The sequence below is a fragment of the Bidens hawaiensis genome, unplaced genomic scaffold (genome assembly GCF_021521415.1).
Source record: "Bidens hawaiensis isolate Kalapana, Puna unplaced genomic scaffold, B.hawaiensis_p1.1 tig00011150_1, whole genome shotgun sequence".
Taxonomy (NCBI): domain Eukaryota; kingdom Viridiplantae; phylum Streptophyta; class Magnoliopsida; order Asterales; family Asteraceae; genus Bidens; species Bidens hawaiensis.
The window spans coordinates 364,899-436,987 of NW_027491862.1; the positions used below are offsets into that span (position 1 = coordinate 364,899).

Consider the following 72,089-nt stretch of genomic DNA (forward strand, 5'->3'; position numbering starts at 1 on the left):
GGGTTGTTTATGATGGTGGGAGGTGAGTAGGACACAAAAACTCGGTAAACTCGTCCCGCGAATAGTCAAACGGAACGATTTCTACACCCGCGTGATAATCCCGAACCACACAATCACGAGCAAAAGCTCTGATACCAATTGTAGGTTCCCAGCCGGATCTACACGGAATATCTCGTTCTACGTAGGTGCGGAATCCCTACGTAAGACGTTACGAGCGTAGAAGACGATATACGTTAACACGATTAAACACACGTTACAATAAACAAAGACTCATTATATTGCAACCGAAAACACGTGATATCAATCACAAACACTGGACAACTCGATACAATGAATAACTGATTGATATTTTCCACTAATCTTAGCCGTAACCTAATCTATATATAAGACGACAACTTCGCCTGGCATGTTCAGGCGAAGTTGTCCCTAACTTCGCTTGTTCCACAAGTTCGCCTATATCAAGCGAACTTGTGATAACTTCGCTTACATACATAACACAAATCCAACTAACACGATTACAGACACTTGACACTGAACTACTGACATCATGTACCAACAATTTTCAAATATTGATTATAATATTTTAATGATTTAAAATTGAGTCATCTCTATCTTGCGAGCGTCTATCTTTTTGAATGGCTCTAATTTCTTGCTACCTGTACTATCTTTATTTCCAGAAATGTTGGGGGGGGGGATACGTTAGCAATATGTTGGTGAATCGTTGACTCTAAAAACATTTTATAAATCTTTCTTCGACTGACAAGATAGTTTTTTGGAACACCCTCAGCTGAAACGTCTCTTATTTCTTGGAATTGTACCACTTGCCATACACACACAATTACGGTTCTCCGGGAGCTGACGCCCATTGGGAGCTGACGCCCATTGGGAACTGATGCCCATTGGAGAACTTTTATTATGATCTCTAGTCTGCGGCCACGTAGTCTTGACTGATAGACTAGATTAATTATGTTTGGATCCAGACACATGTGTACTCGGTCTGAGTTGCTTTTATTTTCTATCTTGTAAATTAGGGATCACGTAATCCATTAAATCTTTATGTTAGAGATCACGTAATCTCTTAAAAATATTTGACTGACTTTATTAAGATAAACAACCCGTTTATCTTGACTGATTGTAAAAGGTTTAACGTATTCACCTAAGACTATCTGTTCTGAATGATGTGGTGATCTCGTTTGAAAACCTTTGTGAATGAATGAATGATTGAATGATTGACCTATAATAAAATAGGTTTATATAAATACCTCGATCGTCTCTTAATCCGGCTACAGACATTTAGTCTGATTTTGATAGCTTTAAACATTGATTGATCTTTTGTTTGAATAAAACATTTTGGACATGAATTCTTTCTCTTTATTTGCTAATCATGTGCTATGTTTCTCAATAATAACGAAACACTATACTATACCTTTTATAGGTAATAGTTTATCTTTCTTAATCATGAAAAGATTATTTTTTATCTATAGCCTTTGTTTATATTATTTTGTATTTCTTAATCATAAAGAAATCTTTATTTAATTGTTACCTTTTCATTTTGATCAAGGTCTAGGTTATACCCCTGACTAAGATCTAAGCCTTTGAATTAATAATAATTTATTTGGACAGAACCCCTACCTTGCTTAGCTTATTATTTTCTATATTTTCGGGTAGCACTTCGACGCTTGCACGTATATTGAGAATCTTGATCAACAACTCCTCGGCACGCAAATCGAGGCAATGTTCGGGGGTCGCCGGGTCATGCACGTACTTCGAGGCAGAATGTCGGGTTATTTGGCACGGGTTACGAGGTTCTGCGTGCCAAACGATGATCAGCACGCAAAACGAGGTTCGCCGGTCGTCGGGATTTGTCGGTATGAATTTCGAGGTGTCGTCGGTTTATGGTGCGGATTACGACGTTATTATTTGTCGGGTCGGGGCATGAAAACCAAGGTAGAGAGATAAAGTATTTTCTAGAGAGAGAGTGGGGTGGTGTGAAAATGAAGGTGTCATAGCCCTCCTATTTATAGGCTGAACTGGGTTCCATCGCGATACGCGATGGACCCTTTTCCATGGTCATCGCATATCGCGATGACTCATGTAGTTCAGAGATCGCCACGTGTCGCCACGTGGCCTGACACATCTGCCACGTGTTGCCACGTGGCCTGACACCTCTGCCACATGTCACCCGGATGCGACACGTGTCGCTGAGTCATAACGGCTCATCGCGATACGCGATGGCCTTGCTCTTGGACTCATCGCGTATCGCGATGGGTCCCTGGATATTATCTTTTTCATTTTTGGTCCCTTGTCTTTTGGTAGCTTGTCACTTCTGGGTCTAACTCTCATTGTCCAAAAATACTAAGGCGGCCTGCGACGATGCGAGCGTGCTAAGTGTGCCATCAAAGCGCCACATTGCGCCCGTCGCTGTCGCCATTGCCCGAGCCCGTGCGTGTGACCTTGCGCGTCTGCGTCGGGTGCTCCGCACCCTCTGCAAGCACCACTTGATGCATGTTTGGCATAAAAAAATATTACTATGGAAAATCTCTTCCTTAAAAAGAACTTCCATTTCTTTACCACTTTCCATGTGGGATGGGATTTTTATTCCTTATTTATACTCATGTGGAATGCTCTCACTTTCTTACATCTTTCCATGTGGGATGTGTTTTCTTTATTCCATATCCTTTACATGGATTTTCGTTATGTAATGCTTTTATTTCCTTATTTAAAATTCTTATTTCCTTATTTAAATTTTTCTCATTACTTATTTGGAGAATGTTTTTGATCCTCCAACTTTCCTAAGTTGTCAAATTTGGATCAAAATTTTTGGGATGTTACAATTACCGTACCAGAACTGAAACAAAATCAACGAGAATTCGGTCAGTTTTCGTAACGTTTATTACGATACCGGAATTAAACAAAAACAAAATTGACAATCGTCATCTTTCGTTACGGTACCAAAAGTAAAATAAAATACCATGAAACAATATGGTGCCGCCAAATGACCCAATGGAAACTTAGCGTCACCAAAACTCTTAAATGTTATATCTATGTATAATAGATATAAACGAAAGCTTTAAAATCTCTCTAGTTGCTCCCTACAATTTCTCAAGTCAGCAGATTGCATTATTTGTAAATGGAGGTTTCTCATGCATTTAACCCGAATTCACGGGTATGGGTCTCACCAAACCCTGATATTCCTTAAACAGGTTATAACATCTCATTAAATTAAAAATTAATCTCACCAGATATTTGTTATGAAAACCTTATAAAATAGGGACATCTAAAAATTAATATTTGATTTCTTCAAAAAAAAGATATATGTTATTTATAATTAAAAAATATTTTATAGTAAGAAAATAAGCGGGTCATGGGTTTTATCAAACTCAAATAGCTTTTAAATTAAGTTATAACATCTCATTTATTTGTGAAACTCTTTTTATCATCAAATATTAAGTATATTATTAACTTATGTATAATAATAAAATTAAAATTCAAAAAATATATAAATATTATAAACGAATAATATAAAACGTTGGCAACGGATAGTTGGGGCCAGGGGTGGCCCCGGCCCCATCTTTTTTTTTTTGCGCGGTAGTGTAAATTTATCTGTTTTCATCCGATATTTTTTACATATATATGTAAATTTACCCGTTTTCAATCGAAAATTTGATCCCGCCCCCCTCCATTAATGGAATTTTTAATGTGTATTTTCGTCCGACCCCTCGATATCTTCGTCCAAGCTTCACCACTGATATAAAACCCTCATAATGCGAGGGATAAAAGCTAGTATAATAAGATACATAAGCATTGGAATATATTCAAAATTAGAGTCGGTTCAGAAAATATAATAAACTATGCCTTACGTGTAATACATAATATTATTGAAAAACAGTTACGTGTATACAAAGTTAAGTGATACAATATTCAACTTGTTTAGGATGACAACTACCAGGATATGAGCCATCGGTGCCTAACAAATTGTTCTCGTATCCGCATTTAGATTACATCTCTCTTTAACATCATCTATGTTACTAATGTTAGTGTATGTGTTAATGGAAGCATGTTATAATTAAAAGTTTGAACAAAGTGAAATAACATATTTTAAATTGGAAAAACATCAAGCACGTTTTCTCCATTGGCAAACCTACTTTCTATTGCTTTCAAATTCAAACAAATCTGCTTCTTTTATAATTAAAAAGGTAACTCTTTCCCAAGTGTATTAAATTGACGTTCTAACATGGAGTGTTTGAATTCTTAGGAACAAATAGGTCATTTTTATTTACAAAATAAAAAGTTAGTTACATGTATAAGTCATGTTCATATGATTGACGTTACACACATTTGAGCCGAAGTTTAAAAATTGGCATGTTCGGTGAAGTGATTGTCATTTTATGACAAGTTAGAGTTTTTACACTCATTTTCGTAAAAAGTTCGTATAATGACAACACTATGACCAAATATTGAAAAATAGAATTATTAGCATACTAATTAATATTATAAAAAATTCAATCTATGGTCAATATTAAAGCATTAAAATTAAGTATCATCCATCACCATTGAATAGAGATTTGCAAAAATACAATCGTTGAAACATGGGTTACAATACGATGTGTGGTTGTTCCAATGATGTGGTTGTTGTGGGATTGATCGATTTCAATTACACGATTTGAAATTCTCAGAGTGATGAAGAAGAAGACCGGTAAAAGGCATATAAATTTTACAACGCTAACTTGTATAGTTAAAGAATCTTATATTTAAACCCAAAAAGGCATTAAGTGTTAGACAATTAAACAAGTTGAACTTCCCACTTTCACATCTAATGCGTCATGCCATCATAAACCATGCATGTGACTTCGTTGCTTGCATCTGACGGGTCACAAGCCATGTAACTCCATCAATTACAACAAATGGTACACAAACTATGTGACTCCATTACACATCAGTCTTTGAATCATTTTTTATATGACTCAATACGTTACATGTGTCAATCATCATACCATAAAGAGCTCAAATGGAACTCAATCGATTACAACGCAACACAAATATATATACGTCACTACTTAAGTTACGAATCACTCATCTATGTATGTAGGTTCGTTCTTGAATTCCTTTGTTGACTTCCAAATCTTCTACTTTACTACGAACTAGTTGTTTGATCCATGATTTCTAGTCTTAATTTGCAAGAGAGTGAGGTTTTTGATCTCTTCCTTTGTCGTTTTCTTCTAGAAGTCTTCACACACACACACCAATTTTTGTTTACTGTGGGAGCCTAGTGTGTGTCTTTCCTTCAAATTTGGGTAACACGTTGGACAGTTCATGAGTCGAGCTGAATCGAGCGAGGGCTTGCTCATTGCTTGGATCGTTTCATATCTAACCGAGCCGAGTGGCTCAAAATCGAACCGAGCATTTTTCGAGCGAATTCGGAGCATTGTTTTTTTTCATCTTCCTTTTTTCCCTTTATGGAGTAATGGAATGGATGTTGGAATGGAATGAGCAAAGAAATGAAATGGACAATATAATGGAATGAGTCATTACCATTCCATTGAGATGTTTGGTTACCATGTGAGAATGAAATGAATTATTACCTTGTGTTGTTTGTTATGCTAGAAAAAACCGGAATATAATAAAAAATGGTGGTGGTGGACTGCAAGCAGTAAATGGTGGTGGTGGTGGCCTGGTGGGTGGTGGCACTAGTGACTGGTGGTGGCGATGGGCGGGAGCAAGGAGTGCTGGTTGGTGACGATGGGTGTATAGGTGGTAGTGACAAATGGTGGTGGTGGGCGGACGGTGGTGGCGAATGGTTGTGGTGGTGGGCGGAAGGTGGTGGCGGGTGATGGTGGGCGGAAGGTGGTGGCGGGTGATGGTGGGCGGGTGGTGGTGGTGGTCGTAGTGGTGGGCGGCAGGCAATGGTGGTGATGACTGGGAGCGATGGTTGGTGGTGGTGGCGGTGGTGGGCAGCTGGTAGGTGGTGGCGGCGGGTGTTAGTGGCAGCGACGGTGGATGGTGGTGGTGGGAGACAGCGGGGGTGGGCGGTGGTGGTGGTAGTGAGAGTGCAATGGTGGTGGTGGCGGGAGGGTGTTGGAAGTGATATAATGTGAAAGAGGGGTGGAATTAAAAAAAACAAGGGTGATGGATGGAATGGATTTGAGGTGTTTTAGGGGTATGGAATGAACATTGTAATGAGTGATTCCATTTCATTGACCAACCAAACATCTTTTCTTCATTCCCTCACAATGGTCAATTCCATTCCATCACTTATTCTGATGTACCAAACATTACCTTAAATTCTTTTATAAGAAACAAGTTTGAAGTTGAATATGATATGCATGAAAATAAATTAGTAGTTTTTGTAAAACTAGTAGTAGCATGTAATTTTTGATAAAATTAAAGTTTGAAGTTGAATATAATGTAATAAAACAATTAATAACTTTCCTCAGTATCTACATGTGTTAATTGTTAACTCAAATTTAATGTCTGTAAAGGTAGGGTATGAAACCCACCATTTAACAAAGTATAACACTAAGTCCATACGCTAGGCGGAACACTAGGCGCCGGGATGTCACTAACGCCAGGCGTAGTGCATGGTGCAAAGAGTGTAGTCCAATATAGAACTTTTCCTGACACATTGGGAAGGTTAATACAAAGGTCCCACCAGCATGGGACAAAAAGGTGGCAGTCCACATAGGGATAAACACCAAACCAAAGGGGATTGAACAAACACATAAAGGACGGTACAAACAGTACAACCACGTTCCTGTCAAAAGGCCATGGTGCCCACCAACTTCCACCAATCACCAAGACCGTACGGGTGGAGAATATTATTGGTGGAAAGCCTGACAAGGTAGTTGGTCACGCTCTCTCTCCTCCGGCTATAAATACCAGTAAACTCCCAAACGGTAAGGGATATCTACTTTCTCCTACTATCACTATCAAATTACATTATCTTGTACTATCAAGTACTGATTCTCACGCCGGATGGTGGTTACGAGAGAATCCCCCCCATTCCTCGTAACGAGCTCACGGTGTTTCTGTTTTGCAGGATACGCTCATCTGCGCCAAGAAGGTTTTATAACCCATCGTGTAGAATACTTAACCATAACCCTCGGACTAACGTGTTAGACCTTGAGGGGTGGATTCGTGTTTTTTCATTGGTGCAATCCGTGCATATAGCTAGAACAGTAACTCACTCCGTTCTTGACTCAGATGAGTGGCAAGACCACACCAAAAGAGGTTGGCCTTTAGGAAACACTGAAAACCTGGACGTGGAGGGTACAGGCGGAGGTCTCTTTAATGCCTCCACCGTTCACTCTACCGTCACAGATAAACAAAAAACTAAGCCACGTTCCAAAGCAACTATGCCGCCAGGCATCATGGCGTGACTCGAAGCAGAACAACAAAAACTGAAAGACAAAGTACAAGAAAAAATGGCGTCTGATGTAAAACCTAGATCACTGTTTGATACAGCCTCTAGTAGCAATGAAGAGGAAGAGTCTGAAGAAAACTCAACGCCGGTTCGTGCAAAAACACCATTCGCCATAACACCTCCTGCTAAGCAAACAGCAAAGCAGGAGAGAAGTCACAGCGATCGAACCTAAAGGCAGACTCATGCCTAGACGATCCAGACTATGAAGAAAGCTGGAAAGGGCTAGACACCAAAAAGTTAGTAAAATACCACCCAGAAACGGCGGTTGATTTTTCCAAACCATACCGGCCAACAACGTCGGCGGGAAAATCAAAATTTGTGGCAAGAATAGCCGAAGCGGAGCTGCCAGAAAATCCTAAAATCCCGCCAACAGTAGGCCAGTATGATGGTATCTCAGATCCAGACGATCACTTGCAAACCTTCACAGCTGTTGGACTTGTATAAGGATGGACCATGCCATTATGGTGTCACATTTTTACGCTAGCGCTAGTCGGAGCCGCCAGAGCGTGGTTTGAAAGATTGCCAGATGGGCATATCACAAGCTGGGAAGACTTAGCCAAAATATTCACCCAACAATTCAGCCAACAACGGCGACACATCAGTGACCCAGCATATATTCTGAATGTCGTCAGAAGAGACAGTGAAACACTAGAAGATTTCATGACCAGATTTAACCAAGAAGGCCTGAACATCGGCGGCGTAAGTGAAGAACTATTGCGGGCAGCCTTTCGCCAAAACGTAAAGTGTGACGACCTTATTCGTAACCTTACGGGCAGAGATGGCATGCCGCAGCGATGGGACGATGTTATGACCGCGGCCAAAAGGTACGCGCGAATGGAAAAGAGTTTTGGAAAAGAGTTGGCAAAGAACGATGCCAGAAATGACATCAATAGAGCCCGCCAGGGCAAAAGAATGTCCTCCGTATGGTCAAGGTTAAACAACGACAGAGAGTCCGCCACATTTGAACCATTCAAAGCCAGACAAAAGGGTCAGTCGAATACACCCCAAACGAATGCATCTAGGTGGACTCCGCTGACAAAAAGTTCAGCCCAAATCATGTACAATGAAGGGATCCAACTAAAGAAGCCGGCACCAGTTAAACAGGGGCCGAACACAGATATGAAAAGTTATTGCGACTTTCATGAACAACATGGCCATACGACAAACCAGTGTATTAATTTGAAAGACGCGATCGAAGAATGTGTCAAAAACGGCAAGTTGGATCACCTTGTCAGAAACATACGAGGAAAGTACAGACGCCCACCCCCAAGAGATGGTAGAAAACCGGAAAAGAAGATCAAAGATCTCCATGCCAATATGATCTCAGGCAATGTTCAGACCAAGAAAAGAAGACAAACAGAGTGGGCGGCATGAAAAGAAGAACAAGTCATGTTCCCAAAAGTAAGAGGAGGGGCAAACAAGAAAGAACCCTTAGTGATCACAGCCGTTTCGGTAATTACAGGACGCCGCGTTTCTTTGTTGACGCGGGGGCAACGTCCAACATCATGTACCGCCAGTGTTTCGACGTGGTAGAATAAAAAGACAGACGTTGGTTGACAACCGTTAACGCTCCAATCGCGGGTTTCAACCAAAGTTATGAATACCCGCTGGGACAGCTGACATTCCTAGTCGAGCTAAGTGATGGGCTCCATTAACGAACGGAAGACGTTGACTTCCTAGTAATGGAGACTCCTCACCCACAGTATGATATAGTCTTGGGAAGAGAGGCTATTGGTGACTTCAACACTACCCCGTCAACAGCACACGGAATAATAGGGGTACCAACCCCAACGAGTATAGCAATGATCCACGCCAACAAGGAGTGCAACATGGCGGAAAGAAGAACACCGCCACAGAAGATACCGAAAATCGGCAAAACCAGAGAAGTGGAAAAATGGGTGCTCAACAAAAAATTCCCAGAGCAAAGCATAACCATTGGACCAACAATCTCTGAGGAAGTACGGGCGGCACTCAAAAGCTTGTTAGTCAAAAACATTGATGTCTTCGCTTGGACTCCGGCGAACATGACAGGGGTCCCAAGGAGCAAGGCGGAGCACGAATTAAAAGTCAACTCAACTTTCGTGCCAGTAGTACAAAAAAGAAGAAGGATGGGGCCAGAACAGGCAAAAGCTTGCGATGAACAAGTCCAACAATTAATAGATGCAGGCATAATCAGAGAAATCCAGTACCAAACATGGGTAGCCAACCCAGTAATGGTACCAAAAGCAAACGGCCAATGGCGCATGTGTATTGACTTCAAAGACCTCAACAAAGCATGCCCAAAAGACTGTTACCCATTGCAAGAAATCGACCTCAAGGTAGACGCATTGGTACCATTTCAGTTTAAATGTTTCCTGGACGCATACAAAGGGTACCATCAAATCCACATGGCGTTAAGAGACCAAGACAAAACGGCATTCCGAACAAACAGCGGAACATATTGTTACAAAATGATGCCATTCGGTCTCAAAAACGCAGGATCCACGTACCAGCGATTGATGGACAAGGAGTTCAAGTACCAAATTGGAAGAAATTTAGAGGTCTACATGGATGATTTAGTCGTTAAAAGCAAAACGGAGGTGGCAATGGTGAAAGACATCGAAGAAACCTTCAAAACGCTAAGATCAATCAGCATGAAACTTAACCCAGGAAAATGTTTCTTCGGAATGGAAAAAGGAAAATTCCTGGGGGTAATCGTAACAAACGGCGGCTTCAGAGCCAACCCAGAGAAACTAGAAGCTGTGTTAAAAATGCTTTCACCAAAATCTGTCAAGCAAGTGCAAACACTTAATGGCGGATTAGTGGCATTGAACAGATTTTTGTCAAGCCACGCAGAAAGATCTTTTCCGATCGTCTCAACCTTGAGAAACTGCCTCAAAAAATCTCAGTTTCGGTGGACGAAAGAGGCAGAAAAGGCATTCCAAGAAATTAAGACGTGCCTAGCGGAGCTACCAATGCTAACGGCCCCAAAAGTAGGAGAACCACTGAAAGTATACTTGGCAGCGTCAAAGAAAACAGTCAGCGCTGTCTTGATGGTAGAAAGGAGCGGCATTCAAACGCCTATTTACTACATAAGTCGCACCCTTGCAGATGCAGAAACAAGGTACTCCACCTTAGAAAAGCTGGTTCTATCCTTGGTCCAGACAGCGCGGCGCCTAAGGAGATACTTCCAGGGTCACCCAATACATGTCCTCACTAACTTTCGCCTACAAAATGTACTAAGCAAACCAGAATTATCTGGGAGACTCGCAAAGTGGGCGATAGAATTAGGAGAACATGCCATCGAATACAAACCAAGGACAACAATTAAGGGACAAGTCTTGGCAGATTTCATCGCGGAAATTCCTCAAGAAAAAGAAGAGGAATGCAAAAGAGAGATCGAAACTCCCACTGATCAACAAAATGATGAGGTCTGGAAGTTGTTCACAGACGGAGCTTCTAATGATGAAGGCGCAGGCGCGGGCTTAAAGATAACCAACCCGGAAGGACAACACTTTACGTACGCGATACGCCTAGAATTCAAAAGCACAAACAACGAGGCGGAGTACGAAGCATTGTTGGCAGGGTTGAGGATCCCGCCATCTAGAGGCACACGTAGATTCAATGTTAGTGGCGAATCAGATTGAAGGATCATACGACACAAAAGATGACAAGATGGCGTCATACTTAGCGCAAGCTAAAGTACTGATAGCAACCTTCACCACATTCAGGGTAAAACACATCAACAGAAGCGAGAACAAACAGGCTGACGCCTTAAGCAAACTGGCTTCGGTTGGTTTTGAACACCTCGCAAAAGACGTCCGCATCGAAGTCCTGGCAACGCCTTCAATAATGAACAAAGAAGTTCTTGTTTGTTCAGAAGCAGAAAAAAGTTGGATGACACCAATCATCAATTACCTCGCGAGAGGTATTTTGCCAGAAAAGAAAGCGGAAGCGCGGAAGATCCGCCACAAAGCATTGAATTACACAATCCAAGGGGATATTCTCTATAGGCGATCATACTTGGGTCCACTTCTCAGATGCGTGGACCAACAAGACGCAAATTATCTGCTTAGAGAAATTCATGAAGGAATATGTGGCGTACACGCAGGTCCGAGAATGGTGGTCGCCAAAATCATGAACACAGGATACTATTGGCCATGCATGCATGTAGACGCCGAAAAAGAATTGAGAAAATGCAGCGCCCGTCAACGCCACGCGCCAAACACATGCGCCTGAAAAATGCCATGATACCGGTAACAGCTTCTTGGCCATTTCAGAAATGGGCAATTGATATAACGGGACCATTTACAGAGGCGCCAGGCCGTGTAAAATTTTTGATTGTGGTAATCGATTACTTCACAAAGTGGATCGAAGCAAAGCCGGTAGCAACAATCAACGCAGCCAGCATCAAGAAGTTTATTTGGGAGTTTATAATCTGTCGTTTTGGATTACCCATGAATTTGGTCAGCGACAACGGAACACAATTTGCTGACCAACACATCCAAAAATGGTTAAAAGAGCTCAATGTCAAGCAGACATTCACTTCTGTTGCTTATCCACAAGGGAATGGCGAAGTGGAACGCGCTAACAGAACAATTGTGGGCGGAATCAAGAAAAGGTTGGCAAGCCACAAATCAGGATGGGTCGATCAGCTATCTCACGTATTATGGGTAATAAGAACGCACAAGAATACAAGTAATGCAGAAACGTCGTTCAGCCTAACTTACGGTACCGAGGCAATGATTCCCGCCGAAGTCGGCGTGCCGCCGCCAAGAGTTACGCTATCAAACGAAAACGACGCAGAAAGGCGGCTGGACTTAATGCTTCTCGAAGAACGTTGAGAGCTAGCCTCAATAAGGGAACAAAATTACAAGCGCCAACTGCAGAAATATTACAACAAGAAAGTGAAAATATGTGAGTTCAACGCTGGAGATTACGTCCTTCGCAACAACGAGGCATCAAGAGCACAGGCGCAAGGCAAACTAGCACTATCTTGGGAAGGCCCATACCAAATCAAAGAAGTATTGGGAAAGGGCGCCTACACTTTAATGCATCTCGATGGCTCAGCGGTTCCTAGAACATGTAACGCAGCACAATTGCGAAGGTGTTATATGTAAATCGATTCCAATTGTAAAAACAGGCCAAGGGTCGAATTTGAATGGAAACGATACTCCACATTCCACTAGTTAAAAGAAACATCGATTTCATTTATATACATGTAATTACAAGTGAGCGCTTACGCTCATACAAAAAAAAGGAAAAAAAACAAAACAAAAAGTGCAACTATACAAGTCAAGAAGATAGCCTAATCTACGTCATTGACACCCTTCCCAGATTCAATAACCACGCTATCTTCTTGGCCTCCAGCAGGAGCGGCGGAAGGTCCAGCTTGCGAAGGTTCAAGCAAATTCCTCAACAGCTGCACGACATTCTCTTTCTTAGCATACTGAGCAACTTGCGAAAGAATAGGAAACGTAAGGGAATCGTATTCCGTCTCAGCAGCAACATACTCCTTTTCCACATCAATGGCGTGAAGGGGCATAGGCCTCAAGTGGGAGGTTGTCACGCAAATGCGTAATGGCATCCTGAAAACCAGCCTTGTGGCCAAGCTGTTGGGAAGCATTGACAAGGGCTCCAACGCAACGCGTCAAATCATCATCTCTAATGATGCGTTGGGCAACCTACATAAAGAAAAACATCAGTAGAATGAACAAGAAAAAAAGCAAAAAAGGGAGGGAATACCTTGTAGATAGCATGCTTCAACAACCAATCACGGTCAGCAGCGGCGGCAGCACGCTCAGAAGTCAAAACTTTAATGGCTTCCTCATTGGAAACCAGCGTGTCAGCCAGCTTGCCAGCATCCGCCTTCCTCAACGCTGCTTCCGCCTCCAACTCTTCAATACGCTTGCGGAGTGCAGCGTTTTCACTCTTGAGTCGAGCGGAAGCCTCCTTGGCAGCAACAGCGCGACTGCGTGCATCCACAAGATCGGCATTAGACTTCTTGCACGCAGTCTCGAACTCCTTATAACGGGCAGCGCGCTCGCGGGCAGACTCTGCCAGTTTTGCCACAGCTTTCGCCAGTTTCGCCTCGACATCGCTTAGAGCTTGGCGATGATCAGACGACTCTTTACCGGTTTTACAGGCGCCGGCCGCAGCATCTTTCACCAATTGTTCCATCTCCCTCATGCGAGCACCGGCATCAATTTTGTCCTCATGAAGGGCACGGTTCTCGCGCAGCAACTCTGCGAAACAAGAGAAAGCCTAGACTTGGTGAAAAGTGGCGTCGGAATACAAAGTATTCCAGGGCTGGATTTTACGAGCAATGCGCTCACCAGGAGGAACAACATGATCCAAGTATTCGGAGCAAGTGGCAGGATCTTCAAAATTGGCACCGCAGGTAACCTTCCAGCGAGGGCGAAACACTTGGTTCACCTCTACTGAGTCGCGGGGGTCCATATCCACATCTAGTACACCCCCACTCAAACATCCGCTAAACCCGCCACCTTGCTGCCTTGGAATTCAAAAAATTTACCTTGTACCGTCGCACCCATGCGAAAAGGCGGCGGCACAACCTCATCACCATCAAGAATAAAATTCTTGTCTGGTAAAGACTGTCTTGATTTCAAAAAATCAGCGACAGAAATGCTCGCTGATTCAAGACCAACCTTAGACGATTCGTCCACAATCGCCTTCATCGGTTGAGTAAACGAAGCTGGTAGAGAGACAACCGGAATTGACCCAGTCGACGCACGAACAGTCGTCATAATGGTTTCGGCCTCAGACGAGCCAACCACACCCGTCATCATCGGCAAACTCAGCATCTGTACAGTAGGCGCCGCCTCCGACAAGCTGCCAACACTTGTCATCACTGGCAAACTGGCAAAAAAAGCCGCCAAAGAAGATGCAACACCAGAAGGTGCGGGAGAAACAGTCGATGAAGAAATCGCCAGCACGCCTGAAACAAAAAATAAACGAACTTAGAGAATATCAGGTCGTGTCAAAAAGATTAATTAGCAAACATTATACCTGACGATTTCACAAGACTGCGCTTGACAAACCCGCAAAGACGAGGTTTCTTGAAGACGTGGGGTATCTCTTCATCATCTTCATTAATCACAGGGGCGGAACACGAATGGTGTAGAACAGTGAACGCCCCGCCCACTGTGGAAGAAGAAGAAGATGGACCGGTAGATATGAAACTCGTATCCACAACGGTCCCAGGAGCCGTAGCTGGACGAGACGCAACATCAGTAGCCACCAAAATTGGAGTGGCAACCATTGTGTCCAGCACAGACAGAGCAACCACAGGCTGTGAAACCGTTGGCGAGGAGAAGCCAACAGAAGCCTGTGCGGAGGTGGTTGGGGAAGACACCATGCTGGCACTCAAACCGAGTGCTTCAAGCAATGATGTGGAAGAAGACAACGGATCCGCAAAAGGAACATTAGAGATTATGACGACATCATCATCATCATCCACGGGGTCTCTTGCGGCGGCATCTATCGGAGACGCAACCGTCTCCCCAACACTGCGTTGCACGCCCCTACCACTGCACTTAGGAAGGCGCACAACGTTAGATCGTCTACCTGCAAAAGAAAATGAAACGTTAGCAAAATAAGCAAACAAAGAAAAATGACAAAAGCAGTTGAACTTACCACTCTGAAGGGTAATAGAGCTAGGAGGTGGCAGTGGTCGCGAAGCAGATGATCGCCCCATAGGAAGTGGAAACACAAAGTTTCGAGCAGTCCGAGTGAGGATCGGATCCTCGCGGGGATCTAACTCCCCCCGCCCCAGCATTTTAACACCCTCAGGCGCAGGCTGCAGGAGGAGCATGCGATCATCCACCTCCGAAGAAAAAATAAGTTAGGATATTACCAAACAAAATACACATCAGGGCAAAAATAAAAAAGACAATAACCTTGACCACCATTAAGAATAACCGGTACCAACTCCGCATCGTCCCAGATGCGACTCATACCGAACAACACCAACGCGCGCTCCGGATAGTGACGGAGTGGAGAAAGGCTAGCCTGCAAAGTGACGAACCAGTCCGAACCGGTATAAGGAGCCACTTTCGGCTCAGGAAGTTCTTTCACATCCGTGAAAAACATAGGATGAGGAACCACGCGTGCGGAGACGTAGAAGAACACACTCTTTCACTCGTGCAAAACTGGGTGGCGCATCTAAGGCAATAGCCTTTGCACCAGGGCGGGTATTCAAGTTGTAACATCCCTGGGAGAAACGCCATCGATAGAAAGCCAATAACCTGTCGGCCGTCGGAGTAATGCCGAGGCAATGACAGGTATATTCGAAATGGATAAGACGAGCCATCCCGAATAGATGAATCTGGCTGAGATGCAGCCCAAACACACCCAGAACATCCACCAAAAACCGGGTAAGGGGCAATCGGAAATTGCCCAAAAAGAAATACTCCCGGTACACGGAAATCTTGCCGGCAGGAGCCTCTCGAGCCGTCTTGCCGGGGGGCAGGCAACTCGGGCTCATACTCAGGGCCAAGGTTATAGACCTTGACCACATTGTTGAAGTTGTCAGCAGACATGCGGCAACCGACGAACTCCATGGTATTATTCTTCTTAGTCTTCGAGGTTTGAGATGACTCAGCCATAAAATGCAGAAGGCTTAGAGGAAAGAAAATGGGAGAAAAGGAAAATGGTGAGAAATGGTGCTTAAAATGCTGTAACCTCCCCCTATTTATACTAATCGCAGTTAATGAGGGTCGGGGGATGCAAAAAGGATAATTAACGCGTGGCCCAATCAGAAAACACCACGATAATAAGATGGCAGTGGATGTGTGTTACAGCTGGGCGCGTCACCGGGATTCTCGCCCACACTCGCCTGACACAGGCAGAAAGCCTGCAGAGCAGAGCAACCGTCACCAAACTGTCACGTCCAGCAGTCGTTTCACTGACTTGCATTTAATTCACCCATCCACGCCAAATTACACGTCATCAACATAAAAGGAAGCAAGATGACAAGTATTGGCCAAGTTAGGCTCCGCCATGGGATGATTTAACATAAATCACCCGCCAAAATAGGCTACGCGAAGGGATGATTTAACATAAATCACCCGTCAAAATAGGCTCCGCCAAGGGATGATTTATCATAAATCACTCGCCAAAATAGGCTACGCGAAGGGATGATTTAACATAAATCACCCGCCAAAATAGGCTCCGCCAAAGGATGATTTAACATAAATCACCTGCCAAAATAGGCTCCGCCAAGGGATGATTTAACATAAATCACCCGCCAAAATAGGCTCCGCCATGGTATGATTTAACATAAATCACCCGCCAAAATAGGCTACGCGAAGGGATAATTTAACATAAATCACCCGTCAAAATAGGCTCCGCCAAGGGATGATTTAACATAAATCACCCGCCAAAATAGGCTACGCGAAGGGATGATTTAACATAAATCACCCGCCAAAATAGGCTCCGCCAAGGGATGATTTAACATAAATCACCCGCCAAAATAGGCTCCACGAAGGGATGATTTAGTATAAATCACCCGCCAACATAGGCTCCGTGAATGGATGATTTAACATAAATCACCCGCCAAAATAGGTTCCGCGAAGAAATGATTTCACATAAATCACCCGTCAAAACACGGAATGATTTCCAAAAACAGACCAAACCGACGGATAAATCGGTAAAAAAACAACTACCATGCATAACCAAAAGCCCATGATAAGTCCACAGCCCCCACTTCTTTAAAGAATGGCGACTATGGACTAGGGGGACTTGTAGAGGTAGGGTATGAAACCCACCATTTAACAAAGTATAACACTAAGTCCATACGCTAGGCGGAACACTAGGCGCCGGGATGTCACTAACGCCAGGCGTAGTGCATGGCGCAAAGAGTGTAGTCCAATATAAAACTTTTCCTAACACCTTGGGAATGTTAATACAAAGGTCCCACCAGCATGGGACAAAAAGGTGGCAGTCCACATAGGGATAAACACCAAACCAATGAGGATTGAACAAACACATAAAGGACGGTACAAAAAGTACAACCACGTTCCTGTCAAAAGGCCATGATGCCCACCAACTTCCACCAACCACCACGACCGTACGGGTGGAGAATATTATTGGTGGAAAGCCTGACAAGGTAGTTTGTCACACTCTCTCTCCTCCGGCTATAAATACCAGTAAACTCCCAAACGGTAAGGGATATCTACTTTCTCCTACTATCACTATCAAATTACATTATCTTGTACTATCAAGTACTGATTCTCACGCCGGATGGTGGTTACGAGAGAATCCCCCCCCCCCCCATTCCTCGTAGTGAGCTCACGGTGTTTCTGTTTTGCAGGATACGCTCATCTGCGCCAAGAAAGTTTTATAACCCATCGTGTAAAATACTTAACCATAACCCTCGGACTAACGTGTTAGACCTTGAGGGGTGGATTCGTGTTTCTTCAATGTCCATCAATTAAACACAAAAAAGTAACGTATAACAACATACAGTAAAGTTAAATAAAACACTTAAGATCAGTATAAATTTATTACGCCTAGAATATGAACCCCTTGGTTCGTGTTTTTGCCTTTAGGAACACTTAAACATGTATATTTCATTTAGTTTACCATATTTCTTAGTTCTAATAAATGCATCAAATTAGACATGAATGATCTATTAAACCGTTTATTCACTAAACAAGATTGTCAAAACCACATAGGATTTTTTTATGGGGTTGAATTGGGGGAGGAGGGAGGACGAGACAAACATTTATTTTTCTAGTGTCAACTATGATCAAAACAACATTTTATAGAATATACCTCTTTGGATTAAGATTCACCCAAAAAATGGCATGAGCATTCTTATACCTAATTTCAATTTTTGGCACTATGGTCAGATTTTAAGTTAAGAACATTTATACCCAAATCCCAAATATATGGAGATTTCCATAATTTGAGCTTTCAAGCTTTACCAAAGAAAGGTTTGTGACACCAATCACCTAAAAGAGATGGTATAATGAAAAAGGGACTGCGTTTAGGGTTCAATTTTATGAATTTCAGATTTTTCATGAATTCGTTCTTGCTCTTTGATACCCTTCAAGAACACACACACAAAGCCTTGTATTTTTGTGATGACCAAACTCTTTGAATTGAGTTTTTAGCTTGACCAGGTTTGGTAATTCTAGTTTTAGCCCTATAAATTAATGACAACTTAGTCTCACTTACAATCTTATTTAGAAATATCTTCAACGACACGTTGTCACGTCGTATAGATGATTTATTAATGAGGTCAGGTATTCTGATTTATAAAATAAAAAAAATAGAATGTTACACTTATAGTTATGCATAGCCTTTAATTATTTTAAACTAATAGGGACCTTTTATATATATATAACATAAAGTTTACTGACTTTTTAATAGAAGGTATTTGTTATTAAATCAAACAAATTATTTGTGTAATTAAGTGAACAATAAATTATAGACTTTGTAGATGTTACTAACTTAACTATTTGTGTAATTAACTCTAAATATATTATTTTCGAGAAGTGCTATAGTAAAATACCTTTTTGAAAAGAGAAAATGTGTCATAATAGTTTCGAAGTTCTAAAAGTGTTTCAATTAAATCATTTATGCAACTTTTCCCCAAATTGGATTTATCACTAAATCTTCAAATCGAGTCTCATTTGATTTTCAATGCGGCAAGAAAGCAATAGAGAAAATGCGGGGGTCAGAATTTGCAATATATGTAGTTACATTTAAAAAAATAAAAAAAAAACATGAATTGTATTAAAAATAAAAAAGAAAATCCACGAAACCACTTCACGTTAACATAATAAAAAAAAAAGATAAAAAGATTTCTTCATTGAAACGAAAAAAAAAAGAAAAAAAAACTTGTTAAAACCTATAAATTTATATAACATATGAAGGTTTAAGTGATCTAATTATAATATTTTTAAATGTGAGTGACTTAATTAAAACACTTTTAAACCTTAGTTGTTATTCTAAATAGTTACTAAATAGACAACATAACATTAAATACATTTGTAAGACTTTTAACTAGTATCTTCCATGATATGTATATAGTGTTGCAAGAATCGAACGAAAAAAAAACCTAGCGTAAATCATTAGGTCACTCAAAAACAATTTCCCATCCAATATTTTAAAGGTCAGGCTAAATGTAACCCTCTGGTTGCTTGTCATAACCCCCCCCCCCCCTCTTTGGAAACTTTCATATTACATCTTGAAATCATATAATTTACAAATTAACACAAAATTAAGGATTTCAGATTAGTTTTTTTACAAGTTGCGTTTTCTTTTTATGATTTCGGGTTTCGGGTTTAGAGTTTCGGTTTTAAGGTTCGGGTTTAGGGTTTGGGTTTAGGGTTTAGGGTTCGGGTTTAGGGTTTAGGTTTTCGGTGTAGGGTTTAGGTTTTCGTGTTTAGGGTTTAGGGTTTCGGGTTTATTCCGTAAAAGATAAAGAGGTAAAATAAGGATACTATAAATATATATACTATTAAAATTCAAAAAAAGATATTATAAATATATACAATATTAATACTAAAAAATAAATTAATAGTAATACTTGATAGTCCTTAATTTGATATATGTAGTGGAGATTATCAATGGAAAAAAAATGTTGTAGGGACTAATATGTATATAAATAATGTTAAGAGCTAATAGTAATTGATGTAATAAGTTTGGTGGGGGAGGGAGAGTATATTTAGTAAAATGGTGTAAGGGGGTACGTAGCACCCATTTCTTAAACATATTTTCGTATCAAACACACAATTTTAAGCATGAAATCTCATTTATCTTATTATTATTTTGGATGCATCTGAGCTTGTTGTGAGTGAAAGATCACAGACCCATTATTTGATAATTATATATTAATACTAACCACCTCACGTCGCGACGGAAACATTGATACACGTAACCCACTTGGCGCAATGGAAACGCTAAAAACAAATAAAGTTAATTAACTTTGTCTGTATGAAAATTTAAGTTGTCATGAAGATAACAAAGAAGAAGAAGAAGAAGAAGTTATTTAACCTTATGTTATGGTCATATTGTGGGAGCTTGTTATATCGAAGTATATATAAAAATAATAACGTGACAACGGTGTATTCGAAATTTAAAACAACATTATGTTGTGAAAAAAGATGTTAAAAGTGTATCATATTTGACCTAGAATGGTTTTGAACAAAACTAATATTAAAACGTAGATAGAATAAGGATTTTATAACAATATATTCAACATTTAAGAAAGCATTATATATTAAAATTTCGTAAGTCAAATATAAAAATGTAAAAGGTTTTTATAGAAGAAAAATGTATTAAAATAAAATATAGAAAGTAAATTGAAGTAAGGTCTAGGGTTGTCATAACATGTCGAACACGATACGATAAGACACGATAACTTGTTGTACTAAACACAAATACGACACGATAAGTACTAATCGTGTCATTTTTTTCCAAACACGAACTTGTTTAGTAACAGGTTAACATGTTAAGACCTGTTAAGGGACCTGTTTAAACATACAATGAATAATACATGTGTAATTCAACAAAAAATTTCAAAACAACCATAAAAGTCTTAATTAACAAATAATTCATAACATATTTGAAACAAAAAACCACAATCCTTAATATATATGAAACAAAAAACCATAAATTGATAACATACTTGAAACAAAAAACCATAGAAGCATAAATCGTAACATCCATTAAAAATATAATAGCGGGTTCTGACGGGCATTAGTGAAATGTCGTATATAAGTATGACTTTAGGTTTAGCACTTTAGAGTGCATATTCATTTATTTTTTGAAATTAAAATTCTACACATGTTAGTAACAGGTTAATAGGTTTTTAACCTGTTAGGGCACGGAGTTTAACACGTCTAAACATGTAGACCTATTTAAGTCACGAAACATGTTAACCTCAAAGACAAACCTGTTAAACACATGTCCGTGTCATAAATTAACTGCCCTGGTAAAGTCTAACAAGAAATTAATATTAAAATATATAATACTAAAATCAATCATGTAAATTGAAGTATCCATTATATTAACTTTTTGAAGCTAACAGGTGCCAAGAAAGAGGCACCTGTTAACTTTTTGACTGATCCGCGAGAGAAGATCTACCCTGCGTCATGTGGATGTTTTTGTGTTTGGATGGGCAGGGGGTAAGCATGCGTGTGTTGACCTCACTGGGGTGTCCCCGTTGGTGGGGTTGAGAGACAGAGGCTTCGTACCGGGACAGGCGGTTTTGAGAGCGGAGTCTAGGAAGGTTGCTAAGCATGAGACATCGTGTTTGGAGAATCAGCACGTGTTCATTCCATTTGCCTTCGACACTTTTGGATCCCTAGCTCCCGAGGCGGTTCGCTTCTTGGAGCGAGTGCAGAAGGTGGTCCACAGTGACTCGCAGAGCCCGAGGAACCAAGGATTTATATTTAGTAGAATCGGCTTTGCGATTCAAAAGGGGATAGCGGCGCAGCTTGTTGCTCGCTTACCCATTATCCAGATATAGTTCGGTTTGTGTTATATATAAAAGGATCAATATGTTAAGTGTCTACTAGACCGATATTTTGTAAAATTATATAACCGTTTTACACCACATGTGAGATAAGCGGTTCATCTCATGAATAATAAAATTTATAAAATTTGTGAGTACTTTTTAATATATATATAATTGCATAAGTTTGTAATCTATATCTAAAGTCAGCAAAAACGATGTTATTTACCAAATTTTCTTTTTTAGTATATGCAATGTGTTTATTTGCAAAGAATATAAAGAGCATCATGTGGAATGATTTGTCAACTTATATAATGAAAAAGATTATATAACTTTTCAACAAATTAAGGCGAAATAAATTAACATAAAATGGGGTAGGGTTGAAGGAACCGTATGAAAGAAAAAAAATAGAGGCTGGACCGGAGAGAAAGATTGTAGGGTTCTTGTTTGGTCAACTGCAGTCAAACCCCTAAAGTCTTTGGTTTTCAAAAGAATGTGACTTCTAAAATTCAAAGCCAGTGAGCTGAAATATTGGTTGGGTTAAAACCATGGAATAGTTATACAAGTTTTTCCATGGAATAGTTAATAGAAGTCTTTCATGGACCAATGACAAACCGCTATAATTAAGGTGTAAAACCAATTAATGTAAGACAATCCGTAAAAAAATCATAGTTTGATATATAGATATTTTCCAATAAAGAAAAGTACGCAAATACGCAACTATATTATTCAAATGAGATTTTGGTTTGAGATAGAGATGAGGAAAGTCGTATCGAGTAATGGTATCGTACCAAACCGCTATCAACCGAACATAATCAGAAATAATACCGGTATTCGTATTTCATGTTTTTTAGAATAATCCCATTTGTTTTCAGGATTATCAATAGTACTGGTACCGAACCAAGAAAATCAAATGGTATTCAGTTTATACTTTCACCTGTTTTCGATTTAATAAGAAAATCAAATGGTATTCAGTTTATACTTTCACCTGTTTTCGATTTAATATTTTTCGGTCTCTTCCCTGGTTTATGTTAAAACAAAACAAAACAAAACATTCAAGCATGATACTATCACTCTTAAAAATTTTATAAATATATTCATTCATTATTCTTTTCATCACCACCTTCACAATATTCATAACTTAGTTATTTATTGCAGTAAACTACTTAGTTTTCATATAAACTTTTTATTAGTTCTAAAATTCTCGAAACAATCTTAAATTTTGTTCAAACTTAACAAAAATCTTAAAATTTACAGAGTTTATATACTTAAGAATATAGGTGCACAAAAAAAACCGGTTCCAAACCTGACCCGGCGGTTGCTAACCAGAACCGGACCCGACCCTATCCGCGGGCACGGACCAGGTTTTGGGTTTTCCCCCCAAAACTGTACCCGGAACCGACCCCGGCCCTGTGGAACCGGTTCCATCAATACCCGGTCAAAACCTGACCCGACCCTACCCGAAAAAAAAACCCGATGGAACCGGTCAAATACCCGACTATACCTAGAACCAGTTTCTACCCTGTTCCGATTCCTAAGAATACCCGTTTGTGCAACTCTACCTAAGAATATCAGAGTTTTAATATAAATATATAATTAAACATAAATAAAATTAAAGAAAAAAAAAACAGAAAATGAAACAAAAGGAAAAATTAAACAGACCATGAAATCGTTTTGTTACCTTGTCCGTCCCACCAAACATCACCTCTAAAACACCTACAGACGGACGTATGCTTCTTCAGATAATATTCAACTTTTCAACTTCAAAGGAAAGGGTAACGAACACAATTATCGAACATAGAATATCCACTTATAAGTTATAACATAACATAAATAGTTTCGATAACATTAAACCTTCTACAACAACCTCTTGCAAAAACCTATGTTTCTTCCTGTGTACTCATTTTTATAAGACGGCTCGCTCGTATGTTAATTCCACTTCACTCACTACTCCATTACATATGATATAATAAAGATTTATAAAAATTAAATAAAAACACTAGACGAAATGTGACAACCAGTTATCACGCTTTTAGTTGATCGACAGATTCTCAACTGGAAGATCCTCGGGAGCTACATCCGGATGCGGAGCCGAAGCTGAAGAAACCTTATGCATTATCATTGCCTCAGCCACACGGATCGCTCTTTGTGAACCCGTGATTGTTACTTTCCTAAAAAATATAAAACCATATAAATTGCATAATTTATCTGATCAAATAATATGCAATTATTTATTTGAAAAGACTGCATACCTGTCACATGTCCCGGGTATGAAATCACCTCTTTCAGAAATCTTGATCCTGCCTCCACTAACCTGCAAGGAGAGAAATTAATAAGATGAAAAAAATGCATGTGATGAATTCAATTGGCCCTACTACAGTACTACTTACCTGACTGATTTCCATGATATTCCGACCACCACGGCCCACAACCAGCCCTATATGCTCATCTGCAACTCCTATAGTCACCGAGTTACTCACGTCTTCCTGCAAATGAACGAATTTCAAGATACATGATTAAATAATTAGTTAGGCTGATGAACATGATAAAGTGGTTGCTTCTAAATAACTGTTAGGTCATCTTTTAAAAAGTTTGACCATCTGATACACGTGCAGCGAACAAGGAACACTGTTCGATTAATTAGATGAACGAACATGAAGAGAGGTTCAATAGTTCAATTGTATTCGTGAACATTCAGTAATGTCAATGTGTTCATAAACGTTCACTCATTTACATTCGTTTGTTTATCTTCATTTGTTTACGTTCGTTCATGTTCATTAAAGATTTTTTTTTATTTTTAGTTTATAATAATCACCTTTAAGTCAGTAACATTTAAACTTCTTTATTTTTATTTTTAATACTTTACTTTTATTATCCTACTTTTAAACTAGTAATTATCTTGGTTTGTGTTCTGTATATTTGTCTGTGTCCGTTTATGTTCGTTTGTTTTTATTTGCGTTTGTTTGTTCATTTGCGTTCATTTATTAAATTAATGAACAAGCACAAACGAATTCATTTCCTTAATGAACAGACATGAAGAAGAAATTCGTTCGGTTGTGTGCTCATGAATCGTTCGTTTGTCCTGTAAATTCTTAACGAAAGAGCACAAACAAGGTCTCATTCAGTTCGGTTCATTTACAGCCCTGATTAGCATGAATGCATGATTGGAGGAATGTGAAACAACGCAAAGTTATTAGAGATGTAATAACCTTATTGTTATGAAAGCGGTTGTTTTGAAACTTTGGTGGTCCATAATTAGGGACATTGTAAGGTGCTGCACAACAGATAAATGGAAAAGAACTAGGCTTCTAAACAAACCGAACGAACACGATTGGAGCATATTCGTGTTTGATCGTTTAACTTTAACCTAGGGGTGGCAAACGTGACCCATTAGAGTTGATATGGGTTCAAGTAAAATGTATAATGGATCAAACTAAAAGAAGGAAAAAGTTGAATGGGAATAATTAAGATTGCGCTCAACAATTTATAACAACAAATCAGAAGTGCCTTTAAAAAGTATAAGAAAATAAAAATAGGATACAAGTAACATGAAGTTAGTTATACCAGCATATGGAAATGTGGGGCCAATGGACTGCACATAGTAGCCATCTTCAGACAATTTCAAGAGGATCAGATTAATGGCTTGTCCCAGCTGTTGTAGGGTACCAATTACGGTTACCAACCTATCATTTAATCCAACATAACTGTTATCCTGAGCCGAGATTTTAATGTTAGCTCCAGATTCTTCAATGAAGGACCTGTAATACAAAAAGATGGAAACTTGAAATTGTAAAACACTAAAACCTTATAAAATACATGACATTACACATATCAAATGTGGTGAGCAGCATCTTACCTTATCATGGATCCACCCTTTCCAATGATTCCACCACAAGAGCTGTTGGGGACTTGAAGAAACACTAATCGACCCCGGGCAAATTACGGATAATCTGGGGGTTAAATAGATGTTTCCCACGAGGGTTAGCTCCGGCAAAGATGGTTCTTCTGATGACCTGCAAAACAGACACCGTGAGCTCGTCACTGAGAAGGGGGGGTACCTTCTTGTGACCACCCTCCGGCGTGAGAATCAGACTAGATTGCTCTTGAATATAAGTGTATATTAAGAGAAATGACTAGAGCAGATATCAGATAATATATGGAGATATAAGATCATAAGATATGATACCGTTCCAAGATGTTGGAGTATTTATAGCCGAAGGTAGGTTTCCAAGCAGGTACAGCCGGCTGAATAGTATTCCTGTTCTACCAACTGTGGGCTACGTACGTGCCATGCTGATGGTTGGTGGGTAGGCAGCGGCTGATAGTGACTTTAAGTACTAGAGCGTGCTGCCCGTCGTACTGTTGTCAGTGAGTTGTCGTAGCTTTGGTCAGATCTTTTGTCCATACCTTGGCAGGTACAGTACAAAAGATCCTCCAGTATCGTACGGACTGGCTCATTTGGGCGGGAGTATTCCCGGCTTTGGGCGGGAGTGTTCCCGGCTTGCTCATTCCTTCTTCAGGTGACATTACTGAATTATTTGAGAGTTAGTGCCTTGTGCGTGTTGCCTTGCTGTGCGGGTTGCCTTCCCTGATGGCTAGTATCCCTAGCTGCGGGAACAGGCGGAGTACGTCGACCATTGGGAGGCGTTTCCTGCGAGAGCAGCTTGCGTACTGCGCGTAAGGACGTCGCGTCTCTGAGCATGGTGGGTCCTGCGGATCCAGTTGGTCTTTGCGCAGACGTCCCTCTAAGGTGAGTCTTGCGGGTCCAACCGCGCAGACGTCCCTCTGAGGAGTCTTGCGGGTCCGACTGCGGAGACGTCTCTGTTTGAGGTGAGTCTTGCGGGTCCAACTAGGCTCTGCTGGGACCTACCTCTTCAAGTCCCCCCAGTCCAATGTTCTTCTCATGAATTTCTAATAAGTGAGGTGAACTTTTGGACTTAAGCAAGGGGTTTTGAAAAGGGTTTTGTTTTAAGGTTTTCCATGGGGATTCTTCCCGCGGAAGTCCTAATGTCACGTGCAGAAATTCCTGACTTTTCTGCTTGATCTTTGGGTATGATGCGGGTAGGTCTGTAACCTCTTCGCAAGTCAGGAGCGTTGAGTTCCACTTGTGTAGATTCTCCATGAGGTTTTGGTAGTTTTAAACATAGTGATCAATTATGTTAAAACAACCAATTCCATCTTAGAGCTTCAAACAATCTAGTTCTCAACGTTCCCGCTATGCGGGGATGTTGTTTCCGTTTCCGCAAGCATGGCCCGGAAGATCCTTCTTGGTTTCAATTCCCTGCGGAGTGCTAAGTATGTGAAGGGTTTTGCCTTGACACTGTACCCGCACTCGTCTTATAGTTACTTTACTTCCAAGGTATTCCTGGAGTCAATTCCTTGCAGGTGCTAAGTATGTGAAGGGTTTTGCCTTGACACTGTACCCGCACCCGTCTTATAGTTACTTGGTTGCCGAGGTATTCTTGGCTTCAATTCCCTGCAGGTGCTAAGTATGTGAAGGGTTTTGCCTTGACACTGTACCCGCACCTTTCTTATAGTTACTTGGTTGCCAAGGTAAGGGGGTAAAGTCCCGCTTACTTTTGAATCTTTTTGAAATTCGAAGAGTTTGTGAAAGGATAAGGACAGTCCAACTGTTGAAGGGACGTCAGCGTGGTCTGACGGTTTCTTCTGACAGTTTCAGGACGTGCATGAAGTTATGGCGACTTGACAGTATATGGTCATTCCATACGCTTTTTCAGGCGCGTGGGCGCGAGTTTTCGGGCGCGTGGCCGCGAAGTTTACGGCGCGCGTCCTGTCGACAGTTGTTGCCAGCTTGCATATTCCACGTGTCATAGTTTCATTGCACCTGCGCTTTTCCGTCTCTCCCGCATTAAATTCATCGCATTCATTGCGATGAGTATATAAAGGGAGGAGAGGATGCATCTCAATTCACAGTTTCACTTCATCTTCTAAGCGATTTCCGGCGAATACTCTAACTTTTGTCGAGCATTCTCCTGAAATCGTTCTTTCCATCCTCCGAAACATGTCTTCCATTCGTGATCCTAAGGCTATTGCCGAGAAGTCCGACGTGTACATCGAGAACCCGACGTCTGACAAGGACGATAAGAGTACTGCTGGGGAGTGCCAGTGTGCTCTTTCCGTCGACGTTTATCAGTACATCGTCACGAAGTTCATGCTTGAGCCCTTCGAGCCTGAGTTTCCTGAGCCTCACCAGACGGTGTACGATGCCCCCAAGGGCAAGATAGGGGTGTATGATGCATTCTTCATCTATGGGAATCTCAGGTTCCCATTGATGAAGTTTGTGTTCCGTGTTTTGGAGAGACACGGTGTACACCTAACGGAGGTGCACCCGATGGCGATCGCAAAGGTTCGCCATTTTGAATGGGTGTGCCATATTCTGGGCGTTGAGCCCCGCGTCGACCGCCTGATGACCTTCTACTCTTGGAGGTGCATCCAGGGCTGGTATACCTTGGTCAATCGGATCAAGGGTTTGAAGATCTGCGCTACCGAGCACAGTCTTCGTTCTTGGAAGCGGGAGTTTTTCTATGTCTCCGCTCGCGTCGTCCCCATTGCGATGACGTTTAAGAACGGGAGGGCGCTCCCTAGCCTTCACGCCTCCAATTACCAAGAGGCGGAATGGTTCGCCAAGATCTACCAGATCCAGTCTCCGGTTTACCGCTTTGCGGAGTCTGGGATGGTGATGCTTGGGATGAGCCGGGTATGGAAGGATGCTGGGGCAGAGGCGCCACAGATTCCCATCGTCCTCGAATACGGTTTGAACTCTATCCCTTACGGTATGCTTCATATCTTTTTGCTGATTTAGGGTTTTTCTTCTAACTGCTTTTCTGTTTATTTTCAGAGGGGAACAATTTGCAGTCGCTTCTGCAACCGCGTGAGAGCGGTGGTCCCGCTCGGCTGGGTACTCGTGCTCTCGACGAGAACGAGTTGCCCATCTTGGAGCAAACGGCGTATAGGTTCGTGGAGGTCTACCCGCCGGGCCACGAGATTCTGAGCGCCAGGCGGCCAGGTAAGGGACTCTTTAACCCTCGCCCACTCAATGCTCAAACCTCTGCTGGAATTCCTCTAATTTTGTCATCTTCTGATGAGGAATCCGCAGACGGTCCTTTCTTCGTGAGGAAGAAGGCAGCTGGCGCGAAGGGCAAGGCGAAGGTTGCCTCCACCGCCGATCAGGGGAACCGGTTTGACTCGGAGACCGAGAGTGAGGAGGTGGCGGGGAACCCTGGTGGTGGTGAGACAACTGTCCCGGAGGTTGAGACAGCTATCACCTCCGATCCGCCCAGTACGACGACGGTGACCGGCGTGAAGAGGCCGGCTCCATCTGGTTCGTCCCCGCCTGTCAGAACCTTCAAGCTCAAGAAAACTCGTAAGTGTAAATTAATCTTACCCGCAATTCTTTCCGCCATTGTTTTTAATATCGTCTTCATGCAGGCGTGGATGCTACTGCATTCCAAAGTGATGCGGGGAGGAGTAGTTCTGGACCATGACGGTAGGTTTGGTCAACCTACCCGAGGCGATGACCCAGGCGGCTACGCCTGTTTGCAGTATTGGTTCAGTTGCTCATCCTGTTGAGGTAACTGTTCCAACTGTAACATCATCCCCGCCGGCTGTCAGTGCGATTTTCACGGAATCCTTCACTGAGCCGGCAGTGATTGTTTCCGCGGGCTCCTCCGCAGCGGCGGCCACGATTGTGAGTTCACCTCCAGTGAGTTCACCACCGATGGTTTCTACCGCTGCGGCTTCAACCGTGCCTTCGGCACCGGCGACTACCTCGTCCCCGGCCGGTTCAGCAGGTATGTTTGGGGCTTCTAGCCAATCTCTGCCTCCTTCCCATCTGCTTGACCTCTTGGATGGTTATCCGTTAGGTTCGGGTGATGGGTTTGGCGGCTACCGGCCTGTTGTCGACCCTAAAGGTGCGTGGGTTATTTTGGCCTTTTTATATTTTTATCACGGTGTATGTTCCACGGTGGAACATCCGCCGGGGAACAACCCTTCGGACGGCTGTGGACTGCGTCGAGTGGGCGCGTCACGTGGCCCCAAGTGGCGCGTTGGGGGAAGCCATGTCTAACTACCAGGAGGGTAGGCTAACAAATGAGCTTCGGATTCTCCTTGCCCGGATGCAGCCGCGCGTCGAGTTGCTTTATCGTGAAAACGACAAGTTAAAGGCTGCGCGTATCCAAGAAGTGGCTCAGGCGCGGGCTATCCGGGAGGAGAACAGGAGACTTTCCGCAATTGCTGCGGAGAAGGAAAAGGCCTTCAAGGCCCTCGAGGTTGAAGTGCAGGCCCGGCTCGAGGCCCGTTCCAAGGCTACCCAGGCTGTTAACGAACAACTTCGGTTGGCTAAGGAAACTGCGCGGGACGCGACTGAGAGGGCCACCAAGGCTGAAGCTGTTGCTGAACCTCTGCGCGCCGAAAATGAGGAGCTTAAAGCCAAACTAGAGAGGCTTCAGCAGGCTCATGATGCTTTGGCTATGGAAGACGCCAAGAAGCTTCAAGAGATCTTGGATCAGAGGGGTATGCTTGACCATACTGAGCGTAAGCTGAAGGGCGTTGAAGAGGCTGCTGCTAAGGAAGTGTTGCTTGCCAACCTTAACAAGAATGAAGCCGAACGCGCCCGTGACCTAGCTCAGGCTGCCCTCCAAGAAGCTCTGATTACCAAGGAATGGCTTCTACGAGAAGCGTTGTCGCAGGTATGCGTAGCTTCATAATAACTCTACGCTTTTCTTTGTGCTTAGAAAAGGTTTTGATACTTGTATTTTTTCTTGTAGGTTGTGCATCGAGTCTTCACGAATACATCTTATGACGATGCCATGAGCGCAGCCCTCAACGCTTCTCATGAGGATGGGGAAAAGGCTGGCTTCCTGCTTGGTCTAGGGTTTGTTGAGAAGGGCATCCCGCCTTCCAACTTCCCTCTATATGATGTGGATACTGAAGCTGCTTATGACCAGGCAGTGAACCAGTATGCTGCCTTCCCGCATCCGGTGGTGGAGAAGGTGAACGAGATTGCTGCTGCTGATGATGGGCTAACCATTCTCAGGACTATCAGCCTAACTTTTGATCTTGGTTCAGCCTCCTCACCATCATCAGCATAAAACTGACAAACAATATACAATAATCTGTAAGTTTGGTAATGCAAGTTGCAAGATGCAAGTGTTCAACAAGGCTTACCTCATTAACCAACTTAGTCAGGATAAGTTCAACAGCCTCGAGAACCTCTTCAATTGTTCCAGACACCATAATAACCCTATCAGATGTTCCTGGGAAATACTCATAATTGCGTGACAGCTGGATTCGTGCATTAGATCGTGACTGGAAATCAGAAATTGTCGTTCCACCCTTTCCAATGATTGAACCAGCTTCAGCATTTGATGCAAGAAACCTCAGATATGTGATCTCTGCAGTCTCTTCTACATCAAATTAGATGTTATTACTAACAGATCCCATAATAAGGTAAGATGACTCATGTTTATGTAAGCACCTTGAATATGAAGACAAAGATTTATGAAAGAAAAAGAAAACATGAATTGCACCACAATTTCTATTATTTGATGTTTTTGCATGCTTATTACGTAATGAATTCAATCAAATTTATGTTCTCCAAAAACAAATGCCAAATTTTCAACTTCCTATCCCATCTTATATTACTATTGTAGTGTACACCTGCTGAAATTTTATGTATAGGGACTTTGCATGACGACCAAAGCTTAAAATTTTGTTTGTCAAACAGCCTGTGGTTTGCATGATTAGCCAAATAGCTTAAATTACTGGTATTATCCAGTATGAAGTATCCTTTAGCTCAAAATCTATCTTATATTACTATTGTAGAAGACACCTGCTGAATTAGTGTATCATGATTTTGCAGGACGATCAAAGCACAAACTTTGTTTTTAAACCAATTTGTGGTTTGTATCTTTGTATAAAGTCAAGTAGCTTGAACTACCAGTATTACATAATAGAGCAATCCAGTATCCAATTAGCTCAAAATATATAGAATATATACACAACTCAAGCACAAAAGGTTAATCAAGTTAACTGTGTATTTTAATAAACAAAACGGTTACCAATTCATCAAATGCCAAACTTTCAACTTCCTAACCTATGCTATATTAATATTGTAGCATATACCTGCTAAAATTTTGTGTATAAGAACTTTGCCAGATGACCAAAGCTTAAAACTTTGTTTGTCAAACAATCTGTGGTTTGCATAATTAGCCAAGTAGCTTGAATTACTACTATTGCACAATAGAACATACAATCCAGTATCCTTTAGCAGCTAAACTTAATGTATAATATTTAGCTCAAAATCTAGAGAATGTACACAACTACAATCACAAAAAATTAAGCAGGTTGACTGTGTATATGTGCAGAAGACATGAAATTTATGAGCATCCAGCAATTCAATCAAAAACTCTATCATGTACATAAAACAAATCTGAGAGACAATCATTTGAATTAAAAGTAACTTAACATTTACTTTCATCAACAAATCATGACTTAGTTACACACATTTTCTTCTTCAAATAACACCTCTACATTCATAGAAAGCCTAATTAACCTACCTCTCTTCAAATCATCAAAACCTAACATGTCACTCCTCAAATCCAAAACTCAAAAACAAATTTTAACAAACACAGTCAAATGCCAAACTTTTAACTTCCTAACCTATCTTATATTACTATTATAGCATACACCTGCTTAAATTTTGTATATAAGAACTTTGCAGGATGACCAAAGCTTAAGACTTTGTTTGTCAAAACAATTTGTGGTTTGCATAATTAGCTGAATAGCTTAAACTACCGGTATAACACAATAGAACAATCATTCTTTAGCCACTAAATTCATTGTAAAATTTAACTCAAAATCTCTACAATATACACAACTACAAGCACAAGAATTAAGCAGGTTAACTGCGTACTTGTGCCAGAGAGATCAAATTTATGATGATCAAGGCCTAATTAATCCAATAACTCAATCAAAAACTTAAAACTATCCTATACTTATAAACAAATATGATAAGCATTTGAATTGGAAGTTTCAAACTAACCTAACATTTAAGTTCATCAACAAATCATGCCTTAATTACACACACTTTCTTCAGATAACACCTCTACATTTATAGAACAATCCAGTATCCTTTAGCTGCTAAACTTAATGTATAACATTTAGCTCAAAATCTATAAAATATTAAAATATATACAACTACAATCACAAAAAATTAATCAGGTTGACTGTGTACTTGTGCAGGAGACATGAACTAAATAAACTCAAGGCCAAATTAATCCAGTAATTTAACAAAAAACTATCCTATACATAAAAACAAATCTGAGAAACAATCACTTGAATTAAAACCAACCTAACATTTAATTTTCATCAACAAATCATGTCTTAATTACACACACTTTCTTCAGATAACACCTCTACATTTATAGAACAATCCAGTATCCTTTAGCTGCTAAACTTAATGTATAACATTTAGCTCAAAATCTACAAAATATTAAAATACATACAACTACAATCACAAAAAATTAATCAGGTTGACTGTGTACTTGAGCAGGAGACATGAACTAAATAAACTCAAGGCCAAATTAATCCAGTAATTTAACCAAAAACTATCCTATACATAAAAACAAATCTGAGAAGCAATCACTTGAATTAAAACCAACCTAACATTTAATTTTCATCAACAAATCATGCCTTAATTACACACACTTTCTTCAGATAACACCACCACATTTATAGAACAATCCAGTATCCTTTATCTGTAAGACTTAATTTATAATGTTTAGCTCAAAATATATTAAATATTAAAATATATACAACTACAAACACAAAAAATTAATCAGGTTGAATGTATATGTGTGCAGGAGACATTAAATTTATGAACATCAAGGCCTGATTAATCAAGTAATTCAATCATAAACTCAAAAATTATCCTATACATAAAACAAATCCGAGAAGCAATCACTTAAATTAAAGGTACTAAACTAACCTAACAATTAATTTCATCAACAAATCAAGCCTTAATTACACACACTTTCTTCAGATAACACCCCTACATTTACAGAACAATGAATCCAGTATCCTTTAGCTGCTAAACTTAATGTACAATATTTAGCTCAAAATCTCTACAATCACAAAAAATTAAGCAGGTTACCGTATATTTGTCCGGATAAATAAAATTTTTGAATATCATGGCCTTATTGATCCAGTAACTCTATCAAAAACTACCCTATACATAAAACAAATCTGAGAAGCAATCATTTGAATTAAAGGTATTAAACTAACCTAACATTTAACTTCATCAACAAATCAAGTCTTATTTACACACACTTTCTCCAAATAGCATCTCTACATTAATAGAAACCATAATTAACCTAAATCTCATCAAATCATCAAAAGTTCAAAACCTAACATCTCATCCTCAAATCCAAAACACAAGACTACCTATACATAAAAAGAATCTGAGAAGCAATAAGTTCAATTGAACCTAACCTGACATTTAATTTCATCACCAAATCATGCCTTAATTACACACACTTTCTCAAAATAACACCTCTACATTAACATAAAGCCTAATTAACCTACACCTCATCAAATCATCAAAACCTAACATCTCACCCTCAAATCCAAAACTCAAGACTACCTGTACATAAAAAGAACCTGAGAAGCAATCATTTCAATTGAACCTAACCTAACATTTATTTCATCAACAAATCATGCCTTAATTGCACACACACTTCCTTCAAATAACCTCCATATATTTATATCAAGCCTAATTAACCTACATCTCATCAAATCCTCAAAACCTAACAAATTTCAACAAACACAAGGTTATCGATTCATCAAGTTAACGGCGAAATAAGAAGATCGATTAGGTCAAATATCAAATCAACAATAACAATAATAATAATAATAATACCAGACGGCGGAATCAGATCTGGCTTGTGAGGCGGAGATTTCGTCTCTTCGTTCGACGATGCGTAACCTGAATCATCCGGAGATCCCATAGCTTTCTAAACACACACAGAGATTAGATATTAATTAATATAACGAAATGAAAGTAATATTATATTGTATTGTATTATACCTGACTGAGTGATTGAGTTCAGGCAGTTGCAGTTGCGTCTACAACAACCTCCATTTCCTCCGTCTATCCTTCTTCAGTTTTGCTTAGTTACATGAATGGTACCTACACTATTGACTTCCACTTCAGTTTCCTCTCTTTAAGTTTAAATGATTGTTTATTTAACCGGAAGTTAACTATGAATTTTCAAATTCGGATATTTGGAGTTTCGAAGTATCTAAAAATTATCTGAAATACCTGAAATTTCTAGTTAGTGTTTACTATTTAACACGTAAAAAAATTGGATTTTCAAAGGTTTTTAAAGCGACTTGTTCCAATTTTAGATAGGGTGAAACTTTATGGAACGGTACAAACCTAAAATTAAATTTTGGGTTGGGGTCTAGTCCAAATGTGTCTGGATCGATTTCGAGTCAAACCCACAAAACTTGTAGCTTTGTATTAGAGAGTATAATTATATTATTTTATATTATGAGAAAAGATATAATACAATAATTGTTTAACATACATTAGGTACAAAAATACTTATATTCATGAAATTGATCCATGAAATCACATCACAAGACCTCAAAATCGTCAATACATATCCAATTGATCATTAGTACACCAAAATAAACAGTTTTGGATCGTTAATCGATCAATTTTTTACTTTTCTTCATGAAACCGTTTTTGAGCGTTTTAGGTTTTGGTTGAGCGTTTTAGTATTTTTGCCTTTGAGCGTTTTTGTTTTTTGCCTTTGAGCGTGAGTCGCATACCTATCGTACGTTAAGCAATTTTTGTATAATAACCTCACTCGTTGTATTATATTACATTACATTACACTACATTATATTATGTTATATTATATTACATTACACTACATTATATTATATTATATTACATTACATTACACTATATTATATTATATTATATTATATTATATTATATTATATTATATTATATTATATTATATTATTTTATATTATATTATATTATATTATTTTGGATTACATTACATTTTGTTATACCATACCATACTATATTGTACTACATTATATTAAATTACATTACATTATACTATATTTATGTTATATTATGCTACATTACATATTTCCGCATGATTTCAACTACATTATGTCATATTTATATTAAATCATATTATATCATACCATATTATATTTAACATCAAGGAGAGCGTGGGTTGATATTATAATCACATTAATATTTAACAAGAATTCTAGCAAAATTATCATTATTGTTGTGAAAAATTATTTTATATTCAATGTTTTAATTACTCTCATCAATACAATCTTAATGTTTAACAAGCAATGAAAAAAAATAATAAAACATATCTTAATTACTAATAACTATGCAATATTACCTTTACTAGCATTAGAGCTCGTGTAACATACGGGATGATATAAATAATTAAGTTACAAATAAAGCAATACATAATGCATGTAGGAAAATGTATTACATATATGCTTGTATCATTATACATACAATTTTATTTATATCACAAAATGATTTTTTCCAAAAAAAAAAACGAACTTAATAAAAAAAATAATGCACGTGCAAAAACATACCCAATAACACTCCATCTATTGAAAATATATTCTCAGTATCATGTATGTATAATTGGAAGAAATTTGGTTATGAACCAATTTCGGAGAATACTTCTCATATAATAATAGTTTTGAGGTACACCATGAAAATTTTTTTTTGATAAGTTTGAGAGGCTTCTCGACTTTGCCAATTGACAAAAAAATAACGAGTTGACCCGTTTAATTTTATGAATGTTTTGTTTCACTTTTAGCATAATTTTGTACGACATACTTCACATACAGCATATTGATCGCTATTCAATAAAAAGTCAATGTTGACACAAATGTTTCTAATTTGATAAAAGTTAGAAGTATTGATAGGCCTGGAGATGGCATGCCAGAAGTGATTGTCATTCTTTCTTAAATTTTAATAGTCATGTGAAAATTACTCAATGTGCAAAATCCCGAATCTTTTTACTATTTCCAAAAATGTTATTAAAAATAAATTTGAAACTCAATCACATTTAAAATTCTAACTTTTATTTGTTTTACATTTTCAAATCAAAACTTTGACACGTAACAAGTTTGACGATAAATCTATTTGCATTCTCAAATTTTTAAAATTATTTGAATTACCCTTTTTTTACGCTTAACAAATTTGAGCCAATATAGTTAATTTGTACCAATCGATCTTTTAACCCGTAAGGCCGTAACAATCAAATTTAAGTTTCACGAAAAACCCGAAGCAATCCTTGATAAAAAACCGAGGAAACTAAATATGATAAATTATATTATATTTGAAAGTTATTTGTATATACTCTCCTTACAATTTAACACATGTATAATTACTACATTAACCAAAAAATAAATAGATAGATTTAAATCATATATTTATAATTTATAAATTTATATGATCAATGTACAAAAAACACAATAGATAAATGGATTAATTTTATAAAAATGGATCAACTTTTAAGCGAGTGTTCGATTCGAGTTCGGTCTAAATGCTGATATGTGATCTAATCCAATTCTGACATGACCAAAATATAAGAATTAAGATGAAATCATAAAAAGTCAGAAAGTTTAACGAGTTCGGAACGTTTAATTATAAAATCCCCAATTTTAACCTAACATAAACCCAAAAACGAATTTAATCGGAAATCCCTCAGTTCATAAAATTGAGTGAGGTATTTTGATCCATGGATGATTTGGAACAGAAAACTTGCATAAACTTACCAGTGATCGGATTGGATTGGGACTAGGAGAATCGAAGGATAAGAAAAGGTTGATTTTTGAAAGTCAAAAGAGGAAGAACTTTTGAATTAGGGCACCAAGTCGACATTGCAAGTGAAATTGATGAGTAGTAACGAATGAACAAAGGCTAAGGTTTTTATAAAGGCTAGACAAGCTTGAAGAACAAGTTGAAATCGTTTAGTTGAATTATAAGTGTAACATCCTGATTTTGATAAGATTAATAAAATAAGTTTCGTTTATTTAATAGTGTGTCGTGTATCAGTTTAGATAACAAACTATGAGAGGGTGGGCTTGGACTATAGAAGATGTAATAAAAGATGGAATGGGCCTTCCATGGGCTTAAGGGAGTATAAATACCCCTTAAACCCTAATCCTTTCCATTTTTATCCATCTCTACACCATAGCCTACACCATCAAAACACACGCAAACACTATCCTATAACCCGAGCCAATATCCGAAGGTGGAAACCCGAACCCGTTGGTGCTAGATCGTTGTGACGAACCAAACCAACATCAAGACTAGGGCGTGTTCGTGGATCGACTCGTTTAAGTTACGTTTATATCAAGAACTTGTTCGTTTAGGTCCGGTTTATATCTAGAAATCTTAGATCTATGTTTAAATGGTAAAAGCGAACATGATGCATCAAACCTTACTGGAAATCGTTAACATTTGATGGTTTAATTGTTTGATTAACGAGCCGTATGTATATATGGTTAAATCGCACCCTTTAAAACGTAATATTCTGATGATTAATGGATTGGGGTTTGCTGGCGCTGGTATTACGAGTTCATTGGTACCTAAATCGTGTTGTTTCGTTAAGAAACGAAGGTTTATTGCAGATCTGGTACGAGTTGACTGTAGGTTGTTCTTGACGATTTTGACTTTGACCCTTGAGTCAAAGATCTGGATAAGACTGATACTTATGCCCATTCATTAAGTTCAGATAACGAATCAAGTGATTCGTTATTCACCCATTCTTTATGTTCAGATAACGAATCAAGTGATTCGTTACTCACCCATTCGTTATGTCAGATAACGAATTAGGCTGTATTCATATGACGAATTAGGTTATGCTAAGATAACAAATCAGGTGATTTGTTACTCGTCAATTCGTTACGATTAAGATAACGAATCAAGTCATGTTCAGATAACGAATCGGAATGGCGAATCAGATGATAAGATGACGAATCAGGATAACGAATTAAGGAAGATTACATAACGAATCTGAGGCAATTCGCTATAACGAATGAGTTAGAGAATAAAATAATAATTATAAATCCTAATGGAAAATGTGTTAAGACAGTTAATGAAAATAAAATTTTTCCAAGTTAACCTGGCAACTCGACCCCAGCCAGGGGCCCTGCCTCTTGGACCCTGCTAGAGGCTGCGCCCCTAAAACCCCGCTGCCCGCTCTTTGAGGGTTATAATTAAAATAGAAACACGATATGAGTAGTGATAGTTAATTGATACGTGTAATTGTTATACAGTTAGTCGTGCACAGCTCAAGAAAGGAATAACCATTAACGGTGAACGTAACCGAGTTCAGGTGAGTTTCTAGCCCCATTCCTTGTTATGTTTTCGGGGCTGTGTGCACACTCGATGTGATAGTTAATACACTTACCTTAAATGGTAAGTGTATGCCATGTATGATTTGTATGTTATTTATGTATATCTTAAATGTGAATGAAAGCTTGTCGGTGCGTGAACGATCTTCGGATATTGCATGCACTACGAGGTGATGGTTTGATTATATGATTGTGTATATGATGGATGAATGATGTATGTACGTATGAAACTTACAATTAGATATATATATATATATATATATATATATATATATAGGGTATTGCATGATAGTAGGGAAGAAAGGGAGACCGGACCCTAATAATATCCGAGGATGAAGGGTACCGGACCATAAAAATATCCGAGGATAGAGGGTACTGGACCCTAATAATATCCGAGGAAGAAGGGAGACCGGACCATAATAATATCCGAGGATGGAGGGTACCGGACCCTAATAATATCCGAGGTATGTAGGGCAAAACGCTCTTTATAATGTAAGGTTAGTTATGAACATGTATGTAAGAACGTTGAACAGGTTAAGTATGACATGCGTACCTTCGGGTACGTATATGTGTACGTAAAGTAAGTTATTTGATTAATTAGAACTCACTCAGCGTAGCTGACTTTTAGTATGCACGCAGGTTAACAGATTGAGACAGCTGGTTTGAGCAGGACACATGGCAAGATTGAAGAGGCTGGCATCAGAAGATTTGTCATGATGTTTTGATATTATCATTTATGTTTTAATTTTAAAGACAAGATGGTTGTTTAAGACAAGTTAAGAATTATGATGTAATGTTAAATGAAAGTTTTTATATTCCGCGAAAGTTTTATTTAACTCTGATGTCTAGAACTGTGTTTATGAGTAAATCCAACGCCCAATGTAAGGCACCGGTAACGGGGCCTTACAAGAAGACCAAAATAAACAAGTTAACAAATTAACTAATAACTTGTTCCCTACTCCAAGAATTCGAAGACATATGCCCGGAATGATGCTACGACATATTCTAATCGTTCTACAAAGAGGATACACGAAATCGGGTTGCCAAAATAAGCAAAACCAACACAAAACGAAAATGTGCTGATATGACACTGCCCCGAGCGTCGTAGAGCATGGAGGCAGTTCATCCAAATTGCATAGGGGACTAAGTTTATTTTATTTTTAATGTACGAGTGTCATAGATAAAATGCAAAAAAACATTGTTTTAAATAATTAAGAGGTGAAAACCAACATTTAAAATTTTAAACCGAATTTTAGATTATGAAATAATGTGTTGCATATATTTGAGGAGAAGTATAAAGTGTAAAGATTAAATATAAAACAAAAAGTGGCTTGGTTTTGAAAATATTTTTGTCACGCCCTGCTAAAGCGTGTGGAATCTGTGGTACGGGATTAATTGAATCGTAATGAACCAGGAATAAAAATAAACTATTGAAATTACATATAATTTAGTTAAATTACATACGTCTAAAAAAAATAATCAAACAATCGTGTTCAGATAAGTAAACCAAACTAAATTAAAATCTTCATTTATTTTGATATCTAGGCCATCCTAAGTTTGCATTTCCAACACCTATCATCATGTCCTATTATCTGAATAATGTAGAAAACGAGTCAACTAAAAATTGTTAGTAAGAAACATATGTTTTAAAAAGATAACTAGCTAGGCATAAAGTATAAAATTCAATTGCAAGTTCATTGTATAATCATAACAACAAACAACCACTTGATTAGGCATGAAATCAAACTTAGTAATGATTAACGAATGAATAACGTGATACAACCCGATGGTTGTATAAAAAATGAATGATGTCAAACTCATAGAGTGTAAGGCCCGGGTCCCGGTGCCCTACTTTGGTGTTGGATTTACTCATAAACACAGTTCTAAATATTATAGTGAATTAAAACTTTTCGATGAATATAAAAACATCAAACATTCATATTAAAATCTTGTCTTTAAACTTTTAAATTATCTCAACATAAAACATAAATTTTCTTCACTAGATGCCAGTCATCTCAATCCATGCTATGTGTCCCCTTCAAGCCAGCTCCTTTATCATATGTGCCTGCGTACATACTAAAAGTCAGCTACGCTGAGTGAGTTCTAGTTAATCAAACAACATACATTACATTCATATATATATATATATATATATATATATATATATATATATATATATATATATATATATATAAAAGTATCCGTAGATACATATTACATAATTAACCTTCTTTTTTCATTCATATATACACATGCATACATTCATACTTCTATATTTTCATACTTGCATTCTTTCAAACTTATACTTTCATACCTTCGTTCTTTCATACTTTCTTGTTTTAACTTACTTAATACATACATAACAATCTTTACGTTATAAAAAGCCTTTCGCCCTATAATCTTACAAATATTATTAGGGTCTGGTCCTTATATTCGCAAATATAATTAGGGTTTGTTCCCTACATTCGCAGATATTATTAGGGTATGTCTCCTACATTCGCATATATTATTAGGTTCCGTTCCCTACGTTCGGATATTATTAGGGCCTACCCCCTACATTCGCATATTATTAGGGTCTGTTACTTACATTCGCAGATATTATTAGGGTCTGTTCCCTTCTTAACCATACAATCATACAACCATACATACATTTCTTTATATATATTTTTATATACTTTCTTACATACTCTTAACATTTTCTATGCCATTCATATATAATTCGTATATCATTCATAAAGCATGCACATATCATACACTTACCACTCAAGGTAAGTGTATTAACTAATCACATCGAGTATGCACACAGCCCCGAAAACATAACAAGAAAATGGGGCTAGGAACTCATATGGATCCTTGAGAGGTAATAGTAATTCCCTTGCTTAGTTGTGCACGGCTACAGGTTTGTTAGTTGAAGATTTGGAAGTTTGAGAAGACTAGATAGTTTAGCTTTTAAGTTATATCATTAAAAAGATTATTGTATAATTGTTTGATTTTATATTTAGTGTAAATGTGTACTTGAATATTGTTAATAAATTAAATAGTTATTATCACTTTATACCAGTGTCTTTTGAGCTACGACTGAGCAATCAGCGTTACGCTCTGACATATTCCGCCGCAGATCGGGGTGTAACATTATATGTCATAAGCATTGGCCATTTAGTATGTGTCATTTATATCTCACCTACATGATTCCACGACTAAGATTTAAGAAATAAAATTTTAGGATCTGACCATTAAGACGACTAAGTTCATGATCCTTGGCTTTCCTAAACAACCAATAAGAAACGCTCACATTGCCTATATATACATATGGGATATAGCTTGATTTCAACCATCTACATTTATCTAAACTTTCTTTTTTCGTTATGCCATTGAAAATGGTACCAAAACCTTTGATCTTCAAAGACGGAGAGGCTCCCTCAAAAGGAAAACTAGTAATGAAGAAAAGGGAAAAGAGGGGGAAAGAAAAGAAATCATATAAGTCATACAAGCCGTATATTTTTAAAGTTTTGAAAAACATACACCGTGACATCGAGATCTCCAATAAGGCAATAAGTATAATGAAGTTTTTATCGTAGACATAGAAGAAAAAATATGCCTTGAAGCTGCTGAATTGTCAAGGCACAACAAGAAAAGCACAATATCTTCTAGAGATATTGAATCGGCTGTGAAACTGCTACTGCCTGGGAAATTAGCTAAGCATGCTATGCATCAAGGCGCCGTTGCGTTAGAGAGCTTTAATAAGTATTAGATATATTAGGTTTCGTTTTATGTTTATGGCTATTGTAAGAAACCTTTTTAATGAAACTAAATAAAGCCATTTCATTGTGAAGTAATACATACAACTCGGTTACATTAATATTAAGTAGATACAATGAAATAAATACCAAAATTTATATCCTTTAGATTTTGTACCTATACAAAAAGAGTAGTTTGGTTTCGAAATTACATTGTTGTTAACTTGGAATAACCTGCTAAAACCATCCATAAGGTTTGGTTACAATTGACACTTTCATCAAAAAAAGCGTGTGCGTGTGTTTTTTTCTTTTTTTGCATTCTAGATCCCTGAGGTGCTTGTAATTTCCATCCCAATCGCTAATCTCGTATGCATATTAACATTAAGTCACAGGCATTTTTGTCTTTTTACATATAATAATGTATAACGAGAAGTTACATTTATTATTTAAAAGTATCCAAATACTTTTTTATTATTCTTTTTATTCTTATGACCGAAGTATAAAAGTTTTTTTCTTAGAAAAATATGTTTAGTAAGAATTTAATATAATTTAAAGTCAAGTAGACATTTTCCAACAATCAGGATCAATTGTGTAATTATTTGGACTTAACTGGAAAATTTAATGACGTTAGTTGCCAAGGACCATCCATGTTATGAAAATGCTAATATCGGGCCCATTGGTGAACATTTTTGTGAACATTTTTCCAACCAACAGGATTAACTATGTAATTATTAAACATTAAGGACCAACAATACAAGATTTGTAAAACACAAGGACCAACCAAACAATTGACTCTAAAATAATCTAATTATACTATTAAAACAATACAAGTTGTCCACATGCCATTTAACTAAACACTCCATATAGGATGCCAAGTAGATGCCATGTTACAATTTTCTATTATATCATGACACATGACACGTTTTCCTAATATAACCCATGACCCATAAGACTTAATAAAATTTTGAAAAATGAATTACTGTGTGATATGGGTTTCGAACCCAAGACCTCATGTTTCAAACCAAAGATGCTTATCAACTCCACTAAAGTGATAATTATGTTAGATTTTTTACTTAACATATATAAATGTAATTCTTTTCAAGTATAAAACCAAAATTATATTTAATCGTTAACAATTCTATAATTCACAATATCACATTGTTTTCTCATATCTCTTTAACACAACCATTTAAGAAATAACTGAGTTTAAGTATTACATATAATAATTTTTTGTTTTTATTATATTTTCCACCCGTGTGAAACACGAGCTCTAACCTAGTATTGAGGATATAACTGTCTACGTTTTGCTAATTAAATGGCACGATATGAGGTTGTAGACGTTAAATTGTAAGTAAATGCTATATTGTGTACTAATCGTAACTTGAAAACATAATATTTCGCGTCCATTGGAAATGTTAGAAAACATAATTCTATGTTAGAAATAACGTGTTGGTAAGAATGCATCTACCTATTCTAATAAAGTAAAATAACTGTAGACACGTGTCAATTTGTGGTTAATCCTCACATTTTTTTCCCTCCAAAACTAATATATGACATAAATCAATAATTATTCGTTATATCTAATTAAATTATTCACTTTTCTTTAAACTATATTTATATTATATCTATACAATTTTATAAAATAAATATTTACATATTATACTAATATACATTGTTAAATATATTTCATAACATACTTGGTGAAATTAAAAAATCAATAACAAACCATGTTTATTAAATACTGAAAAAGATATAATTTTAAATGTTATCATTAACATATTATACTATGTATATTGTTGAAAATTGTAAAAAAAAATAAATAAAAAAACAAAAACAAAAAGAAAAACACTAATATGCTTTCAATTTACAAATTAACTTTTTTAATTATTAACTTATAACTATATGCTTAAAAGTTGATCCATTTTATAAAATTAATCCATTTATCTATTTTTTTTGTACATTATCATATAAATTTATAAATTATAAATATATGATTTAAATCTATCTATTTATTTTTTGGTTAATTTAGTAATTATACATATATGTGTTAAATTGTAAGGCCCCGTTACCGGTGCCCTACATTTGGTGTTGGATTTACTCATAAACACAGTTCTAAATCTCAGAGTTAATTAAAACTTTCGCGGAATAATATAAAACACCAGCCATTCATTACAATTATCCATAATTTGTCTTTTAAAACATAACATAAATTATAACATTCAAAACATCATGAAAATCTTCAGATGCCAGCCTCTTCAATCCTGCCATGTGTCCATCTCAAACCAGCTGTCTCAATCTGTTAACCTGCGTGCATACTAAAAGTCAGCTACGCTGAGTGAGTTCTAGTTAATCACACATTATACCATACATACACTTACCTTCAATTATGCATCCGAAGACACATAATAATTACTTTACTATTTTACTTTCATTACATAAGTTCATACTTTATTACTTTCATACTATATAGATTACTGTCCTTTTCTATCTCAGATATTATTAGGGTCCGATCCCTTCCTTTTCTATCTCAGATATTATTAGGGTCTGATCCCTCTTTCCTTTGTCTATCTCAGATATTATTAGGGTCTGGTCCCTTTCTTGTCTATCTCATATATTATTAGGGTCTGATGCCTTTTTACTTTTCTATCTCAGATATTATTAAGGTCTGATCCCTTTCTTCTCTATCTCAGATATTATTAGGGTCTGATCCCTCTTTCTTCATCTTCACGCATACTGTCTTTACATACCCATAACATACACATATACTTTCTTTGATCATTCATACACATCCATACATTATACATATATCTATCATTCACATTCAACTATCATATACATACCTCCCTTATTAACACGTGCAATATCTGAAGATCGTTCACGTCTCGACAAGCTTTCATTCACATTTAAGATATACATACATAACATATAAATCATACATGGCATACACTTACCATTTAAGGTAAGTGTATTAACTATCACATCGAGTATGCACACAGCCCCGAAAACATAACAAGGAAATGGGGCTAGAAACTCACCTGAATGCGGTTACGTTCACCGTTAATAGTTATTCCCTTCTTGAGCTGTGCATGGCTAACTGTATAATATTTACATGTATCAATTAACTATTACTACTCATATCGTATTTCTATTTTTATATAACCCCCAATGAACGGGGGTCCGGGGGCAACGCCCCTGGCAGCGGGGTTTTAGGGGCGGCAGCCCCTAGCGGGGTCCAAGGGGCAGAGATCCTGGCTGGGGTTAAGCTGCCAGGTCAGCTTGGAAAAATTTTATTTTCATTAACTGTCTTAACACATTTTCCATTAGGATTTTAAATTATTTTCTAAATCGCTAACTCATTCTCTATAACGAATTAAGCCTGATTCGTTGGCTAATTCGTTATCCTTTGATCTGATTCGTTATGTTTTCTTCCTTATTTCGTTATCTTGATTCATCGTCTTATCCTCTGATTCGTTATTCCAATTCGCTATCTGGACATGACTTGATTCGTGGTCTAATTCGTTATTGGAGCTTAGCGAACTGGTGAGTAACGAATCACCTGATTCGTTACCTGGTTCACTATCCTAGTTTGTTAGTCTACTTCGTTAACTTGAGGTAACGAAATGGGTGAGCTAATTCGCTACCTGGACATGACGAATTGCATCAATCTTAACGAATCATCCCTGTTCTTATCCAGGCTTTGACTTAGAGTCAAAGTCAAAATTGCCAAGAACATGAACCAGTCAACATATACCAGATCTACAATTAAACCTTCATTTCTCAACGTAATTTCACGATTTGGGTATCAATGAACTCGGAATCATAGCGCCTACAAACCCTAGGTGTCCAATCGGCCAAACATTCACGTTTAAAGGGTGCGATTTGGGCATATATATACGGGTTTCTTTTGGTTAACAATTAACCCATCAAATGTTAATCAATTTCCATAAGATTTGTTGTTTTGGATTCGTTTATAACAAACTAACACAGATCTATGATTTCCCAAACCAAACCGAACCTATATGAACGATTTCTAATCATAAACGTACCTTAAGCGAGTCGGTTTATGAACACGAGCTGGTCTTGAGGTAGGTTTTGGCTCGTCTAACACTATCAAGCTCGGGTTCGCAACTTCGGATCTTGGCTCGGGATATAGGATGATGTGTGTGTTTTGGAAGGTGTAGGCTAAGGTGTAGAGATGGATGAAAATGGAAAGGTTTAGGGTTTAAGGGGTATTTATACTCCCTTAAGCCCATGGACCCAAGGCCCATTCCATATCTTATTTCATCCTTTAAGGTCCAAGCCCATCATCTTGTAGTTTATTTATCTAACCCAAAAACGACACACTATAATATAAACGAAATTTATTTTATTCAAATAACCAAAAGCAGGATGTTACATAAATTGTCAAGATAGTATATACAATTAACTTTTAAATATAATATAATTTATCATATTTAGTTTCTTGGTTTTTTTTTATCAAGGATTGTTTCGGTTTTTTTGTGAAACTTAAATTTGATTGTTACGGGTTAAAAGATCGTTTGGTACAAATTAACTACATTGACTCAAATTTGTTACGCGTAAAAAAGGGTAATCCGAATACTTTTAAAAATTTGAGAATGCAAATAGATTTATCGTCAAACTTGTTACGAGTCAAAGTTTTGATTTGACAATGTAAAACAAAGAAAGTTAGAATTTTAAATGTAATTGATTTTCGAATTTATTTTTAATGACATTTTTGGAAATAGTAAAAAGATTTGGGATTTTACACACTGAGTAATTTTCACATGACTATTAAAATTTAAGAAAGAATGACAATCACTTCTGGCATGACATCACTACGTGAATATTGACCTTCAGCCACACGAAAAAAGTGTGGCCGTAGGCCTTTAGCCACACACATTTGGTTCACGTCATATGTGGGCAAAGTTCGCGACACCGTGGGTATGATATGGCTACACACAGTTTTTAGTGGCCTTATGTGGTAATAAGTGTGGCTAAAGGGTACATGCATTAGTTGCTGGCCATCAAGAAGCCTCTCCAATAAGTGTGGCTAAACGGTAGAAAATGGCCACATGACTATTTACTATGAGTGACCATTGCACGTATAGAGCCACATGAATTTTATAAGAATGTGGCCAATAGGGTTGTGTTAAGCGTGCATTGCGACCTATACCGTGTGGATATAGCAAAGCAATGGCCACTTAAATTTAATAATAGTGTGGCTAATTATATTATATAGACACTGGATATTACATTAAAAGTGGCTAAATATGTTTACTTGCCACTCAAACACTCCTTTGTAGATTTTAGTGTGGCTATTGTCTTACCGTTTGTCACACATAATGCTTTTCTTAATTTAAAGTGTGACTATTGTCAAACTTTTCATCACACATAGTGAGGTACTGTGTGGCTAATCATATCATATAGACACTGGAGGTTATTGTCAATGTGACTAAAAATGTGAACTTGCTAGTCAAAAACTCTTTTGTAGTTTGTGGTGTGGCCATTGTCTTACCGTTTGTCACACATAATGCTATTCGTAATTTAAAAGTGTGGCTATTGTCAAACTTTTCGTCACACATAGTGAGGTACTGTGTGGCTAATCATATCTTATAGACACTAGAGGTTATTGTCAATGTGGCAAAAAATGTGAACTTGCCAGCCAAACACTCTTTTGTAGTTTGTGGTGTGGCTATTGTCTTACTGTTTGTCAGTTTTTCCTAATTTAAAGTGTGGCTAATGCCAAACTTTTCATCACATATAGTGATGTATTGTATGGCCAATCATATCATATAGACACTGAAGGTTATTGTTAATGTGGCTAAAAATGTAACTAAACACATTAGCATAAATTCAAAACATGTTTTAACATAAGTTTAACAAACCCAACAACATAAATTCAAAACATGTTTACATTACCAAACCTTCACTAATAAGTTATAAATTCAAAATATTTGAAACTACTACTAATTACTACCGACCTCAAACTTTCTCATAAGCTCATCAGATTGTTTTTGCCTCCTTCTTCATTTTCCTTACGTTCTTTTTCCATTTGTTCCATTCGTTGCTCGTTCTTCCAACTCGTTTATTGACTTCCTTTCATTTTCTAGTTCTTTTTCCATCTCGGCTCTAACTTTTTGAACCTAAAATTGTTAAAAATATTAGCATCATAACTAATAAAGGGTTAATGTAAGGCAAAACCTCAAAGCCAAGTAGGGGTGTTCACGGTCCGGTTTTCGCGGTTTTTCGTCTAACTATAAACCAAACCGTTGGTAACGCTTTTTAATTTATGTAAACCAAAACCAAACCGTATAACTTTTAAACTGAAACAAACCAAACCGTTACTAACGGTTTGGTTCCGGTTTGATTTCATGGACCTGAACCCGAACCAACCAGTTTATATATTACACCCACAAAATCAGTATGTAATTTTCATTTAAAATTTTAGTTATAAACCGAACCAACCCGTTTATGAGTATACCACATGTATATTAAATTATAGTGTTAGCAGTTTTTATGTTACCACATGTATATGAAATATGAAACGGTCTATTTCATTTGCTCGTCCCTGGTTGATATGTTATACTTAATTATATAAAAAAATGAAAAATGATAAAGATAACTTACAAATGCGTGTTCTCACTTTTTCGTACAAAAGTAAAATCCAACAAGGCTATTAATGTTGAGTTCGCCCACCCAATACTTTTTCTTGCTTTCTTTGCTGAGGTGGGTATCTAAGAATACTTCAATCCACTTAACTTTTCGACCATGTTCTTTTTCCTAATAAGAAGTAATGTAATAAACTTTAAAGCACAAACAATTATAATTTTTGACCTAATTTTTTAAGATTGAATTTACAAATAAAACTATCTTACCAAGCGGATACGATGCTTATCAAACATTATTGAATCTCTCGTATGCTGAGATATACTGTCATCATTACCCTCTTTCATGCGGTTGCTCCCGCTCGCGGACTTCTTTAGCCATTTTTCTGTGTTCCAACCCTATAAAGAGAGAAAAATATATGATACATATATAAGGTAAAAAATATAAAAATAAAAACTTGAATCGACGCATAGCAAAACGACCTTCACGCACAATCACATTAGACAACTGTACTAAAAAGTCCTAACATGTATTCACACATCGTATCATGGCAAATTAACCAAACATTCATCATACAACTTAACTTATGATCACTTAGTTCATGAGACAGATTATAACATGTACAAACTTATTATATTCACTATGAAAAGATGAAGTATAAATTCTACAAAATTTACCATAGTAGAATATTTAATTTAGGTTTCTCAAACAATTTTTATTATATTTTTCTCATGCATACAAAACTCACAATAATTCAAGCATTAAAGATATGTACCAACAATTCAGCAGATTGCACAACAAACACTTGTTTAAGGTTCTATCAACTCATTAATCCAAATTGTGCAAGACCAATTGGGTTGTCTTCAACGCTCATAATACTAATTTTCAAAACTGGAACCAACCCGTTTGGTTTTGTCATTAGGGAGTTATGGTGTCGGAAAGACAGACCAGAATATAACTCACCAAATCAGCTTTGACCAGTGTTTTTGTAAAATTATAAAAACTATTCAAAACTCGTCCAAAAATTACAAACTTTACATTTCTGGAAACTAGACTCATAGTACTATATCTTAGAATCAACAATCATTCAATAATCATCGTTTAACATCAAGTTACATACCAATAAATAAACAAAAACGAATCTGTCAACAATGAAAGAAGATGTACTAAGCTTCAATTACAAGTGAAATACATACCTTTTTAGCGATGAAAGAAGATGTACTAAGCTTCAATTACAAGAAATAACACTTAAAATTGAAAATTCCCAAACTTGGTTCTTAGGGTTCTTCACACTCAACACGAATCCGGCAAAAATCAAGATAGAATTGATGGAAACCGACACCATACGTGAATTCCTCTCGCAAAAATAATAAGAGTAGAGCCCGGAATCAAAGGATTTGGTTAAAAATTGAGTGAGTTAGAGAATTAAAAGATGAAAGATGGTAGGTGTAGAGAGATGAAGAAGAAGAATAATAAGAAGTAATGAAGCGAAAGAAAAAAAGGTAGGTTAATATGAAATTAGATTAAAGAATGAGAGAGTAATTCAAAATATTTTGAAGAAAAAAATGGTGAATTTAATTTGAAATTTTGAGGGAAGTAAAATTAATAGGAAATAAATAGAATTAAATATTTTTATTTTTAATTAAAATAAAGAGTTGTTAGTGAGTGTGTGTGTGTGTGTGTATATATAACAACTACTTAAACCTTAAATAATATAACAAATTGTATATTAAATATAAAAACATATAAAATAAATACAAGTGATATTTATAGTTGCTCTAAAAGAGTTGTATAAGAGTGTAGTAATCAGTGTTAACGCCCAATAATAAACCATACGCTTATTAGTGGGTCATACTAGTTCTTGATCGGTGTTAGTGTCTAGCATCTATCATGTCACAGTTGCTCTAAAAGAGTTGTATAGGAGTGTCATTAGTCATGGTTAGGTGTTAACGCCCGAAACACACCATACTTTCATCAATAGGCCTTATTTGGCTATCATTAGTCATAGACTCATAGTTAGACGTTAGTGTCCCTTGGTTACGTCATAGTTGCTTTAAGAAGTTTGTATGTGACTATCATTAGTCATACTTAGATGTTAACGCCCAAAACATGTCATACATTCATCAATGGGCCTTGAATGGTACTAGTGGCCATTATAGCATCTATCATGTCCCCGTTGCTACAAGAGGGTTGTATATGAGTGTTGTGAGCCATAGGCATAGTTGGTTGTCATACTTTGCATTAATGGGCCGTCTTGGGCCTTGATTGTTGTTAGTGACCCATTGTAGTATCTATCATATCATAGTTGCTCTAAAAGGGTTGAATATGAGTTTAGTGAGTCATAGTTTGGTTAACGCCCAACAAAATGTCTTACTTTCATCAATGGGCCTTATTGGACCTTAACTGGTGTTTGTGGCCCATTATAGCATTTATCACATCATAGTTACTCTAAGAAGGTTGTATAGGAATGTCATTAGTCATAGTTAGATGTTAATGGCCGATAACATGTGATACTTTCATCATAGGTCTTATTGGGCCTTGTTGGTGTTAGTGGCCCATTATAGCCTTTTTCATGTCATAGTCGCTCTAATGGGTCATATTAGGGCTTGAAATCTCTTAGTGGTTTATTATGGCATGTGATATGTAACATTAGATATTTAAGGGTTATATCGTGTTATAGGGAGTTATATTAGACCATAATAGACAAAAACAACTCATACATGTCCTAATGGATCATATTGGGCCTTGAAATCTCTAATGGCCCATTATGCATATAATTTTAAATTGTGTCTTAAGAGGTACAACTCGCATAACCTGTCAATATACATTATACATAGGGGTGGCAAATGGGTTGGGTCGAAACGGGTTATGGGTCGGAACGGGTTATGGGCCGAAATGGGTCAGGTCCAAACAGGTCAATTAAAAAAAGGGGTTGTTATGGTTCGGTTCGGAATGGGTCAGGGTCATAAGGTTCGGGTCATAACGGGTCCGGGTCAAAATGGGTCAAGGTCGGAACGGGTCAAAACGGGTTTCGGGTCGATTTTTTTTGAACAAGGACAACGGAGGAAATGTTTAGTCTTTTTACTTTTTCCATTTTTTATTTATAATTTGACTTATAATTTTTTTATTATTATTTTTGAATATTTTTTTAAATTGTGTCTTAATAGGTACAACTCGCCTAACCCATCAATATACATTAAACATAGGGGTGACAAATGGTTGGGTTGGGTCGAAATGGGTTGGGTTGGGTCGAAACGGGTTATGGGTCGGAACGGGTCAGGGTCGAAACAGGTCAGGAACGACTCAATTAAAAAAAATCGTTGGTGATAATAAGTAATGCCAACAGTACCGAAAGTCCTAACATGTATCCACACATCACGTATAATATCCGAACATCACGTATAATATCCGTAGGAACTTGTCTTTTAATCAAAAATAGTACATATTTTAAAACTTATTCATAATTCATTATCAATATTAGAAACTTGCACTTTGATGTGTATTGGTGTCCAAATCCGAGCACTTGATCTTCGGATTTTCGCTTCCATTTGTGGGCTTCGCCTAAAGCAATCCAATACCAAATATTAGTTATTGCCAATATTTAAATATTGTACATAAATAAGATATTAAACCCGGAGTAACATTAGTCAAAATATTAAGCCAAACCAGGTCCAACGTAGTCTATGCCGGCTACCGTTATGCAACTCCAAAGATTCAATTTATTATGTATCTTAACTCACCCGATTGATCATAAGCTTTGCGTACCTATTTCTAATCAGCATGATTAGAACCCATCTTAATGCTATTTCACGTCTCAACTGAAATTCAACTTTAGAAACGGTTACAACTTTTCAACATATTATTAACAACCCGTCTAAACAACTTAATGAATCATTTCTCTAATTAAATCATGCTACTAATTTAATATTCACCAACAAGTCAAATCTTCATCTAGTTACTATATTATTATTATAATCGACAAGCTGGTCCGAAACCCAAATCAAACCGTACTACACAATGCTAGTACTATTTATATTCTAGACACGAGTAATTCCCACTTAGACATTTGGTAGGGTAAACTTCACACTGTAACGAGTTAAAACAACCAGGACGCACTAAATATAGTCAAAAGAATCAACTTTCAGTTAATGGGTCAAGGCGACCCGTATCCATTTGATATTCATAATAAATCAAAACATACTAATAAGACTTGTAACTTCTTAAAATAGATGTAAGATAAACTTACCTTTGTTCGTAGGAGCTTGATTACACTTCGTCCATTTGACTCGTTGGCTTCCAAGCTTCAACATACCTAGCTTGTTAAAGTCAACTTTCAACAAGTTAGAATACATAATGTGGACACTCGACATTAGTATTCTTTATATTTTCATACCACTCTCATTCATACCGAATAATTAATAAGCCAAGAATCATCAATGTGTTCATCAAGTTATCAGTTAAACATTTTCAAGTCATTTATCCACTTCCCCCGTTTTAACGGTTAAATCAGTACATATACGACTAGGCTCTACTTAGCAACTTCATACATTATGGCATTAATTTACATTAAAGCAGTTATATCATCATCTCTTCTAAACAAGTGCGCATACCATTTATTATTATGAAAAAAACTATTTTCAGTATTGCACCTTTTGTGCAGCACCTATTCACCTCAACTTTTGACCAGTTAAAAGTTAGAACTAACTTAATATGCTCAAAAGTAAAATGTAGTAAACTCATACAGGTTTCCAAGCATATAAAGTTCACCTTTATCGGAGCTACGGTTTATTATATGTGATTTTTAGCAAAACAGGTCAGCAACCTATTTTATGTCAAAACAGTATGCTGAATCTGCTGTATTGCTCTAGAAACTAACTATTTTGAACAATATTTCATCCGAAACAGCTTTTCATGTTCACATATAAAACATAGTAGACTCAAGGAGCTTTTCAAGAATATAAAATACATCTTTCTCGGATTTTTATACTATTTTATATGATTATTCAAAGAACAGGACAGCAACATAATTTAACTTCAAACAGCATGCTGTCATCATTTAATCTACTGTTTTGATCTGTTTCAAGTCTGAATTAGCTTATCGTGTTCAAAGAGGAAACCTAGTACATCAAAAGAGGTTTTCAAGCATGTATAATACACATTCACCCATTTTTCTATGATTTTATACTAATTTTATTGACAGCAGTAATATGAATTTCACATCTTAACAACTCTTTTAATTCCTTGTTGGTTGAGACATTTTCACAAACACCTTGTGTGCATTCATTTGAAACCATTACTTTAAATCTCTACGCACGATCTGAAATGCCTATTTGCTCACACATTTTAACAATGACCTCTTATGTTTGATGCATTACAACAATTAACTTATGTGTACAGATTATAATCATATAACCACATCCATAAAAGATCTCTAATTTTTCAACTGTGTTCATCAAATATGGTATACTCTTGACCACAGTTTGACACTACTATGATAGAATCAACAATTATAACTAGTAATAGATCACACAATCAATATTATCACTATTAGTTCATCAATAATCATATAAAACACGTACTAGATCATCATGCATGAAGTGTAGATAACAAAGCCCTAACTTTAGGGTTAGAAACACTTTCCCAATAATCGATCTACTAGACGATGATTATGTATTTTCTAATGCTCAATTTGATAATCGATTTGAGAAGTGAAATCATCTGTTCTCTTTCTTGCTCGTTCTCTTCTTCTTGCTTGTTTTCTTCTTCTGTCCACACACACATCCAGAACATCCAAAAATATACATCACCCACCCTTTTGTTTTATTTCCTCTTTGACCCCTCTTTGGTTTAAAATACATATTTATAAAAATATTGAAATTTGGGATGTTACATAATTGTTGTTTAACATCGAGTTACAGACCAATCAATAAACGAAAATGAATCTGTCAACCAACTGATATCAACAAAACTCAAACCCTAACATTTTTTGACATCTCTAGGGTTCTAATTAATCATGTTGAAAACCCCCGTTATATTTGATCGCAGGATGGTTGATGAAGTTTGGAGCAAGAATCAAAGTGATGAAGAAGAGTAATGAGCTTCAATCGATGTTTATGGATTAGGTTTGTAATTGGGAGGAGGTGAAGGTGATGATACTTAGGAAAAATAAAGCGTTTTAGCCATATAAAACTAAACTACTCTTTGGTCACACAACCTCGTATAAGTGGCCATATATTTTAAGCGTTTTAGCCACATTACTAATAAATAAAATGGTTGTTCGTCATATTTCGCCACATTATTAAAAATTTGGCTAACAAATGTGACGTTAGGCCACACAACGTAATATAAGTGGCTATATCTTTTACCTTTTAGACACACCTCTTATCAATACAGTAGCCGTTCATCACATTTGGCCACACTATTACAACATGTGGCTAGTTAAATGTCACAGTTTGTGGCTAATGCATGTGTTTTTGGTCACATGTATCAAAGATTAAACAAACTATGACCGTAGGTCACATTTCGCCACACGTTTTTATAATGTGGCTAGATTTTGTCACAGTTTTTTTCAAAGTGTGGCGAAAAGTACCTGAGTATGTATAGAATGGTCACATGAAGAATAACATGTGTGGCCAAAACATTCTGGTAGGTTTTCAAACATGGTCAAAGACCTTTTAGCCACACATTTAAGCCAAAGTGTGGCAAATCGCCCAGACCACATGTGTGGCTAAAAGTCGATATTCACGTAGTGCATGTAGCATCCCGAATTTTATAATAACAAATAAAAGAAGTCTATGATTTGAAACGAGCGTTAATATTTAATTAATATTAAATATAGAAAGAATTATGGACTTGGGTAATTAAATGGATTGAGATGGTGGGATGGGCCTTAGGTCCATGGGCTTTAAGGGATATATATACCCCTTAAACCATCCTAAAACCCTAATCCTCATTCCATCTTCCATATTTTTCTACACACTCAAAAACATACACATCCTACACCCTGTATACAGCCGCAAGAGAGGAGCAAGATCCGAGCCAAACAAACGTTGATTCTTGATAGATCCTCATTATACACAAGATAAATACAAGATCCAGAGTCCATAACTAAGCGAAACAAACACGAAAAGGTATGTTCTTGATCTTAAAGTTTACGTTTTTATAAACGTTTAGCCTTGAAACTTAGAACGGGATTAGATCGGGTGTAAATGAAACGTAAAGTTGTAAACTTGATGATAAAACGAACCTAATGAACCCATAAACCCGTGCGGCTCGATTAAAAGAAAACCCTAAGATCTAGTTTGGAACGTTTTAGCTTAAATGTCCAACCTTTATGCGTTTTCAGGCCGAATCTTATTAAAAAATGACCAATGGAATGATCGCGGGTTGGTTAAAACCATAACCAAGAATTAAACGATAAAAATGAGTTGATTATAGAGGTTTTTGGGATGAGCTGTAGCTGCAACTGAACAACTTCGCCTGCAAGCTTAAGTTCGCTTGCAAGCAAGTTCGCCTACTGATCAACTTCGTTGCTGGATAAGTTTGTTTAAAGGTTAAGTTCGCTGATAGTTAGGTTCGCCAGATACTAAGTTCACTGGCAAACTTCGCTTGTTGTTAAGTTCGTCTATCAACAAGTTCGCCAGCTGACCAAGTTCGCCAAGCTTAAGTTCGTTGGACGCCAAGTTCGTCGAACATGATAATGCTTAAGTTCGCTAATGTTTAAGTATGCTTAACGTTTAAGTTCGATTATGTTAAGTTCGCTTAAAATGCTAAGTAAAAGTAATCCAGTACTAGACCACGAATCGGTCTAACGAATGAGTAGGTGAATAAAATAATAACTTGAAATCCTAATGGAAAATGCGTTAAGACAGTTAATGAAAATAAAATTTTTCCAAGCTGACCTGGCAACTCGACTCCAGCCAGGGGCTCTGCCCCCTGGACCCTGCTAAGGGCCGCCGCCCCTAGAACCCCGCTGCTAGGGGCGCTGCCCCCGGACCCTTGTTTGTTGTGGGTTATATAAAGATAGAAAAGTGATAGGAGTAGTAATAGTTAATTGATACATGTAACTTATATACAGTTAGCAGAGCTCAACTAAAGAAGGGATTAACTATTAACGGAGAAGGAGACAGGATCCAGGTGAGTTTCTATCCCCATTTCCTTGTTATGTTTTCGGGGCTGTGTGCATACTCGATGTGATTAGTTAATACACTTACCTTAAGTGGTAAGTGTATGCTATATATGATATATGCGATAGATATGAATGATTTCTTGTCAGTACGTGAACGATCTTCGGATATTGCACGTACCGACAAGGAGTATGATTGTTAAATGAATGATGTGAAGAACGCCTAGAGTGTTCTTATGCTATGATGTATTTATTGTATATACGAAGTAAGAGTATGCAGGTACAAGAATGGTATGTGAGTTCTACGTCTGACGTTGTAAGTTAGGATGGCAAATCCCTCTAACTTTCGTTGGACATAGACTTGGCATGTGATGGCATAGTTAAGGACTGCGGGCCTTATACATGTTATAAATGATAGATGAGAACATAGTTAAGGACTGTGGACCTTATACGTGCTGTAATTGCATGGTGGTAGCATAGGGGAGGACTGTGGACCTCGTACGTGCTATGAATTAGGTTACAACATAGGGAAGGACTGTGGACCTCGTACGCGTTGTAAATGTAGGATGGTATAAGGGAGGACTGCGGACCTTGCACGTACCATAAATGGTGAACATAGGTAAGGACTGCGGAACTTTTACGTGTTCACGACCTTGAGTATAGGTATAGACGGTGGACTATGAACATACTCTCGGTGTACTGAGGTAAGTGATAGTATATAGGTATGTATGTATGATAGAAGGGTAACTGGTTAAGTATGGATATGTATATTCGGATATGTACGTATGGATGATACGTGTATGTATTGTATGTCGCCTGATTAACTAGAACTCACTCAGCGTAGCTGACTTTTATTATGCACGCAGGTGAATATGTTTAATGAGCTAGCATGAGGAGGGCACGTGGCATGGATTGAATGGCTTGCATCTGAAGATGGAAGAATGATGCTTAAAATATAATGTCTTATGTTATGGTTTTAAAGAAAAGGTTAATGTTTTGTAACGAATGAATTAAAGTTAACGTTTCCGCGAATGTTTTAATTAACTCTGATATTTAGAACTGTGTTTATGAGCAAATCCAACGCTAATGTAGGGCACCGGGATCGGGGCCTTACATGACACCTCCAGGCCTATCAATACTTCTAACTTTTATCAAATTAGAAACATTTGTGTCAACATTGACTTTCTATTGAATAGCAATCAATATTCTGTATGTCGTACAAAATTATGCTAAACTGAAACAAAACATTCATAAAATTGAATGGGTTAACCCGTTATTTTTTTTTGCCAATTGGCAAAGTCGAGAAGCCTCTCAAACTTATCAAAAAAAAAATTTCATGGTGTAGCTAAAAAATATTATTATATGAGAAGTATTCTCCAAAATTGGTTCATAACCAAATTTCTTCAAAATATACATACATGATACTGAGAATAAATTTTCTATAGATGGAGTGTTATTGGGTATGTTTTTGCACGTGCATTATTTTTTTTATTATGTTCATTTTTTTTTGAAAAAATCATTTTGTGATATAAATAAAATCAATTTATGTATAATGATACAAGCCTATGTAATACATTTTCCTATATGCATTATGTATTGCTTTATTTGTAACTTATTTATATCATCTCGTATATTACACGGGCTCTAAAGCTAGTGAAGGTAATATTGCATAGTTATTAGTAATTAAGATATGCTTTATTATTTTTTTTCATTGCTTATTAAACATTAAGATTGTATTGATGAGAGTAATTAAAACATTAAATATAAAATAATTTTTTCACAACAATAATGATAATTTTGCTAGAATTCTTGTTAATATTAATGTGATTAATGTCAACCCACACTCTCCTTTGATGTTAAATATAATATGGTATAATATAATGTGATTTAATATAAATATGAAATAATATAGTTGCAATCATGCGATAATATGTAATGTAGCATACTATAACATAAATGTAATATAATGTAATGTAATATAATATAATGTAGTACACTATAGTATGGTATGGTATGGCATGATATAATAAATGTAATGTAATATAATATAATATAATATAATATAATATAATATAATATAATATAGTGTAGTGTAGTGTAGTGTAGTGTAGTGTAGTGTAGTGTAGTGTAGTGTAGTGTAGTGTAATATAATATAATATAACGAGTGAGGTTATTATACAAATGTAGGTTCCCAGCCGGATTTACACAGGAGTATCTTGTAACACGAGGGTGCGGAATCCCCTACGTATACCATACGAGTGCTAAGACAATGAATACGTAAATCACACACAAAACACACGAGTATATATATGATAATACTTGTTATATTGCAAAGGATAATCACCCAAGAACAAACACGTGACACCCGAGTCACCAAACGCCATCCGGTCAAGTTGTATCAAAAGGAGCCGAAGTTAGAGTTTATATAACTCGAAAACTTCGCCTAACATACTAGGCGAAGTTGTCCTAACTTCGCTTAACCTAAGTTCGCCTAAACACATAGCGAACATAAAAGAACAAGTGCAACACAATATGAACAATCTAAACGATTACATACACAAATAAACACGAGATAAATGAACTACTGGCATCATGCACCAACAGACTCCCCCTTGGTAGTAGCTTCATATCTCTAAACTTTCTCGTGTCTGGTAATCCAAAAATCACGTACCCACCGTCTTCAAGCATGAATGCCTTGTCTCACACAGACAGAGACCACCCTCTGGTACTTCTTTGCTTCATCCTTCCACGTAGGAATATAGAAAATCTTCTTATCATTAAGTACCTGCAAATCAGCTTGAGACAAATTAACCAAGTGCATTGGATCATACACTCTCAGGATCTCCTGTTCATCCTCATCTTCCATCACGGCTTCAGCAGCCTGGCAGTCAACATACCACCACTTGAGATCCTTCAACACATCCTTGGGCATCAGCTTCATCGGAACCTCTTTCAAACATCGAATCGGCTTGTATTTCATCACCATCCAGGGCTTACCATCAGCCCACATATCTCGTTCCTTGTCTTCAACCAACTTTCCTTTCTGAGGCTTCAACAACTCAAACTTTTTCTCTTTCACACTTTCCTTCCACACAATCTTTCCAACCCATCTCGCAATGTTGTCATCACTTCTATTAATCAATCTCAACTGAGCCAAATCTTTCACCTCACACTCAGGCAAGGTGTTGAGCGATCTCAAAGCCTTCTTAAAATACTGAACCCCATCATATCGCTTTATCAAAAACAATTTTAGCTGTTCATCATACAACCAACAGATAATACCTTTCTTTGATTCAGCATAGCCCTTGATATTGTAACTTTTCTTGAACATTGTTGGTACCGCAGGTTTCTTTGTCTTGAAGAACCATTGTGCACATCCTTCTTTCCATCTTGGCTGTTCTTCCCACTCAGAATCACCCGACACATTTTCATCTTGGCCTAGCTTTACCTCATCAACACTTGGAATATCATGATCCACACCATCATCAACTATCTCTCCTTCTTCTAACTCACTATCAATTTCTATCTGTTCCTCAATCTTTTCAATCTCACTAGCCGTCAATACATCATCAACTAAATCATCCTCATCATTACCCAACAACTCCTCATCGTCTACAACCACCACAGTCTCACCACCTGTACTGCCTGACGGACCAGCAGACTCCCCCTGAGATGTGGAAGTCCCAAGATTTTGTTCAGTTCTTGGCAACTCACCACCTGCATCTTTCGATGCATTGGGATCATCGTCTCTGTCTTGCCTCTTCTTTGTCCTCAACTCATCACCCTTGCAACTCGTCTCCCCCTGAGATGCTAAGAACTGTTTAAGAGCATCAAAGAGTTTACCGTGTTCAATGAGAAGTGATGATTGTATCTGATTCTCTGCCACAAGCCGCTGAATAGCTTGTGTCTGAATGAGATTAATCTGCGGTTGTTCAGCAACAACCCGTTCTAGAGCCGTAATCCTCTCAGAGTCAGACAAAGTAGCATCAAAGTCAAACCGCATATGAGAAATATCTTGAGCATACGGCGGTGGAATTCCCAAACTTTCCAGAATATCAGAGGTAGGCTGAATAGTAACCGTGGGTGGTATAGAGACAGGTAACCTATTAGTCGCTACCAGCGTCGACTCAACAAATCTAGCGACCACCTCTGATGCAGTAAGGGTAGGAGGCGGTAATGAAACAATCTTCGGTGCTGTAAATTGGAACGTAGTCGGAGGAATACCAAATGATGATAACATGGTCACCAAAGGTACACTCGAGGTGACCGATAATGTAACTGCCGAAGAAGCAGGTAAGATAGACATACCCGATAATGATGGTGGGGAAAAATGGACAACCCTTGAACTTTCACCAAATTTCGCAATCTTTGATCTTCGAACCAAACGATATAAATCTTCCTCATAATCTGATTCACTATCATCTGAGTCTTTCTTTTGTTTGCCATGGATTCTTTCTTGTCTGGCAAGTATTTGCTGTGCTTCAACTATATCGTCAGTGGAGGAATCAGAGACAGTTCCCTCAGAATCCGCCACAGATGTACCGACACTACTGAGGCTTGAACTTCAACAGCTGGATCAATCCTTTCCATATCAAAGAACCCTTGCCCTCCAAAGGAAATCTCAAGATCAACTTGTTCTTCAGGAGCTGCAACAGGATCAGTAGGAGGTGCTTGCTGTACCACGGGTGGTGGTTGAACCACATGAGGTGGTTGAAGGACATCAGCCTGTTGCGGTGCCGGATCAAGAAATTTATCACCTGGAGGAGCAACATAAGCAGGATTCACTAAGTACCCAAACAATGCCTTTTGCCTAGGAGGTAGCTCTTCCCTGCTACGTGCACTCGATGATCGACACTGAGCAAAAATTCTCTTAGAAACACTCTCCACATACGAAATAGGACGTCGTTGTGGTAGATTGGGAGCTACATGATTTAGAATCATCTGTAAGAATCTCGGGTACATCAAAAACCTTTCTCGTGCCACTGCGCGTCGCTGTCGATCGATCTCATAGAATATTATCTGCCTGAAACTGTAAGGCTTGTTGTAAGTCAACACAGTCATCGCCGATTGCATTGTCGCACCCATACCATCCGTACCAGCTTTGCGACCAGACAAGCACACAATCATCACGTGCATCAGAAATCTCCACTGATCTAACAGAAACCCCTTCCTTCTCTGAGAGTCTGCCAATGGTCCTGAATACCCCATTCGAACAATAGCACCATTTCGGAAAGTGGCCGAAAAGTCAGTGGGTCGTCAGTAGTCTTAACCCCAAACTGTAAAGCTTCCCTGATCTGATTGGCCAAAAACTGTACCACCTGATTGTTAACAGTAGCACGCATCACAGGTGGGTCAACGCGACAGTCAAACTCAACCGTGTTCCAGAAATCTTCAATGTTAGGTAGTGAGATCGGAAGAGTAGTAGTAATGGAATGAAAAATACGTGAGCTAATGAGAAACGTAATGATCTCACGGAAGTCATTAGTTCCACGACCATCCGGATCCAAGGTGATATACATGTTGTGACCCAGAAAAAACTGTCTCTTATCACCTCCGCCTTCATCACCACCAGTTCCACCGGCACCAGCCACTGCAGCCATATCTGTAAAACAAACGAGCTAAGTCAGATCTCAGCATCAACAGGTCATAACTTCGCCGTTTACTAGAAGCGTAGTTATGCTGTAGCGAAGTTGTTAACTTCGCCGGGTAAGGAACTTCGCTGGACGAGAAAATTTCAAACGCAGATTGTACCAGTGTCAACACTAACCAAGCAAAGTTACAGTTTATTGGATAGAAAGAATTTTAATGACCAGTTTTAAAGTGGGTGAAGTTAAGTGCAACTTCGCCCCAAACCTAACTTCACCCCTGTTAAACAAAGAAATCAACCATTTGATTTATCAAAACGCGGTGTGATCAGAGGGTAGACGAGGGAGGATAAGTATGCGATTAAGATGATGGATGACTCGTTATTACTTAAACATCCTTCAATCGATCAAACCATGTGTGTATAGGGTTTGCTGAAAGGCGAATCCAAAACCATACATTGCGGACTAGATTATCAATCGATAAATAAGAATTATGAGACACAATGATGCGACGAACCTTTAACACAGACGAAAAACAGATTATAATGATTTTTGATTCAGGTGAGTAAGTTCGCCGAGCGTTTGTGTTTGAAAATTTTGACCAGGTTTGACCACCGAGACCAGTTATATAGTTTAGAAAAACCCCAGGGGCGAAGTTAGGTTAAATTCGCCCATTAGTTAACTTCACCCATCAGTTAACTTCGCCCATAGTCAAATAAAAGTCAACTTCGCCCTTTAGTTAACTTCGCCCAAGGTTAAAAAATAAACGTTCAAAGAAACAAGTAACCAAGTGTTTATGAAGTCAAACCATAAAGCAACACACATAACAAAAGTTAAATAAAAGGACGGGATCAAATTTCAGTCTTGCAGAAACCCAGCATGTTTTTAGAAAAGATCCTAACAGGAATCATACTAATTAAGAGGCTGTCACACAGATCCATGTTCAACGGTATTATGACATAGAGAGACAGGTTGTAGGTAGGTATAAAACTTAGTATGGTTTTCATTGCTTCTGTGATACGGATTAGGTTCAATTAAGCTCAAAATTTAGATGGACATCACATGAGAGATTGTGATGCCTCCTATCTATTCTCAAGGCGTATTTGGCTTTCCCCAAGTCACCCTGAGTTGACTTCGACCCGTAGTGTCTGATCAATCAATATTCGCATGTCGACCTTCCGATTCGTCTTCCCGAACTTTCTTATATTTCGAAATATTCTTTCTTGCCCCTTTCTTGATATTTGTAATCAGATAATCTTCATAAGGCTTAATGATAATAACGAAGTTTTTTTTTATATATGACAATAATACAAACTGCAAGTCCCAAATCTAGATATAACAAACCATAAAAATAAATAAAGGAACAAAAGAAGGAAAAAGTAAGGAAATGAAAGAAGGAAAATTCCATCCCACATTGGTGGAGGAAAGAAAAGGAGAGGCTCCCACCTTAGTATAAATAGGTTTGTAAGTTTCTTGTCCCACATCGCTAGATGATAAAACTAGTGAGCACTTTATAAGGAAGAAAATTCCTATGTTAATGTTCTTATAAGACATATCACACCCAGTGGTCCTAGCGGAGGGTGCGAAGCACTCGAACGCGCACGCGCACGGGCTCGGGCGAAGTGCGATTGCCGCAATGTGGCGCTTTAATGGCGCACTTTTCACTTCGCATCGCCGTGAGCCGCATTAAGGGTCGCCTTAGTATTTTTGTTCGAAATTAAAAGAAAATAAAAATCCTTCCATCGTGTACCGCGACGGGTTTGGGTTACCCATCGCGTACCGTGACGTGGAGGTTACGCAGTGGACACGTAGGCTGCCACGTAGCAGGCCTAGGGCTGACTCAGCGAAGCTATAAGATGCTTCGCGGTACGCGACGGCTTTCTATTTATGGCCATCGCGTACCGCGATGGGGTCCAAAACTTACTATAAATAGGTTGGCAGTGAGAAATTCTTCCTCGCTCAAAACCTTCTTTCTCTCTGAATTCACACACATATTATATATATTAAGATAACGGTATAATACCCGAGTATCGTAACGATATCCTATCCGATCGAAGAAACTTAAACGCGAATCCAAAAGCTCTGCCTGTTAAGGTATGACATTGTGCCATCGTGTAAAGTTACTAATCTCATGATTATCGTTATGATTATTGGTTTTATAATAACTTAGACATACTACATTGTATTTATCTTAGGTGCTTAATACCAGGAGGTGTTCTTTAATTGTAAACTTTCAAGGTGAGACATTCGAGTTTTTGTATCACTCACATTTGCGTGAGACAACTATTTTTCCGACATTGTCATGATGATTTCAAAACCTATAAAACTCATGGCAAATGGTCTAAATGTTTTTAAATATATTTTTAAAAGTATTTTAAATACATTACAGTGATTAAGTCTCTGTAGACTTACGGGATGGTTACTACTGGTATTGTGGGGTTTTATATACAAGGCTTGCCTACTGGGCTATTACACGTTACTTATTGGACAAGTGTTAGCCAATAATTAATATGACCACAGTCATAGATACGGTCGAGTGACAAGTACCTTTCGGTAATTTGTAAGCAGACAGGTGTAAAAGCATCTTAATGCTGTAACTGTAAAATGTGTCATTTACAAATGAATGTATTCACCAGTATTTCTTGCTGATCAGATATTTTAAACATGTTTCAGGTGACTTGTTAGAGATAAAGGAATGATGTCTGCGGGCTTCCAGCTTAAATAAGTGGCTTGTCACCAGAATAAAGAAACGTGTTTTGTAAATTAGGGTTTAATCCTATAAAACTTATGTTTGTATAAAAAGGGATTAAATTCCCGGTTTATCATAATAATAATCATGGTGTTTTTATAACTCTGATCATTTTTTCTAACTACGGTTCTGATGAAATTTTCCGCTGCAAAATAATTTAATAAACACCGATACCACCAATCAATGTTCACGGCTTCCCTCCCGGGGTATAGGGGTCGGGGGCTGTGACAGCTGGAGTGGTATCAGAGCCACTGGTATAAGCAATATGGGTATTTTAATAATACCTTATCTTAAAAATTAAGGTTAGGAAATACATGCATTAACCTATGTGTTAACTATAAAGATAAGATTCTAATCACACGTGAAAATAAAAACAACTTTCTTTTGGAGTTTGGTGTTTTATTGTTTTTGATTAACAGCATGAGTGAGCTAGTTGAAGCTTTTGAACACATATCCGTTAACTCCACGGATATAGAAGAAGGAGAAGCTAGTCAACAACAACCTGAACCTATGATCTTTCAAGCCCTACTTGTAGAAAAACCAAAGCCTAAAAGAAGAAGAAGACTCAAGGACTGGCAACGGGGGTTGAGAAGAAACAAGAAAAGAAAAACCATAGTCAGACAACCAACTCAACCACAACCCGAACAACCAACTCAACCATAACCTGAACAACCAACACAACCACAACCAATTGAACCACCACCAACCTTACCACCACCCATGTCAACAATACCAATGGAGGAGCGACTAGGCAGATGCCTAGATGAATGTGAAGTTTTTCAACCAATATTCAACGATATGGGTGCAGCAATACCTAGCAACCCTAATATGCCACCCAATGACCCAAATAATACACTGCTCCCTGACGACATTATCAGTCAAGCTCAAATGAAAGAACGGTGGACGAATGATTGGAAATATCAAACAATGATGTCAAATCCTTATGCACCATTCCAAGCTGAAACCGCAAACTACCCCACCATGACACCGGAGATGACGACAGAACTCCGTCACTATGGGGAAGAGTTGGTGGATCACGTCAATAGACTGAGGGATGTTGGGGAGACCCTACTCTGGAAGTTCTACGACCGAGAGCCTTATATATAAAGCTATATATATATATAATATTTATATGTTCATTATCATAATTTCTTTGATAAAAAAAGAGTGTAAGAAAGGTGTGTAGTGACACATATATATAGTGTGTAGATGTAAAATCTAGTGATGCATATATATAAAAAGAGTAAATGTCGCAAAGATCGACGATTTTGACATATTTTGTGCCTATGTGTTTATGTATTATTGAAATCTTGTTTACCTTATTATTTGATCACGATATTAATAATTCCTTTAATTCTTATATGAAATTCAGATGTCAAACGAAGCTAGTTCTAATCACGAAAACGAGCACAATCACGAAAATGAGAATAATCATGAAAATTCCAATCAAGAAACTCGTCTGAATATGAATGCTATTGAAAATATGATAGCTCAGAAAATCGCGGAAGCAATTCGTTTAATTGCTGATGCTATTAAGCAACCCATTTCTGTAATTAGGCATAAGACCGAGAGTAATAAGCGAAAGTCTAACACTGTGGCTAGTAACAGTGTGAATGGAGGAGGCAGAAACCCACTACCCAAAAAGCAAAAAGTTCGCGGTTGTACTTCCAAGGATTTCTTGGCTTGTAGGCCAACCGAATTCTCTGGAAACGAAGGATCAATTGCAGCATTACGCTGGTTAGAAAAGACGGAAGCCATTATAAGAATCAGTAAGTGTGCTGAAGAAGATAAAATATTATATGCTTTTAATCTCTTAGTTAATGAAGCAATAGAATGGTGGAACACAATCCTCCAGTCAAAGGGAAACAACGTCGTTTATACTATAACCTGGGAAGAGTTTAAAGAAATAGTAGAAAGTAAATTTTGTCCTCCTCATGAACAAGAAAAGACTGCTACTATGTTCTTAAACCACAAGATGGAGGGTGTGAAGTGTCGTGAGTATACGACAAAATTGTTCGAATATGCGAGAATGGTGCCGGCTTTGGCTTCGCCAGAATCAGTACTAATTTCTCGTTATATTTGGGGATTAGTAAGTGAAATCCGTGATCTCGTAAAGTCAGCTAGACCTCAAACTATTGAAGAAACAGTTGAGCTAGCAAATACCCTGACAGACGGATTAGTCCGAACTCAGGAAGAAAACAAAAAGAAAGATCTAGCCCAGAAGATTACCCAAGAATTCCGGAAGAAAGGAACAGGGCAATCTTATGCTCATCCTTTCTACAGAACTTGCAGAAAAAGGCATTCAGGGAGATGCGCTTTTAAGAAAACTAAATATTGCAATTATTGCAAAATGGCTGGACATACGGATGAAGAATGTAGAAGAAAGGAAAGTCGTGTTTGCTACAACTGTGGAGAACCTGGCCACATCCGTCCAGAATTCCCAAAGCTGATAAAGGCACCTGACAACAAAGCAAAGAACACAGATGGACCTAAGAAGAATTCACGATCCTTTCAACTTACTGCACAAGAAGCAACAATGATTCCGGACGTCATTGCGGGTACGTTCCTTATCAATAACGTTTACGCTAAAGTATTGTTCGATTCCGGAGAAAACCAAAGTTTTATAAACACATGTTTTGCCAAGCCTTAAATCAACCATTAACCAAACTCCATCAAGTCTGCACGGTAGAGACGGCAAATGGAAATTCCATTCATATTCATGAAGTACTCCAAGAAGAAAACATAAACTTACTAGGCCACCAGTTTAAAGCAAATTTACTCCCAATGAATCTGGCTGGATTCGATGTTATATTAGGAATGGACTGGCTAGCAGCCAATCATGCTCGAGTCTTATGTAATACAAATTCTGTTGAAATTCGCTCCCCAACAGGAGAAATTATTACAATCCAAGGAGATAAGATGCTCAAGCCTAGAAAGTTCATATCAATAATGAAAGCGGCAAGTTATCTAAGGAAACAAGGCGTAGTATATATGATTTCTGTAATCATTAGCGCCAAAGGAAAAGAGCTAAAAGAAATTTCGGTAGTATCGGAATATCCTGATGTTTTTCCAGAAGATGTACCTGGACAACCGCCTGATCGTGAAGTTGAATTTAGAATCCATATAATACCAGGATTAGTGCCAGTTGCTAAAGCACCATACCGATTAGTGCCAACAGAGATGTTAAAATTAAAGAAGCAATTAGATGAATTGCTTGAAAAATGTTTCATACGACCTAGCTCATCACCCTGGGGAGCACCAGTACTGTTTGTCAAAAAGAAAGATGGGTCGATGCGTATGTGTATCGATTATAGAGAATTGAATAAAGTCACAATTAAGAATCAGTATCCTTTACCGAGAATTGATGATTTATTTGATCAACTCCAAGGAGCTCGATATTTTTCTAAAATCGATTTACGCTTAGGATACCATCAATTAAAAGTGCAAGAAGAAGATGTTCCTAAAACAGCTTTTAGGACAAGATATGGTCATTATGAGTTTACAGTTATGCCATTTGGTTTAACCAATGCACTAGCTGCATTCATGGATATGATGAACCGAATATGTGAACCATATTTGGATAAATTTGTAATCGTTTTTATAGACGATATACTTATTTATTCCAAAACCAGTGATGATCATGTTAAACATCTTCATACACTTTTGACACTATTGAGAAAAGAGAAGCTTTACGCTAACTTCTCAAAATGTGAATTTTGGTTACAATAAGTACAGTTTCAAGGACACTTGATTAACCATGAAGGTATTCACGTGGACCCTTCCAAAATAGAAGCTATTACTAATTGGGAAATTCCTAAAACTCCTACAGAAATTCGAAGTTTCTTAGGAATAGCAGGATACTATAGACGCTTCATTCAAAATTTTTCCCGAATAGCAGTTCCGTTAACCAAGTTAACGTGTAAGAATGTCAAGTTTGAATGGGGACCGAAGCAAGAAGAAGCTTTTATAACTTTGAAGCAAAAGTTAACAAATGCCCCGATACTTGCAATACCAGAAGGAACTGAGAATTTCACAGTCTGTTGTGATGCTTCTAAATCAGGATTGGGATGTGTACTAATGCAACGTGAGAAAGTCATTGCTTACGCATCTAGGCAATTAAAGAAGCATGAAGAGAATTACACAACACATGACTTAGAATTGGGAGCAATAATTTTTGCCTTAAAGATCCGGAGACACTATTTATATGGTAGTAAGTTTACCGTATTCACAGATCATAAAAGTTTACAATATATCTTTGGGCAAAAGGAGCTTAACATGAGGCAAAGACGCTGGATGGAAATTCATAGCGATTATGATTGTGAAATCCTATACCGTGAAGGTAAGACAAATATATTAGCCGATGCATTAAGCAGAAAAGAGCATGAGAAACCTAAAAGAGTGCGAGCTCTAAGGTTAGAACTTCAAATCAATTTAATTGATGAAGTAAAGAATGCTCAGAAACAAGCAATAGAAGAAAATAATATTGCTGGTGAAAAAAGAAATGGTACCATTGATCTACTTGTCAAAGGAAATGATGAAATTCTCCGAATGGGGAACAGGATCTGGATACCAGTTATAGGAGGATTACGAGAAAAGATTCTCGAAGAATCCCATACTCCAAATACACAATGCATCCGAAGAGATAAAATGTATCAAGATTTGAAGAAAATCTATTGGTGGATAGGACTGAAAAAGGACATAACCAGTTATGTTTCAAAATGCTTAACTTGTTCACAAGTTAAAGCAGAACATCAAAAGCCATCAGGGTTACTTCAATAATTAGAAATGCCAGAATGGAATGGGAATTAATAACAATGGATTTTATTACTAAATTACCTACCACAAGAAGAGGTAATGACACAATTTGGGTGATTGTGGATAGATTAACAAAATCAGCTCATTTCATACCAATGAAGGAAACTTTCAAAATGGAACAATTAGCTAAGCTGTATGTAGACAAAGTTGTCTCATTACATGGAGTTCCATTATCCATTGTATCGGATCGGGATAGCCGTTTCACTTCTCATTTTTGGAAAAGTTTCCAAGTAGCTATGGGAACAAAATTAAACTTGAGCACAACATACCATCCACAGACTGATGGTCAAAGTGAAAGGACCATACAAACATTGGAAGACATGCTAAGAGCATGTGTAATAGATTTTGGTGGAAATTGGGATGACCATTTACCACTAATAGAATTCTCCTATAATAACAGCTATCATACAAGTATTAACGTTGCCCCATTTGAAGCCCTTTATGGACGAAGGTGCAGAACTCCAGTGTGTTGGGCAGAAATAGGAGGAAAACAATTATCAGGTCCTGAAATCATACAAGAAAGTACTGATAAGATAAATCAGGTTAAGGAAAGATTAAAGACCGCACGAGATCATCAGAAAAGTTATGCGGATCATCGACGCAAACCATTGGAATTTCAAGTTGGAGACAAAGTGCTACTGAAAGTATCTCCATGGAAAGGAGTAATCCGATTCAGTAAGAGAGGAAAGTTAAGTCCACGATTTGTTGGACCATTTCAAATTCTCAAATGAATTGGACCAGTAGCCTATCAGCTAGAATTACCAGAGGAAATGTCAGGTATACATGATGTATTTCATGTGAGTAACTTAAGGAAATGTTTAGCTGACAAAACACTTGAAGTACCCCTTCAAGATATAAAGGTAAATGAAAAGTTGAAATTCATTGAGAAACTTTTCCAAATTGAAGATAGAAAGATCAAGAATCTCAAGCATAAAAGAATAGTTCTGGTCAAAGTGAAGTGGGATTCAAAGCGTGGACTAGAATATACTTGGGAATTGGAATCCGAAATGAAACGGAAGTACCCACACTTATTCCAACCAAATCTCGAGGACGAGATTCAAAATAAGGAGGGGAGACTATAACAAACCATAAAAATAAATAAAGGAACAAAAGAAGGAAAAAGTAAGGAAATGAAAGAAGGAA

The 72,089-nt window shown here is 37.7% G+C and overlaps 1 protein-coding gene across 1 annotated transcript; it reads right to left on the reverse strand.

Annotated features, from left to right (window-relative positions):
• Window positions 1-23,780: 23,780 nt before the first annotated feature.
• On the reverse strand, window positions 23,781-35,067 carry LOC143537170 (protein BTR1-like). The gene is made up of 11 exons (XM_077030997.1): window positions 34,993-35,067; window positions 34,825-34,918; window positions 31,074-31,309; window positions 30,946-30,999; window position 29,896; window positions 25,744-25,795; window positions 25,452-25,645; window positions 25,097-25,161; window positions 24,278-24,373; window positions 24,140-24,201; window positions 23,781-24,058 (listed from the first exon to the last, which is right to left on the reverse strand). The coding sequence occupies exons 2-11, from the start codon at window positions 34,910-34,912 to the stop codon at window positions 23,920-23,922; spliced, it is 987 nt and encodes a 328-aa protein (XP_076887112.1). The 5' UTR covers window positions 34,913-34,918; window positions 34,993-35,067; the 3' UTR covers window positions 23,781-23,919.
• Window positions 35,068-72,089: the final 37,022 nt, after the last annotated feature.

What these genes read in the sequence shown, in the direction of transcription:
- LOC143537170 (XM_077030997.1), bottom strand. Translation starts at nt 34,912, where the DNA reads ATGGGATCTCCGGATGATTCAGGTTACGCATCGTCGAACGAAGAGACG. An exon ending in AAGGGTGGATCCATGATAAG is followed by an intron (nt 25,646 to 25,743) that starts GTAAGATGCTGC and finishes TTTGTATTACAG; the next exon opens with GTCCTTCATTGAAGAATCTG. An exon ending in ATATCATGGAAATCAGTCAG is followed by an intron (nt 24,202 to 24,277) that starts GTAAGTAGTACT and finishes CTCTCCTTGCAG; the next exon opens with GTTAGTGGAGGCAGGATCAA.